Here is a 71,602-nt window from a genome sequence, read left to right as displayed (position 1 = left end):
ATCTTCTTTGAGGTAGTTTATGTGATTTTCTTTGTTTTGAATTAAATTGACCCTTTTGGTGATTGCAGCATTTCGAATTAGGTAGTCCAAAGTCAAGAGCAAAGCCAATTCTTGCTACAAAAATCCAAGATTCAAAGTCAGCTAGCAGGCATCTCTTCCCCTGACGAGTATGCCCTAAAGCTCAAAGAAGTATTATCTCAAATATCACAAAGTGACAATGGAGATGATGACAATGACATCACGGATGAGGTTCAATCTCATTTCGCAAATCATGATCCAGATGCTTTTATCTTCGGCGAGTTTCTCCAGCATGACTAAATTCATGCATGGCAAGAAACACGTCAAAAGTTGATACACCAAAGTCTTCAAAGTCTGCCAAGATTGGCAGAATCATGACAAAAGTCTTCAAAGCCTGACACGAATCACGACAAAAGTCGGCAAGATCTTATCTTGACGAATCTCTTCAAATCCAAAGAAGATCATTTTACTTTCCAGCTGTAAACTTGTAACAGTATTGTAATCGGCTATAAAAGGCAAACTTTTGTTGTAATTCTAGTCTACGAAGATAGAATTGATATTCAGCAATTTTACTTTTCAAATGCGATATTAAAAACATGATATAATAAAGATACCTTGAAATTGTTGAAACTTTGATTGATGAAAGTGGCTCAAAGAAGTATTATCTCAAATATCACAAACTGACAATGGAGTTGATGACAATGACATCACGGATGAGGTTCAATCTCATTTCGCAAATCATGATCCAGATGCTTTTATCTTCGGCAAGTTTTAATCGCACAGCTGTCTCTCAAAAGATCTCAAATCAGACAAAACCCAAATCAGATCTGCAAAAGGACAAGACCCAATGTTTACAGGTGTCCTAATCCTGATAATTGGGACATATGTGAATAGTGCCACCTCCCTCAAAATTCACCCTTTGATGACACGTTCCATGCTAGGAACACTCAAAAGCAAAAGCAAAGATTTCAAGCAAGACTTTCTTTTCAAAAGCAAGTGATGGTGACATGACCAAGATTTTCAAAGATGGTGACTTTACTGGCTTTAGGGCATACTCGTGAGGGGAAGAGATGCCTGCTAGCTGACTTTGAATCTTGGATTTTTGTAGCAAGAATTGGCTTTACTCTTGACTTTGGACTATTGATCCTTGCTTCCAATATTGAGGATGGGTTTTGAACCATTGGAGGAGGGACTCTTCAGAGAACTTGTCAACTGTGAAGCCATCCCACCACTTCTGTTTGAATCTTCTGACCAGTGTCATTGAATTGTCTTGATTTGGTGGAGATACAATTATATCCCACGAGATGATCCATGCAATATTTTGAGTTTCTAGTTTTTGCCTTTTCAATAAAAGGAAAACGAATTGTTTGAACTAAAATTGTTGTTTCTAGACCTTCATCAGTTGTCAAAAATGGATGGATTAAACTGATAAAAGGGGTTCCTAGAATCAGTTCAGTGTCTAAGTTGGTGACAACTGTAAGAAATGTTTGGATGCAGATATTATCTACACATAAATGAACTTTTGGTAATTTGTATCGTATTTTCAATTTTGATCCTTCTGCTCCAGTAAGTTTTTCTTTTGATTTTTCGCAATATTTGGTAGGTATTATTCCTTGTTGAATACAGTTCATATCTGCTCCTGTATCAATCAAGGCAACTATTTGAATAGTATAAGAATCTGAAATTGCTAGAGTTATTAATGTTTTCCATTTTTGGTAGGTTACTCTAGTAATAAGTCCAATAAATTGTTCATTAATCACATTGTCTTGAATATTTTGATCGTTTTGGCTGTTTTCTCCTTTTTCTTCAATTTTGGATGGTTCCTCATTTGTAGGTTTACTCTTGAGTTATGCAATTTCTGTTTTTAGGAGAATTATATCTTTCTTAACTTGGTTTATTTCTTGTTGTAAATCTGAAATTGTTACTTCAGATTTTTGTCTTTTATCGAATCTTTGAAAAATATCTTTTATATTATAAAGGTCATTTGACTGATTATCTTTTCCTATATCTTCTTTAATTAAATCTTTGAAGATAGTAAGAAATTGAGCTTGAAGTTCTGTGTCTTCCATTTTTGCAGCTATTTCTAAAAACTCATTTTTTGTTTTTCGGGAAATCATTTGAATCTTTAATTTGTTTTTGCAGTTACAAATTTTTATACCTTCTTTTGAGATTTTACATTCTGTTTCTTCTTCACCAGAACTTGAAGTTTCTGAGAAGTCAATTTCGTCTATTTGCAAAGCTTCTTCTGAATCAGAGTCGTCAAAGTCTGAGCTATTTGATTCTGAATCAAGCATGATTTTGAGAAGTTTGTTTTTGGTTTCTTCATCAAGATTTAAAGCATTGATTTTTTGTTTGACTGGACAATCTTTTTTGTAATGTCCTGCTTTGCCACACTTGTAGCAAATAGGAAGTTTTGAGTTTTGACCTGAGTCTTTCTTGACAAATTTTCTTTTGTATTTTTTATAAGGTTTCGAGCTTGTATAGGGTTTAGAGGTGACTTTTCTATTTGGGTTTGGTCTACGTTTTTTATAATATTTTGAATATTTTTTATGATGCTTTGGCTTTTTCCCATAAGGAGATTTGAGAGATTGGTATCCAAATTGTTCACAAAAAGATCCTAGTTCTTTCTTTGTTGTGATTTGATTCTTTTTCATTTGGGCTTTTAACCTAATATCATTACAGAGTTCTAAACCTGTGGTGTTAATCGTACTAATTAACTGTCCATAGGTTAAATCTCCATAAGGAATTTCATTACCATAAGTTTGTTTTAACTTTAATTTGTCTAATTTTTTCAGCAAAAAGATTTGGTAATCCTGATATGAATTTTTCTTTCCATACAGGTTGGTTTGAGTCCGTTCTAAGCATGACTTTTGAAAGGAAAACATCTTTGTACCAATGAAAATCTTGAAGCTTTTTACATCTTAGATTTGTAAGGGATTCGGCCATTCTATCTTTGATTGCTTTGTGATCACCTATAAAGTGAGTCATGATGGAGTAACAAAGTGTCGCTACTACATCGGTTACAGGCAGATTTTGCTGGTCAACAATCATTGCACCAGTTGTTTGTTCTATTTTTACACTGCTTAAAATTTGATTACGTTGATCAGATCTGAGATAATTATCCCACCATCCTTTCAATTGGCCAGTAAATCCTGCTACGAGGATGTTACCGATTTCTCTATCTGTTTTTGTATTTTTGTAAACATTGCTAACCATTAACATTTCATTGATGTGTTGGATGATTCTGTATTCACTCATGCCGTCTATGTTCCACTCGTACAAAGTACCAGCAGAATATCCAGCATGTTTTTCAAGTTTTGCTTCTTCAAATTGTAAATCTATTGGAGTCGGTCTTGGATAATAATTTCTTGAAGGGGGAAACTTTAGTTTTTCTATTTTGAAATTTTCTTCAATTTGGCTGACGTCAGAGTCACTATCTGAATCTTCCCTAAGGTCAGAAAGGGTATTGATTCTCATTGAGTTTGAAGGATTTGAACTAGTGGGTTCACTTAAATTTAATCTTTTTAAATGTTGTTCAATTTCTTCTAGTAGTTGACTATCATTTTTTAAAGAAAGGTTTTCATCTGGTTGAAAGGGTTTGAGTATAGGCTCATTGATTTCTTTATTTTTTTCCTTTTGGGTCTGGTCTAGGTTCAGACCTAACTATTGTTTCTATACGGTCCAATTGGGTTCCTACTGTATCTAAATACTGGTTTGTAAAATTGTTTTGTTCCATGAGTTTTTGAATATCTTCTTTTGATGCTTCTTTTTGTCTATCTAGAGCATTTTGCATTTTGTACGGAGAAGCAATAATTGTTTCTTTTCTTATTGGAATTTTTATTTCTTCCATTGGTGGTCTCTTAGCTTCTAGGGTTTTCCTATCTGCTAGAGTCCAAGTTTTTGTGACTTTGTTTGTTACATTAATTTTCTTGTTAGGATTATGTTCAGTTTTGGACAAGTCAAAGTACCAATCAAAGAAATAAATATTTAATTTGTGTTTGTTCATAAAAGCATAGTATTCTTCTTGAATTTGGTATCTTTCTTGTTTGTCAAAGATTGCAAAGAAGGCTTTACGTTTGGAACTATTTTGCTCAGAATAAAAGTCTTTCCTTAAGTACTCTTTGTCAATTTCAAAGGGTTTTAATATTGTAAAAATTTGAGGATCTCTAATTTCTTCTGCAGCCATTGAGGATTGAGTTGGCGAAGCTTGTCTAGTTTCTTGTTCTTCTACTGTGTAGAAGGGTCTTGGTATTGTAGAGGATTCATCTATATTTCTTAAATTAAGGTATCTGAGATTTCTTTCATTTTCATGTGAGATTGGGGTTGATCGGGTAGATCTGTTTGAGCTTGAAAATTGTCTACAGAGCAGATTGTTTCCTGAACTACTTGATGCAAAGCGTATATTTACACTTCCATCAGAATTTTGGGAAATATAATCTATTTGATGGCTTTCTATGGGTTTTGGAGGAATTGCTTCATCAAGTTTCCACTCAGAGGGTAGCTCGATGTCAATCCACTTTATCATTTTGGGTATGACAATATTTGACTTTCTCATATCTGTTTCTAATAATAGAGTTTGACCTTTGGGATCTGTAGATTTTGCTTTTGCACTTAACAGAGTATTCATTACTCTGTAGTGAATTCGGTAAATGACAGCCAAGGGTTGTTCACCTGGAGACATGTCATAACCATGTGTTTTGACATTTAGGGTTAAAGCTTTTAAAAGTCCTGGATCATTAAGTGACACAGGAAAGTTTGGAAAACATTCAAAGTGAATAGGACCATTGCATAAACTTGATTCAACTAGTCCTAAAATTGAGTCTTCAAAGTTTCTGTGTCTACAATCACGTAGAGCAACAAAAATAGAGGCTTTGAGACCATTTCTGGTCAAGGGTTGAATTCCTACTTGTACTGCACCTATATGCAAATACTTGTAGTCTTTCTTTTTGTGTTCTGCTAAACCTTTTTGAGTGAACATTTGAATAATTTGATGGTCAGAACCTACTTCAATAGTTTGTTCTTGTGTCTTAATTGAATATAAAGTTCTGAAGTCAAAGGTTCCTATTTTGTATATTTCATTGTAGCTTTTCTTGGGTAATTTCCAATTTCCTACAATTTCAGTTAAGCTATGAGAAGACCACTCCTCACAGTTTAGCATTGTATCTAAAATACTACTCGATTCAGAAGTCATCGGGATTTAAGAGATTTTAGAGGGAGATTGACTTAATTCTTAGGCTGAGGTCTCTGATGGGGCACCCAAGCTTACCAACGGTTTCACTGCGCCTCTCTGCGACTTACTACTGGGAACACAAGTCGCTACTTCCTCAAAGGACAACCTCCTAAGGTTTGGGTCTCTCTCTCACTAACTTCCCTTAGCTTAAGCCCCAAATCCAGCTTAGCACCTGTATCCTGGGATACGTCTCTGGTATCAGAGCGGGCTACCAGACCCAGAGTCCTATAAAATTGTCGAAACAGATGCGTCCGACATCGGATATGGTAGAATCTTAAAACAAAGATTAGCAGACGACCAACCTGAACAATTGGTTAGATTTACCTCAGGTTTATGGAACCAAGCTCAGCAAAATTATAGCATCATCAAAAAAGAAATTTTAGCTATAGTGTTATGTATCACAAAGTTTCAACAAAAGTTTGAATTGTTGACAATTCATAACTATTTGGTGGACAAGGAAGAAGAAGAACAGGATACATTCCTTGAACAAACTTTTGTTCTAATTCTAGTCTACGAAGATAGCATTGATATTCAGCAATTTTACTTTTCAAATGCGATATTAAAAACATGATATAATAAAGATACCTTGAAATTGTTGAAACTTTGGGAGTCATTGGGTGTTGATTCCAATCATCGAATGTTAAAATTTGGCGAATTTGAATTTTGGAATGAGAGATTTGGCCACTTACTTTGTCTTGGTTGTGGGTGATTGTGATTGAATTGGTATCAACCAAGATAAATTGATAAAACCTTTGGCTTTTGTTTGGGTCATTGGTAACAAAATAATGAGGATAAGTTGTTTTTCTAAGAATTTGATACGGTTCAGTATCATAAATTTCTGGATCAATAACCAGAATGGTTTTGGTTTCAGGTTTGATAAAATACGGGCTTTTAAAAGGTTTTTGCAGGTTTGAAGATTTTGTTTGACTTGAAGAAGGTAAAACAGAAGATTTTGGCTGAGTAAATTTTTGAGCAAATGTTTGAGATTGCTCCACTAAGGGAGTGAAAGAGTTCCTGATAGGAACTAATTGTCCAGCAACATTTAAAGTATTTGGACTGGAAACCAGTCTGCTTTGCTGTGGTCTTGTGGGAGTCATTGCATAGGATTCTTTTGAAGTTGGATGGGTTTTTTCACTCATCGTCCCTGTAAAAATTCTCTTGTAAGAAAATCTGGAAGGGAATTGCTCTCTCCTTTGATGAATGCAATGTCAAAATCAAATACTGAAAGTATTGCTTGCCATCTTGCAAAAATTTGTTTAGAGGCAAGGTTTTGAACATCTTTTTCTAAAACTGACTTTGCTGCTTTGCAATCAATGCGAAGTAAAAACCTTTTGTTTAAAAGATCATCTTGAAACTTTGTGATACATAGCACTATAGCTAAAATTTCTTTTTTGATGATGCTATAATTTTGCTGAGCTTGGTTCCATAAACCTGAGGTAAATCTAACCAATTGTTCAGGTTGGTCGTCTGCTAATCTTTGTTTTAAGATTCCACCATATCCGATGTCGGACGCATCTATTTCGGAAGTTAGTGAGAGAAAGACCCAAACCTTAGGAGGTTGTCCTTTGAGGAAGTAGCAACTTGTGTTCCCGGTAGTAAGTCCCAGAGAGGCGCAGTGAAACCGTTGGTAAGCTTGGGTGCCCCATCAGAGACCTCAGCCTAAGAATTAAGTCAATCTCCCTCTAAAATCTCTTAAATCCCGATGACTTCTGAATCGAGTAGTATTTTAGATACTATGCTAAACTGTGAGGAGTGGTCTTCTCATAGCTTAACTGAAATTGTAGGAAACTGGAAATTACCCAAGAAAAGCTACAATGAAATATACAAAATAGGAACCTTTGACTTCAGAACTTTATATTCAATTAAGACACAAGAACAAACTATTGAAGTAGGTTCTGACCATCAAATTATTCAAATGTTCACTCAAAAAGCTTTAGCAGAACACAAAAAGAAAGACTACAAGTATTTGCATATAGGTGCAGTACAAGTAGGAATTCAACCCTTGACCAGAAATGGTCTCAAAGCCTCTGTTTTTGTTGCTCTACGTGATTGTAGACACAGAAACTTTGAAGACTCAATTTTAGGACTAGTTGAATCAAGTTTATGCAATGGTCCTATTCACTTTGAATGTTTTCCAAACTTTCCTGTGTCACTTAATGATCCAGGACTTTTAAAAGCTTTAACCCTAAATGTCAAAACACATGGTTATGACATGTCTCCAGGTAAATACTCTGTTCACCTATTCACTACAGAGTAATGAATACTCTGTTAAGTGCAAAAGCAAAATCTACAGATCCCAAAGGTCAAACTCTATTATTAGAAACAGATATGAGAAAGTCAAATATTGTCATACCCAAAATGATAAAGTGGACTGACATCGAGCTACCCTCTGAGTGGAAACTTGATGAAACAGTTCCTCCAAAACCCATAGAAAGCCATCAAGTAGATTATATTTCCCAAAATTCTGATGGAAGTGTAAATATACGCTTTGCATCAAGTAGTTCAGGAAACAATCTGCTCTGCAGACAATTTTCAAGCTCAAACAGATCTACCCGATCAACCCCAATCTCACATGAAAATGAAAGAAATCTCAGAAACCTTAATTTAAGAAATTTAGATGAATCCTCTACAATACCAAGACCCTTCTACACCGTAGAAGAACAAGAAACTAGACAAGCTTCGCCAACCCAATCCTCAATGGCTGCAGAAGAAATTAGAGATCCTCAAATTTTTACAATATTAAAACCCTTTGAAATTGACAAAGAGTACCTAAGGAAAGACTTTTATTCCGACCAAAATAGTTCCAAACGTAAAGCCTTCTTTGCAATCTTTGACAAACAAGAAAGAGACCAAATTCAAGAAGAATACTATGCTTTTATGAACAAACATAAATTAAATATTTATTTCTTTGATTGGTACTTTGACTTGTCCAAAACTGAACATAATTCTAACAAGAAAATTAATGTAACAGATAAAGTCACAAAAACTTGGACTCTAGCAGATAGGAAAACCCTAGAAGCTAAGAGACCACCAATGGAAGAAATAAAAAGTCCAATAAGAAAAGAAACAATTATTGCTTCTCCGTACAAAATGCAAAATGCGCTAGATAGACAAAAAGAAGCAACAAAAGATGATATTAAAACAAACTTATGGTAATGAAATTCCTTATGGAGATTTAACCTATGGACAGTTAATTAGTACGATTAACACCACAGGTTTAGAACTCTGTAATGATATTAGGTTAAAAGCCCAAATGAAAAAGAATCAAATCACAACAAAGAAAGAACTAGGATCTTTTTGTGAACAATTTGGATACCAATCTCTCAAATCTCCTTCTGGGAAAAAGCCAAAGCATCATAAAAAATATTCAAAATATTATAAAAAACGTAGACCAAACCCAAATAGAAAAGTCACCTCTAAACCCTATACAAGCTCGAAACCTTATAAAAAATACAAAAGAAAATTTGTCAAGAAAGACTAAGGTCAAAACTCAAAACTTCCTATTTGCTACAAGTGTGGCAAAGCAGGACATTACAAAAAAGATTGTCGAGTCAAACAAAAAATCAATGCTTTAAATCTTGATGAAGAAACCAAAAACAAACTTCTCAAAATCATGCTTGATTCAGAATCAGATAGCTCAGACTTTGACGACTCTGATTCAGAAGAAGCTTTGCAAATAGACGAAATTGACTTCTCAGAAACTTCAAGTTCTGGTGAAGAAGAAACAGAATGTAAAATCTCAAAAGAAGGTATAAAAATTTGTAACTGCAAAAACAAATTAAAGATTCAAATGATTTCCCGAAAAACAAAAAATGAGTTTTTAGAAATAGCTGCAAAAATGGAAGACACAGAACTTCAAGCTCAATTTCTTACTATCTTCAAAGATTTAATTAAAGAAGATATAGGAAAAGATAATCAGTCAAATGACATTTATAACATAAAAGATATTTTTCAAAGATTCGATAAAAGACAAAAATCTGAAGTAACAATTTCAGATTTACAACAAGAAATAAATCAAGTTAAGAAAGATATAATTCTCCTAAAAACAGAAATTGCAGAACTCAAGAGTAAACCTACAAATGAGGAACCATCCAAAATTGAAGAAAAAGGAGAAAACAGCCAAAACGATCAAAATATTCAAGACAATGTGATTAATGAACAATTTATTGGACTTATTACTAGAGTAACCTACCAAAAATGGAAAACATTAATAACTCTAGCAATCTCAGATTCTTATACTATTCAAATAGTTGCCTTGATTGATACAGGAGCAGATATGAACTGTATTCAACAAGGAATAATACCTACCAAATATTGAGAAAAATCAAAAGAAAAACTTACTGGAGCAGAAGGATCAAAATTGAAAATACGATACAAATTACCAAAAGTTCATGTATGTGTAGATAATATCTGCATCCAAACATTTCTCACAGTTGTCACCAACTTAGACACTGAACTGATTCTAGGAACCCCTTTTATCAGTTTAATCCATCCATTTTTGACAACTGATGAAGGTCTAGAAACAACAATTTTAGGTCAAACAATTCGTTTTCCTTTTATTGAAAAGGCAAAAACTAGAAACTTAAACCTAATTCGAAATGCTGCAATCACCAAAAGGGTCAATTTAATTCAAAACAAAGAAAATCACATAAACTACCTCAAAGAAGATCTACAAATTAAAAGAATTGAACATCAACTTCAACAGCCTTATTTACAAAATAGAATTAAAGAATTTAAAGAAAAATTAGAAAAGGAAGTAAGCTCAAATATCCCAAATGCTTTTTGGAATAGGAAAACTCACATGGTTGAATTACCATATGAAAAAGACTTTGACGAAAGAAAAATCCCTACAAAGGCAAGACCAATTCAAATGAACAATGAATTATTAGAATATTGCAAAAAAGAAATTCAAGATCTTCTAGACAAAAGGTTGGTAAGACCTAGCAAATCTCCATGGAGTTGTTCAGCTTTTTATGTTCAGAAGGCTTCTGAACTAGAAAGAGGAGCTCCAAGACTTGTAATTAATTACAAACCTTTAAACAAAGTCCTTCAGTGGATAAGATACCCAATTCCAAATAAAAGAGATTTACTCAAAAGACTAGTTCAAGCAAATGTTTTCTCAAAATTTGATATGAAATCTGGTTTTTGGCAAATCCAAATCGCAGAAAAAGACAAGTACAAAACAGCATTTAATGTTCCCTTCGGACATTACGAATGGAATGTTATGCCCTTTGGACTCAAAAATGCCCCTTCAGAATTTCAAAATATGATGAATGATATTTTTAATCCTTATTCAAATTTTTCAATTGTTTACATAGATGATGTTTTAATCTTTTCAGAAAATATTGATCAACATTGGAAACATCTCTACAAATTCTTTCAAATTATTAAAACCAATGGATTAGTGTTGTCAGCACCAAAAATCAAATTATTTCAAACAAAAATTAGATTCTTAGGACACAATATCAAACAAGGTACTATAGTCCCAATCTCTAGAGCAATTGAGTTTGCTAATAAATTTCCTGATGAAATTAAGGATAAAACTCAATTACAAAGATTTTTAGGATGTCTCAATTATATCTCTGACTTCTATGAAAAACTAACAGTTGTGTGCAAACCCCTTTATCAAAGATTAAAGAAAAGCCCTCCAGCATGGACAGATGCCCATACTCAAATAGTTAGAGAAGTCAAAGCTTATGTCAAAACCCTACCATGTCTAGGGCTGCCAGACCCAGAGTCCGGATGGGTTTTGAACCATTGGAGGAGGGACTCTTCAGAGAACTTGTCAACTGTGAAGCCATCCCACCACTTTTGTTTGAATCTTCTGACCAGTGTCATTGAATTGTCTTGATACATTCCTTGTTGAAGAAGAACAACAGGATACATTCCTTGAACAAACTTTTGTTATTATTATTATTATTGTTATTATTATTATTATTATTATTATTATTATTATTATTATTATTATTATTATTATTATTATTATTATTTGGGTCTCTCTCTCACTAACTTCCCTCTCGGCCTTTTGGCTTTGATACCAGAGACGTATCCCAAGGTACAGGTGCTAAGCTGGATTTGGGGCTTAAGCTAAGCTAAACTGGAATTGAGGGGCTTAACTAGATTTGGAATGGCTTCACAGTATTTGAAAATAAGTTGACAGGAATTGGAACTAATAAGCAAACAGGGAAAGTTCATTTGAATAGTATTTGATTATTAAATTGAGTTGGTAAATGCGCCAGTCATAGTCGACTATGGGTACAAGGTATAAATCAAAATGATCAAAATCAAAACAGACAGAAGGGAGGACAACAGGGTATTTGGCTTCTACAAATCTTAATTGTAATTTGGTTCGCTCAAGTTGCTTTTGGTACCTAGCAATTTCTCTTTTAAGTTTGTTTATCTTAAACATCTAACAGGTTAACTTTGAAAGTTCTTCTCTATAATAATTTAATAAACCTTGAATCATTGAAATTCTCCATTCAAAATTCATTGAAGAAATATAATATAAATTGTAGCAATCATATTCATAACTATTTGGTGGACAAGGAAGAAGAACAACATGATACATTCCTTGAACAAACTTTTGTTGTAATTCTAGTCTACGAAGATAGAATTGATATTCAGCAGTTTTACTTTTCAAATGAGCTATTAAAAACATGATATAATAAAGATACCTTGAAATTGTTGAAACTTTGATTGATGAAAGTATTTGAATACAATATTGATCTTGATGAGAGCAAGTATGCAGGCTACTATGCAACTCTCAGACTAACTCTCTTTTGAAACTCTCAATTAACTCTGGGAAAACTCTAAAATTCACTCTTCAGGTCTCTAAAAGACTCTGCCTACATTGGTACATTGGATGGCCATTTATAGCCGATTACAATACTGTTACAAGTTTACAGCTGGAAAGTAAAATGATCTTCTTTGGATTTGAAGAGATTCGTCAAGATAAGATCTTGCCGACTTTTGTCGTGATTCGTGTCAGGCTTTGAAGACTTTTGTCGTGATTCTGCCAATCTTGACAGACTTTGAAGACTTGGGTGTATCAACTTTTGACGTGTTTCTTGCCATGCATGAATTTAGTCATGCTGGAGAGTAAAGTTACCATCTTTGAAAATCTTGGTCATGTCACCATCACTTGCTTTTGAAAAGAAAGTCTTGCTTGAAATCTTTGCTTTTGCTTTTGAGTGTTCCTAGCATGGAACGTGTCATCAAAGGGTGAATTTTGAGGGAGGTGGCACTATTCACATATGTCCCAATTATCAGGATTAGGACACCTGTAAACATTGGGTCTTGTCCGTTTGCATATCTGATTTGGGTTTTGTCTGATTTGAGATCTTTTGAGACACAGCTGTGCGATTAAAACTCGCCGAAGATAAAAGCATCTGGATCATGATTTGCGAAATGAGATTGAACCTCATCCGTGATGTCATTGTCATCATCTCCATTGTCACTTTGTGATATTTGAGATAATACTTCTTTGAGCTTTAGGGCATACTCGTCAGGGGAAGAGATGCCTGCTAGCTGACTTTGAATCTTGGATTTTTGTAACAAGAATTGGCTTTGCTCTTGACTTTGGACTATTGATCCTTGCTTCCAATATTGAGGATGGGTTTTGAACCATTGGAGGAGGGACTCTTCAGAGAACTTGTCAACTGTGAAGCCATCCCACCACTTCTGTTTGAATCTTCTGACCAGTGTCATTGAATTGTCTTGATTTGGTGGAGATACAATTATATCCCACGAGATGATCCATGCAATATTTTGAAAGGCATAAAAAGTAAAAATTGCATCAAAGGGTTTGATGATAGAAAGTTCACAATTTTCTTGAAAGAATTTGAATAAGCTTTTCATTGGTAGAGGCAAAATAATTTCGGTTGCACCGAAGTACTGCCACCATGATTTGAACCATGAAGGAAATTTTGGGCGAAAGTTTTTGCAAAAGAAAACAAACCAGGAATGCTGCCTGTTTTTATTTTGAAGATAAAAAAACATTTGACCTAGCGTCAACATAATCCCAGTAAGTATAGTGTTGAGGAATAAAATCTTGAGAAAACCGTTTGGGAGTCGTTGGGTGTTGATTCCAATCATCGAATGTTAAAATTTGGCGAATTTGAATTTTGGAATGAGAAATTTGACCACTTTCTTTGTCTTGGTTGTAGGTGATTGTGATTGAATTGGTATCAACCAAGATAAATTCATAAAACTTTTGGCTTTTGTTTGGGTCATTGGTAACAAAATAATGAGGATAAGTTGTTTTTCTGAGAATTTGATAAGGTTCAGTATCATAAATTTCTGGATCAATAACCAGAATGGTTTTGGTTTCAGGTTTGATAAAATACGGGCTTTTAAAAGGTTTTTGCAGGTTTGAAGATTTTGTTTGACTTGAAGAAGGTAAAACAGAAGATTTTGGCCAAGTAAATTTTTGAGCAAATGTTTGAGATTGCTCCACTAAGGGAGTGAAAGAGTTCCTGATAGGAACTAATTGTCCAGCAACATTTAAAGTATTTGGACTGGAAACCAGTCTGCTTTGCTGTGGTCTAGTGGGAGTCATTGCATAGGATTCTTTTGAAGTTGGATGGGTTTTTTCACTCATCTTCCCTGTAAAAATTCTCTTGTAAGAAAATCTGGAAGGGAATTGCTCTCTCCTTTGATGAATGCAATGTCAAAATCAAATACTGAAAGTATTGCTTGCCATCTTGCAAAAATTTGTTTAGAGGCAAGGTTTTGAACATCTTTTTCTAAAACTGACTTTGCTGCTTTGCAATCAATGCGAAGTAAAAACCTTTTGTTTAAAAGATCATCTTGAAACTTTGTGATACATAGTACTATAGCTAAAATTTCTTTTTTGATAATGCTATAATTTTGCTGAGCTTGGTTCCATAAACCTAAGGTAAATCTAACTAATTGTTCAGGTTGGTCGTCTGCTAATCTTTGTTTTAAGATTCCACCATATCCGATGTCGGACGCATCTGTTTCGACAATTTTATAGGACTCTGGGTCTGGTAGCCCTAGACATGGTAGGGTTTTGACATAAGCTTTGACTTCTCTAACTATTTGAGTATGAGCATCCGTCCATGCTGGAGGGGTTTTCTTTAGTCTTTGATAAAGGGGTTTGCACACAACTGTTAGTTTCTCATAAAAGTCAGAGATATAATTGAGACATCCTAAAAATCTTTGTAATTGAGTTTTATCCTTAATTTCATCAGGGAATTTGTTAGCAAACTCAATTGCTCTAGAGATTGGGACTATAGTACCTTGTTTGATATTGTGTCCTAAGAATCTAATTTCTGTTTGAAATAATTTGATTTTTGGTGCTGACAACACTAATCCATTGGTTTTAATAATTTGAAAGAATTTATAGAGATGTTTCCAATGTTGATCAATATTTTCTGAAAAGATTAAAACATCATCTATGTAAACAATTGAAAATTTTGAATAAGGATTAAAAATGTCATTCATCATATTTTGAAATTCTGAAGGGGCATTTTCGAGTCCAAAGGGCATAACATTCCATTCGTAGTGTCCAAAGGGAACATTAAATGCTGTTTTGTACTTGTCTTTTTCTGCGATTTGGATTTGCCAAAAACCAGATTTCATATCAAATTTTGAGAAAACATTTGCTTGAACTAGTCTTTTGAGTAAATCTCTTTTGTTTGGAATTGGGTATCTTATCCACTGAAGGACTTTGTTTAAAGGTTTGTAATTAATTACAAGTCTTGGAGCTCCTCTTTCTAGTTCAGAAGCCTTCTGAACATAAAAAGCTGAACAACTCCATGGAGATTTGCTGGTCTTAACAACCTTTTGTCTAGAAGATCTTGAATTTCTTTTTTGCAATATTCTAATAATTCATTGTTTATTTGAATTGGTCTTGCCTTTGTAGGGATTTTTCTTTCGTCAAAGTCTTTTTCGTATGGTAATTCAACCATGTGAGTTTTCCTATTCCAAAAAGCATTTGGGATATTTGAGCTTACTTCCTTTTCTAATTTTTCTTTAAATTCTTTAATTCTATTTTGTAAATAAGGCTGTTGAAGTTGATGTTCAATTCTTTTAATTTGTAGATCTTCTTTGAGGTAGTTTATGTGATTTTCTTTGTTTTGAATTAAATTGACCCTTTTGGTGATTGCAGCATTTCGAATTAGGTTTAAGTTTCTAGTTTTTGCCTTTTCAATAAAAGGAAAACGAATTGTTTGACCTAAAATTGTTGTTTCTAGACCTTCATCAGTTGTCAAAAATGGATGGATTAAACTGATAAAAGGGGTTCCTAGAATCAGTTCAGTGTCTAAGTTGGTGACAACTGTGAGAAATGTTTGGATGCAGATATTATCTACACATACATGAACTTTTGGTAATTTGTATCATATTTTCAATTTTGATCCTTCTGCTCCAGTGAGTTTTTCTTTTGATTTTTCGCAATATTTGGTAGGTATTATTCCTTGTTGAATACAGTTCATATCTGCTCCTGAATCAATCAAGGCAACTATTTGGATAGTATAAGAATCTGAAATTGCTAGAGTTATTAATGTTTTCCATTTTTGGTAGGTTACTCTAGTAATAAATCCAATAAATTGTTCATTAAACACATCGTCTTGAATATTTTGATCGTTTTGGCTGTTTTCTCCTTTTTCTTCAATTTTGGATGGTTCCTCATTTGTAGGTTTACTCTTGAGTTCTGCAATTTCTGTTTTTAGGAGAATTATATCTTTCTTAACTTGGTTTATTTCTTGTTGTAAATCTGAAATTGTTACTTCAGAATTTTGTCTTTTATCGAATCTTTGAAAAATATCTTTTATGTTATAGAGGTCATTTAACTGATTATCTTTTCCTATATCTTCGTTAATTAAATCTTTGAAGATAGTAAGAAATTGAGCTTGAAGTTCTGTGTCTTCCATTTTTGCAGCTATTTCTAAAAACTCATTTTTTGTTTTTTGGGAAATCATTTGAATTTTTAATTTGTTTTTGCAGTTACAAATTTTTATACCTTCTTTTGAGATTTTACATTTTGTTTCTTCTTCATCAGAACTTGAAGTTTCTGAGAAGTCAATTTCGTCTATTTGTAAAGCTTCTTCTGAATCAGAGTCGTCATAGTCTGAGCTATCTGATTCTGAATCAAGCATGATTTTGAGAAGTTTGTTTTTGGTTTCTTCATCAAGATTTAAAGCATTGATTTTTTGTTTGACTCGACAGTCTTTTTTGTAATGTCCTGCTTTGCCACACTTGTAGCAAATAGGAAGTTTTGAGCTTTGACCTGAGTCTTTCTTGACAAATTTTCTTTTGTATTTTTTATAAGGTTTTGAGCTTGTATAGGGTTTAGATGTGACTTTTCTTTCTGGGTTTGGTCTATTTTTTTTTATAATATTTTGAATATTTTTTATGATGCTTTGGCTTTTTCCCAGAAGGAGATTTGAGAGATTGGTATCCAAATTGTTCACAAAAAGATCCTAGTTCTTTCTTTGTTGTGATTTGATTCTTTTTCATTTGGGCTTTTAACCTAATATCATTGCAGAGTTCTAAACCTGTGGTGTTAATCGTACTAATTAACTGTCCATAGGTTAAATCTCCATAAGGAATTTCATTGCCATAAGTTTGTTTTAACTTTTGTCTAATTTTTTCAGCAAAAAGATTTGGTAATCCTGATATGAATTTTTCTTTCCATACAGGTTGGTTTGAGTCAGTTCTAAGCATGACTTTTGAGAGGAAAACATCTTTGTACCAACGAAAATCTTGAAGCTTTTTACATCTTAGATTTGTAAGGGTTTCGGCCATTCTATCTTTGATTGCTTTGTGATCACCTATAAAGTGAGTCATGATGGAGTAACAAAGCGTTGCTACTACATCGGTTACAGGCAGATTTTGCTGGTCAACAATCATTGTACCAGTTGTTTGTTCTATTTTGACACTGCTTAGAATTTGATTGCGTTGATCAGATGTGAGATAGTTATCCCACCATCCTTTCAATTGGCCAGTAAATCCTGCTACGAGGATGTTACTGATTTCTCTATCTGTTTTTGTATTTTTGTAAACATTGCTAACCATTAACATTTCATTGATATGTTGGATGATTCTGTATTCACTCATGCCATCTATGTTCCACTCATACAAAGTACCAGCAGAATATCCAGCATGTTTTTCAAGTTTTGCTTCTTCAAATTGTAAATCTATTGGAGTCGGTCTTGGATAATAATTTCTTGAAGGGGGGAATTTTAGTTTTTCTATTTTGAAGTTTTCTTCAATTTGGCTGACGTCAGAGTCACTATCCGAATCTTCTCTAAGGTCAGAAAGGGTATTGATTCTTAAGGAGTTTGAAGGATTTGAACTAGTGGGTTCACTTAAATTTAATCTTTTTAAATGTTGTTCAATTTCTTCTAGTAGTTGACTATCATTTTTTAGAGAAAGGTTTTCATCTGGTTGAAAGGGTTTGAGTATAGGCTCATTTATTTCTTTATTTTTTCCTTTTGGGTCTGGTCTAGGTTCAGACCTAACCAATGTTTCTATACGGTCCAATTGGGTTCCTACTGTATCTAAATATTGGTTTGTAAAATTGTTTTGTTCTATGAGTTTTTGAATATCTTTTTTTGATGCTTCTTTTTGTCTATCTAGCGCATTTTGCATTTTGTACGGAGAAGCAATAATTGTTTCTTTTCTTATTGGAATTTTTATTTCTACCATTGGTGGTCTCTTAGCTTCTAGGGTTTTCCTATCTGCTAGAGTCCAAGTTTTTGTGACTTTGTTCGTTACATTAATTTTCTTGTTAGAATTATTTTCAGTTTTGGACAAGTCAAAGTACCAATCAAAGAAATAAATATTTAATTTGTGTTTGTTCATAAAAGCATAGTATTCTTCTTGAATTTGGTCTCTTTCTTGTTTGTCAAAGATTGCAAAGAAGGCTTTACGTTTGGAACTATTTTGCTCAGAATAAAAGTCTTTCCTGAGGTACTCTTTGTCAATTTCAAAGGGTTTTAATATTGTAAAAATTTGAGGATCTCTAATTTCTTCTGCAGCCATTGAGGATTGAGTTGGCGAAGCTTGTCTAGTTTCTTGTTCTTCTACTGTGTTGAAGGGTCTTGGTATTGTAGAGGATTCATCTAAATTTCTTAAATTAAGGTTTCTGAGAGTTCTTTCATTTTCATGTGATATTGGGATTGATCGGGTAGATCTATTTGAGCTTGAAAATTGTCTACAGAGCAGATTGTTTCCTGAACTACTTGATGCAAAGCGTATATTTACACTTCCATCAGAATTTTGGGAAATATAATCTACTTGATGGCTTTCTATGGGTTTTGGAGGAACTGCCTCATCAAGCTTCCACTCAGAGGGTAGCTCAATGTCAGTCCACTTTATCATTTTGGGTATGACAATATTTGACTTTCTCATATCTGTTTCTAATAAAAGAGTTTGACCTTTGGGATCTGTAGATTTTGCCTTTGCACTTAACAGAGTATTCATTACTCTGTAGTGAATTCGGTAAATGACAGCCAAGGGTTGTTCACCTGGAGACATGTCATAACCATGTGTTTTGACATTTAGGGTTAAAGCTTTTAAAAGTCCTGGATCATTAAGTGACACAGGAAAGTTTGGAAAACATTCAAAGTGAATAGGTCCATTGCATAGACTTGATTCAACTAGTCCTAAAATTGAGTCTTCAAAGTTTCTGTGTCTACAATCACGTAGAGCAACAAAAACAGAGGCTTTGAGACCATTTCTGGTCAAGGGTTGAATTCCTACTTGTACTGCACCTATATGCAAGTACTTGTAGTCTTTCTTTTTGTGTTCTGCTAAAGCCTTTTGAGTAAACATTTGAATAATTTGATGGTCAGAACCTACTTCAATAGTTTGTTCTTGTGTCTTAATTGAGTATAAAGTTTTGAAGTCAAAGGTTCCTATTTTGTATATTTCATTGTAGCTTTTCTTGGGTAATTTCCAGTTTCCTACAATTTCAGTTAAGCTATGAGAAGACCACTCCTCATAGTTTAGCATTGTATCTGAAATACTACTCGATTCAGAAGTCATCGGGATTTAAGAGATTTTAGAGGGAGATGGACTTAATTCTTAGGCTGAGGTCTTTGATGGGGCACCCAAGCTTACCAACGGTTTCACTGCGCCTCTCTGCGACTTACTACCGGGAACACAAGTTGCTACTTCCTCAAAGGACAACCTCCTAAGGTTTGGGTCTCTCTCTCACTAACATCATCATCATCATCATCATTATTTTTTTTAATTTTTTTATTTATTTATTTTTTTGGGTTCTTTACAAGTTTTAAGGACACTTTTTGAACGTCCTCTATGACTCTTTTTAAGTGTCCTGTTTTAGTTTTATGGACACATATGAGTTTATTTTTGTGTGTCCTCTTATGATTTTAAGGACTCCATTTTCAGAGCTTTTAGGACACAATTTGTGTGTCCTAGTATAGAATAGAGAACACATATTAGAAGATATAAGGATGCAATTTAGGTGTCCTCTTATGGATTTAAGGACACCATGTCCACAACTATTAGGACACATAAACTGTGTCCTTGTATAGATTAGAGGACACATTTCTAGTGTTCTTATTTCAGACTTATGATGACACCCGGATAGAGGACTTTTTTTTAAAGAGTTCTTGTATGTATTTAAGGACATGGTTTCAGTGTCCTTAAATCATGTTATTGTAGTAGTGGTACCAAAGTGATATATTAAAAAAATGAGATATTAAAGTAATAAGTGTAGAATGACTTTAAGTTTGGATACTATTTGTGACTTTTTCCCTCTGTATTTTTGTGTGTTTTCTATGGGGACCAGTATGTCTATTCCTATGTAGAGAGGACCTTAAAGAATGAGGCCAAGTTATGTGTTAGGAAGCAGACAAAAACAGAGTTAAGGGATTTTCTTGCTTTGAGAAAGCAGCCATACGTAAGAGTCATAAGAGTTTTGTGAGAGAGAGATCTTATAATCTATTTCTTCAATAGTATGTTAGGAACCTAAGTGTTAGAATTCTCATTTCCTAGTTATTTATTATTACTCAGGACACCCATGGCACTTGTTTTGACACCCAAACGAGTTTATCCACCAGCTGTACTAGCTCCACCCTCTCCAGCTATCCTACTTTAGCCTTTAAGTATTGTAATGACTGCCATATTTTGGGATATCAATGAAATATCAGTTTTTATCTGCTTATTTTCTTTAGCTTTCTCTTAGTTCCTTTCCTTTGCAATGTCGTTCCATGGCTACGATCCCGGAGATCGTAACATAGTACGTGGATCTGTTCTTTGTCACTCGTGGATGTAGAAAAATAATTATCGAACCAGGTAATCTTTGCATGTCATCTCTAGTTGTTTGATTCTTCTGTTTTATAATATAACATGATCAAACCTAAGAAAGTCAGCGACTACTCTTTGCTCTCAAGCCATCGCAACACTCATTATTTTCTAACATGGTTAGATGCGCTAATTTTTTCTAATTCAAAATCAAATTACACATTCCTATAAATTATAGGCATCAAACCACTAACTGAGATAAGTCTAAACTTCCATACTTATATTTCCAATGCCCTGACTCTGCGTTTATGAAACTAGTCCCACGATAGCTTGTCCAAATTTACTGTTACTGAAATCTCTAAATCCGACAATATTTTGAGTGTTACTAAATTTCGAAATTATCCAATTTAACGACACTGCTTTACTGGTAACTCCTATACTGAGGACACCCATTCAAATCGAGTCCACTTCAATGTTCAATTGATCATTTTGTCTATGCACCAACTTAGGACAAACAATTATATATGATTCCCTTCATTTCCATGCAATTCACACTTCAACAATACCAAAATCAAACCAAAATAACTTGACTAGTCTCGACAACAGATTATACACCAAAAATGCCGTTGACCACTGCTTAATATCAAACAAATTCATCCCGCCCATTTAACTTCCTCTCCAGATCACATTACCATAATTATATATAACATGCTACGATACCAACTCGGCCATTGTCCTGTTTATTCAATATATACCAGATGCCAATATTCCACTATTCGTCTCCAAGATTGCCACTCCCGTGAGTCAAAATTAATCGATCACATATTCTGTAGTCGAATCTCCACGTTCACGCAGTAGTAGTCTGAGAACCCTAGATTGAGGAGCATCAGGGTCACCACGCATGGCATTCTCCTTCCATATCCTTGCAGCTCTAAGCAGTGCCTCCTCGGCTGTATCCAGCTGCTCAGGCCTCCATCCAATCACCTCTCTACCTGCGCCATATTCTTCCCTAGCGTCGGCTGTCCTGTCTGTGGCGCGGGTAATGGGCTTTCGCGTATCGGCCACCTTAATCTCTGACAAGGGTGACGCCTGATGATGCTTGTAGTACTCTTGTTCATCCTCTTGTTCTTCCCTATCTGTCTGCTGTTTTTCCGTGTCCTTTGGCCATGGCGAGCCGTCAAGCCCTGCACAGCTAAAGTCTAATAATGAATTAGCTCCACCTACGGTTGCAAGGCTACGGTTCTGCTGAAAGGTTGGATCCAAAGGCTGCTGGTTTACCCCTGTGCTCTCTAGCCTGGGGGAACCAGCATATGGAGGTTTAGGCGGTGACAGTGGTTCTGTTCCTCTGCATCTACGGCTGTCTTCTGTATCTATATGTTCTTCATCAACCAATTTCTCCTTTGTAACATTTTCTGGTGCCTGTGCATTTTAATCAGTTACCAATTGAGATGAATAAGTTAGATAGATAAATCCAAGCAGCACAAAAATATAATTATGTGGTTTTCATGGTTCTTGAACTCTAAATTAATGGGTCTAAATAACGTATATACTAGAGAGAGTGATGGAGATATATATGTTACTTCCGGATCTCCTGTAGTGACAAGAGGGTCAGCGTCAAAGCCCCCAGCGTGAACGGCAGGGTCCGCAGTACGACCAGATCTGGCCGAGGCAAGTCCTCTCCCAAGATCAGCTTGAATATTAGGCAAGACCCAAATACTCGACGACATCCTTCCTACTTTATATATAGCTGCAGCCACTGATAATATTCTCGATTGCATTTTACCCAGTTACGAAATGATGCCTAGTTTAAATTCCTCGCTAGATTTCGTTATGGTACTTGGTTACTTACTAGCTAGTCTTGGAACGTATATATGTATCGACAACGAATGGAGAAGAAGGTGGCACGTTGTAGTAAGGGAAAGTATAATCTGGTACGTTCTAGCAGGAAACAATAATTGTGAACCGAAGACATGTGTTACATGCAGTACTTGCGTGGCAACAGCTTATGAAGCCTCGGTGTACTTGGCGGGACCTTCGGCTTCTTTCTTTACATCCGTCAATGTGAGTTGGGCACGCAGTCTGGAGTCTGGGGTAGTCTAGAAGCAAGCAGAACCGTAGAAGTTGCCTCCTCACCAAAACAAAAACGATCGAGAAAACAGTCTTCCCTTTTTTCCGGCCTAGGTTTTTGTTGTTGGGTTGATATGTCCAAAGTAAAATTATTTTCTGACAAAAAAAAAGACTTACTTTAAAAAAAAAAAAAATTTATTTACTTTATGAATACTAAATACGGGAGTGTTTTTTTTTTACTTATTTTTCGATCACATTTTCACAAATTAATAATTAGATATATATATATATATATATATTATTTATGTAAATTTTCAACTAAATTAAAAACCATTAAAGCATTTATAATTTATGAACATGAACACGGTTCAGGTTTGACAAATTTGGTTTGTCCATTGATTTGATCTAATTCGGTATCTGTTAAATTTGGAAAAAAAATTTTCAAAAGTGATCTACTCATGCATACATAAATATTTATCGGTTGATTTGCAGTGATATAATCGAAAAGTGCCCAACCGTTAATTAAAATGTCCTCGTGAAGTCCTCATTTTAGTGATCCCCATTTAAAGCTCTTCCTACCAAATACTAACTGAGGTGGAATCACTACCCGTGCATTTATTAGTTGCAGTCCTCTAATCTGAATTTTGATAAGAGTAGTTATGAGTTTTCCTTTTTGTCTGAGAGATTAGCCAAGTAAAAAAAGGATATTATCCATATTACAATCTCATTGTGTAATCTTAATCAAAGTAGGTACTATTTTGATAAACTAATTAGGTCCATGTAGTTTAAAGTCTCTTTTTTCATAAGGGCAATGATAGAGGGCCTTAATGAGCCCTAAGATTTACGGCTTTAATCATAAGTGTTATGCCATATTACCTACACACAATATTACCTACACACAACATCTATTTATAAAATCATATAGTAATTCTTGAGTAAAATGATCATCATATCATTCCAAAATCTAATGGCTCTAAATTGTTTTGGTTTTCTTTTAAATTGTTTTTTCTTTGTCTTTTTGTGATTACACTCATACTTAGATTTAAACAACAATATTTTTTTTCTTCAATCAAGAATAGAAAAAATTTCATATAATTCGATCAATAGATTTGCATAACACATGTATATATTGATCGAATTACATGAAATTTTTTCTATTATTGATTAAAGAAAAAAAAATTGTTGTTTAAATCTAAGCATGAGTGTAATGAAAAAAAAATCAAAATAATTTTTTTTTAGAACAAAACCAAAATAATTTAAAGCCATTAGATTTTAGAATAATAAGATAGTCTTTTTACTCAAGAATTACATGACATGATTTTATTCGGCAAATAAGTTATATATATAGGTGACACCGTGACATGATATGACATAACACTTAAAATTGAAGCCACAAATCTCAGGCAACATTAAGGCCAACAATCATTTTCTTTTTGATAAACCACCACTAGCTTGTTAGTTTCGATGTGCTGAATCATTTAACAGAAAACTGAGACATTTACAGAAAGGGTAAATATCCGATTAGCAAAGACCATTTCTAGTTGGTTCCATTAATATTAACTAGCGGCAAATAATTATCAGTTAATGATCAAATAATAAGCTTCAAAGTTAACACAAGTACAGTAGCTATCTAAGTTAAGTACTACTTCATGAGTAGCTTGTGCCGATCCCTCTGACGTCCACCTCCTCCGAGTTTGAAGCAAATCTCAGCAATGAGAGAAAAGAGAGAAGCAATGAAGCACATAATCCAGGATAATACAATCAATGCCCAGTCCTGATGTGTTTTCTTCGGTAAGTGGGTCCTGTCCGATATGAGCAATGCCCTATATACTGCTTCTGTGAGAGCATAAGCTGAAACCGGGTCTGATTCTTCTGCGAGGAATCCATACTCGGTAAGACACACGATGTCATATACTCCGGTCGTCTCTGATACACCTACACATTCACATATTTTAAGCCGCCCTTCAATCCTTTCTTCAGTTGATAACATGTCACCATGTGTCAAGATCAAGATAGGCTTCTCATCATCTACATATATATGCAAAACTATGAAGTAAAACCAAATAATTTAAGGAATTCGATAATTAATTGTATATCAAATTATATAACCATGTAGAGCTAAGCTAACTTACTGCAATTTCGGAATGCACTTGAGCAGAAAAGCTGTCTTGTGGCCTCCATTGGCTTAGAATCACCAGCTTTAAATGACTTGTAGATCTCTGCCATGTTAGCCACCACCATAACAGAATTCACTGTCCTCCTCACAAACTTTGAAGACCAATTATAATTTGACATAGTTCGAAAATCGACATGCCTATCATCACCTGCAACATCATGAGGAGGGACGTCGTCCAGATCTCCCGATCTTAAGAATTCTTGGTTCTGGTGAACCCCATCATTCATCCAACTTGACAATTCTTCACCAAAACTAGTTTCACTGATTTCATTGTAATTGAATCCCCCTGAGTCGTACACGCAAAACCCACTACGCAAAGACCTCACCACATTGTGCTCTTTCAAAAGCTTGGTTCTACCACTTCCTATATACAAGCATATACACGAACAATAATCAACTACTGTAGAGTGTCATATATATTTATATAGCATATATAGCCAGAATCAGTGATTAATTAATTGCCTAAACAAATAAGATTAATAATTGATTCAATATACTACGAGTACTACCTGAGGAGGATGTTTGAGCAAAAGGTATGAGTCCAGAGCGACCCAAAACACTATACATTAGATTGACAAGCGAGCTCTTGCCGGAAGCAGAGAAGCCGACCAAGAGAATTGTGGCCACTGGTGGAATGTCCATCTTCTCCTTACTAATTCCTCCAATAGGCATCCAGAAATCTCCTGATTGATACGTGAGGAGCTTGTGCCTGAGCTCATTCACACCACCTTCACTGTAATGATAATGATATTCACGAGTACTAGTAGAGCCACTAGCAACCAAAGCTAGTCTCTCCAACTCCTTGAACACTCTCATCCTTGTTGTCAGCCTTGACACGTCTGGCAGGCCGCCCTCGAACTTGAGCTTAACATACTCATCGTACTTTGCCGTCGATCTCCACCAGCAGTAAGGTTCTATTGATGATACTGATCCTGACGACTCATCACTAATTATAATCTTCTCATCGTCACTGCTCGAATTACGTACATGCATATGGTTCTTCATCGATATATCACCAATGTTAAATAATTATAAATCGATAAGGGAAGCCTGAAGCTGATGGAATATTGTAAAACTTATCTGGGATCTTCTACCTCTTAGCTAGAATCGAGACTGGTGCCTGTACGTGAACAAGAGATAACAATGAACTGATCGAGCAGCTTTCGTTTCGAGTTTGGCCACAGTAAGACTACTGTTGAGGGTTTAGGCAATGTATGGTTGTCACGTACACGGACAGAAGTGCATGTCCTATGGATGAGGTTCACATGGGTCACGGACTCACGGAGCACCAGATCCGTATAGATTCGAATAGCTCCTTCCTAGCTCTTTCCTTCAGTACTCGAGCAGACTTGTTTGGGTTTTACGAGAATACCCGTATCGTAACGTCTATATCCAGGCATCGCAGCAGCTAACGGATACTTTCGTGTAATGGGTGTTTTTCTGAATATATGGAAACTCAACAGGCCCACAGCACGGCAGAAAATATACAGAGAGCCCAAGCTTAGAGCCTAGGCCCAAATTGAAAAGGAGCACTGTAGAAAACGCCTTATTATGGCTCGACTCTGTTAATAGAGAGAGGGAGAGAGAGAGAGACAGAGAGAGAGAAGATGGAAGAGAAACGAGAATTGTTATCCAGTGTAGCAAAGAGCATTACAGCATCACCAATTCAGGAACTGTCCCACCTTGCCCAGAGATGCAACGCCATCAACCTCGCCGAAGGCTTTCCAGACTTCCCTGCACCTTCCCACATCAAAGACGCTGCCATTTCCGCCATCAATTCCGACTTCAATCAGTACAGGTTTCAATATTTATATTCACACCTACTGCAATTTCTCCTAGAACAAATTTTTCATAATTTCTTTCTGACATTTGCTTATTTGGACTTTTTCTTGGCCCATCCTTATTTGGGTTTCATTCATACCTTTTATATTTACATTTATCTACAATATTACTGTAAATTCGGGTGAGTCTGACAATCACCGTAAAATGAAAACTCCATTAAAACTTTTAAATCAACGGTAAAATCAATATATAATTCAATCATTGATTTACAAATTTGAGAACTTTCAACGTATGGGTAATTGATTTAACAGTCTTTAGACTCTTTAGCAAATCCTCATTTGAAAGTTCTTATTAAAATCAGTCATGTAAACATAATTTCCGATGGATATCTTTTAACTCTTTGGTGATGACTGATGAATGAAAGGCACGTGCAAGGAATATGTGACTACGTGGCAATCGTAATGAACCAAATGCACGGATTAGATGTCAACCCTCTCACTGATGTAGCTATTTGTTGTGGCCAAACTGAAGCATTTGCTGCAGCAACGTTTGCGAGTATTTTGCCCTACACTCCTCGCATTGTCTTAATTTCTTTCATTCTCTATTGGCATTTTTTTTTTTTTAAATTTCTGGGTTCATATCTATGAATTGTTTTCCTCTTCTGTTTGGACAGTAATAGACAAGGGTGATGAAGTTGTACTGTTTGACCCTTGTTATGAAACATATGAAGGATGTATTAAGATGGCTGGGGGAGTCCCAGTAAGCCTCTACTTATTTATCACTAGTTCAATACCTTTAATTACCCATCACTTCAGGCAGGGAGTACGCACTGATTGTATGAGTTTGTACTTACTTTGTCAATACATTGATCGAATGACGTCTTAGGTATATGTGCCCCTTGATCCACCTCACTGGACCTTGGACCCTAACAAATTCATCAAGTCTTTTTCTCGGAGAACAAAAGCCGTAATACTCAACAGGTTAGAAGCAACCAAATTATACTCGTTCAAACCTATGTTATGAGTACTGTCGTAGCAAGCTCATCATCCATAGAATACATGTTAGTTACTTCCTTTTTTATTTTATTTTTTAATTTGAATTTGAAAAGGGTTACCGTACGGTTTGATTTAGGATTCCCTACTAGGCAAGGTCCCATTTTTCCCATGTGGGATGTATATATTCTCAACACGCCCCCGCACGTGTGGCGAATTTTCAAGCCATACACGTGGACAACTTTTTGGGTGACGTGGAGCCCGTGTGGCCGTTTGGCATGCACACGTGGGTAACCTGGCTCTGATACCATGATAAAGTAATCTGAGGTTCACATCCAAAACCAATTGGCAATGGATGGAGTGGCCCAAACCCTTATAAACCCATAGGCAAGGTCCCATTTTTCCCATGTGGGATGTATATATTCTCAACACTTTTATTACAAATTGGTCCTTGAAATGGTGAAAAATTTTAGACGTATGGTCTCTAGTTAAAACAAAGTTACCGCAAGAAGACTGAAATGGCTAATGTGGACTGCGTATTTTGAAATATATGATATTTCTCATATTATGGTCAAGAGGTTTACTGATGAAAACTTTGCGCAGTCCTCACAATCCAACCGGCAAAGTTTTCACCAAAGATGAACTTGAGATTATTGCTGGAGAATGCCGCACCAGGAACTGCCTAGCTATAACAGATGAAGTATGATATTCTTTTGCTTCGAGTAACAAATTTTAGGCATTCACAGATATGGCAGCGGATATTTGTTCAGGCTCCTATATAAAAGAAAAGGATTAATTCCGGTTTACCTACCTGAACTTATGGTCATTCTTCATGTTAGTCCCTAAACTTTCAATTTCATCAAGAATACCCCTAGACTCCTAATTTTCATCAACCGTGTCCAATTCTTGAAACTCCATCCAAAATTTCCGTCAACTGATGATGTGGCAGGAGACAAAAGGGCTAAAATGGTCAATTTACATTTCATCTTCTTTTTTTATTTTTTTATTTTTTTTTTATCTGAAGGGAATCGTTTTCATTTTCTTTTTGATATCTTCGACATAAGGACCAAGCTCCACATCTTCTTCTTTGTCTCCGACACCAAGGATCTCCAGATCATGAACCTCACTCTTACGGTTCTCTATCACCGTGAGGTGAATCGCCTCCATCAGATCTTCAAAACCCTAGGGATCGAGTACAACGAGAAGGTCCTCCCTTCGGCAACCACAGGAAGGCCTCACGGCGATCTGCTTGTGAAGCCGGCGTCAGAGTTGCGGTGGCGGAAGTGCTCGAGCGGCTTTGATGGTGGCAGTGAGTTCATGGACGACTTGGGTCGCCGATATTTGAATTTCGTTGGTTGGCATTTTCTTTTTCTATTTTGTTGCTGGGTTCAAGAACATAAATATCTAGAATTGATGGATTCAATTGTTACAATCTGGATTCAATTGCTGGGTTTTCTTCTAGCTAGATGGCTTTAATTATCTGTGAATTTTTGGTGTTGTGGTTTCCAATTTGGTAGTGGAGATGAGAGATTGAGGAAAACATATGGGTTTAGAAACCTGTTGCAATTCTGAATTTAAGAATCTGTCGAAGAAAAATACATGCTTTGGAGAGATAGGCTTGAGATAAGGCCATGGGATTAGATAGATTGACCGTAATATATAACTTAGAGAGGCTGCCAAATCTAGCACCATTCAATTTCCGATTCGATCAGTGCGAGATGCGGAGCTGTCCGTACACTAGGTCTGGGCAAGCTAAACTTGGCCGGAAAATCGTACCTGGAAGCCGTCAGAGTCATTTTGCTTCAGATCGAAGGGACTGGTCGAGGTTCATTTTCCAGGTATATAACTATATACGCCTTTGTTTAACTCGATTTGTTTATTTCTAGGATCAAATTCACAACCTTTAATCTGAAATCTCTGTTTCCGTTGGTAGAATGAGGAATTGAAATCATGTCTATAAGCTGGATATAGAAAATTGGTGGGGAAGGGGATAGAGAAGTGCGCAGTGGTCGATTGAATTTTGAATTGAAGACTGAAGGACTGGGTTTTGGAGTGCGAGAGATTGAGACTCTCAGTCTGAGAGAGAGTTAGATCACAGACTGCTGAAAAAAAAAAAAAAAAAAAAAAAAAAAAAAAAAAAAAAAAAAACTGAACAAGACTTGATATTGTGGCTCAGAGTCTCAAAATCTTGGAGGAGATGTTGTGTTCATATAGAAGAAAGAATTTGTCAAGAAATCGTGATTATGTATGAATACAAGACTTGATATCGTGGAAGATATTATTCCTATAAGTCTTTATTTTCATTTTAAAAACATTGGCTTTTTTAATTATCGTTTTTAATTATTATTTATTTATAATTATAATCAGGGTTATTATCGAAATTTCGCCCTTCTGTCTCCTGCCACGTCATCAGTTGACTGAAATTTTGGATGGGGTTTGAAAAATTGGATACGGCTGATGAAAATTGGGAGTCTAGGGGTGTTCTTGATGAAATTGAAAGTTTAGGGACTAACATGAAGAATGACCATAAATTCAGGTAGGTAAACCGGAATTAATCCAAAAGAAAAATAAAGGTAAACAATCAGTGAGAAGCCTATATATATATTTTGACTGTTAACTTTTGGAAATTTCTCTTTTTGAATGTTTCTGCAGGTATATGAACATATAACATTTAACAGTGAGAAGCATATATCCCTCGCCTCGTTTCCAGGAATGAGAGAGCGGACCATCATCACATCTTCCTTATCTAAAACGTTCAGTGTCACAGGTCATAGCTATCTTTTTCTTTAACTTTCCTATGCTAGTTACTAGATTGCGTTGGGCCATTCTTCGTTGCCTCTAAGGCTCTAATGTAGCTGAAAGTTTCTTTTGTGCTCCAAAGTTATCAGAATCTCACTGTTTCATTGTTGGAACCTTGAATCTTGTCTATCAGGATGGAGGGTTGGATGGGCAATTGCTCCAGCTTTTATTGCCTCTGCAATCAGAAACATTCATGTTAAAGTTACAGATTCTGCACCAGCACCTTTCCAAGAAGCTGCCTTGACTGCTTTGAGAAGTCCCCCTGAATACTTTGAATCATTGAGAAGTGTAAGGTCCTTACTTTTGTGATTTTCATGGAAAGTATAGTAGTTTAATTATTTGTTTGTCATGCAACTGATAATGACTTTCCATTATTCATAGTAATCTCTATTATGCTCAGGATTATGAATCAAGGAGAGACTACATCGTCAATTTACTTGCCAGAATTGGATTCAAGATTCATTTCAAGCCTCAGGGTGCATTCTTTTTATTTGCAGAGATACCTGAAAATTGCCCACTTTCTGATGTATGCTTGTCTTCTATGTCGTTGCAATGTTATAGAAAAAAAATCAATTCTTTTGTCAGGGTTATTTGCAAGCCTCCATGCTACTTGCATGCTGTACTCATTCTAGTAGTTTAATGATAAGGTTCATGTGTTTTCAGGTAGAGTATGTTAGAAAGTTAATACAACAGGCAGGGGTAGTGGCTGTGCCAGGATGTGGATTTTTTCATGCAGACTCATCTGTGGAGAAACTTTCTCAGGATAGTTATAACTACCAGGATAGATACATCAGGTTTGCTTTCTGTAAAAGTGATCATACTTTGGCTTCTGCAGCAAAAAGACTTGGGGAGCTTTTGGATGCTGCAGGGTGTCTCAATCTAAAATAACTTGGTAGCAAGAATATACACCTCATATTTATTTACTCAAATTTTGAGATGCTTAGAATATAACTTCTCTCAAAGTTATATAAGCTTGTATTTTGATTTTGAATATTCAGAAAAGGTACTCGGATATTCTTGGGAAATTTTGGAGAAAATATGACAAACAGTAAAGTTTGTTTTCGGGCAGAGCAAAAATTGAATCAAAGCCATAATGCTTTAGGATAACAAAGTCATTTAGGGATGCGAAATGATATTTGTAAGTTATAACACAAGAGATGAGTCTCACACAGTTTAAGCTAATGCTACAAGATATATCCAAGGTTGATAGTTGATACTTACTGCAAGCCGAGCAGCAAAAGAAGAAGGGTAATCCAAGGGGATGGAGAAGGTGTTGTCTGTTCAGGGGTCAACTTTGACATCCTGGGATTGTCATATTTGTCAGGAATCAGGATCGATCAGCAAGGTTGCCCCAAGAATCTTGTTTGGGTTTGGTTTCTGACCGTCTCTCTATTTCAAGCATACTTGATCATATTGTCGGATAATTGATGAACCACTGACCTCTATGGTGCATATTCGTGGAAGTAGTTTGTTATAGTTGAGCTATTAAAGGTGCACAGACTGTACATGCTGTGGAAACGTTGTCTATGTGAATGAACTAGATCTCGTTTTGTACTTGTAAAATCTTGGGGAAACAAGAAGGTAAGAGCACATTGATTGTTCAAAATTTAACCGTAGGGATTCCCATATCTCGGTTTAGAAGCAAAAATATAAGAAAGATTAAATGCGCACCAGCATGTCTGTTTTGCAATCCACGCGCAGCCAGGTCAGGGATGGGCCTCATCTAGTTCTCACTTCTCCCACGTATGCTGCACATTTTCTTCTGTACTCGATGAGACTCCATCTTGACGACCAAAAACAAACAAACAAACAAAGAAATGAGACTGCAAGTCTGCAACTCAGCAATGTCACAGAAAGAGATTTCGGGAAGCTCAACGAGATATGGAATTAAAATAGCTGCTGCTACTACTGTATTATGAGAATAATCAGCTGTAAATTAAAACAGTATCATGTTTGATAAATAACACTTTAAAAAGTAGAGTGACGAGGAAAAAGTTTAACACCAATTAAAAACGGAGGCCTCCGAGTTTCTTGGAGCGACCTCGGAAGCGAAACCTAGGGTTTTGTGTTGCTGGCGGCAATGTAGCTTCGCTCCCCGGACCTGGCAAGGCTGCGGCGCGCTCTTAGGGTGGTGTGCGATGACGGTAAGGCAGCAATGCAGGTCAAAATTCTCGTTTGGATTGCGATTGTCCAGGTTTCGTGTTGAATTTTGCAACAGAGGTGATCCACAGAGTCAGCAACAGCGGTTGTTGTGATCGAGGGCTGTGGTTGTACCCAGATTAGGGCAACGCAATAGCCTGGTCGAGCGGCGACTCCCTGCAAGGCTCTGTGGAGTTTTTGGTAGGAGGGCGACGACCCTAGGTTTTGCTGGGCGGCGGTTTGATTTGCTTCTAGGCCGAGGTCCCGGAGTTTCTCCCGTAGTCCAAGGCAATGGTGGAGGAGCGTGCCCGCCCGCCAGAGGATTGATGGAGCGCGTCCTTCCAGCGGCTCCGATCTGCTCGATCTAAAAGGAAGAGAGAGAGGAGATGGGTTCTGGGCCAATGGACCTCCAATCTATCTGGGTTGCAGCTTTGTGGCCTGGATGGGTTAGCTCATCTCTATCCTTTTCTTTTCTTTCAGTTTTGGGTTGGGTGGGGTGGGGTCTTTGGGAGGAGGCATGTTCCCTTCTTAATCCTATGTTAGTCTTTGATTGGTACTGTGGCTGTGTTGATTTGTTGCGACGTACACCATTAGAGGCCATAGGCGTCAAGATGCTCAAGACAGTGGTTCCTTTTTTTAGATTGGATAGGGTTAGGGAAGTTTATTTTGTTTGCTTTTCTCTTCAGTAGTTTCTTTAGGCTTTTCGTTTTGTTGGCTAGTATTAATTTGGCTGCTTTGTGCAGTTTGTAATGTGTTTAAATTTTTTAGTTTAGGCACCTCTGCTTTGTGTAGACTTGATCTGTTCTTAGATTTGTATTATGAGGGATTTTTGAATCTCTCTAGCTTGACGTAGTGACGTCGTTTAATTTATTGAATGGAGCTTGACTCTGCTTCCCTCAAAAAAAAAAAATAACACTTTAAAAAGTGCTGTCAGTACATGAAAACAATTTCAAAGTTTGTTTTGATCGAAAACAGCTTCTAAAACTAACCTTTAGGTTACTTATAAAATTTGCTGCCAATGACTTATAATCTTCAATTAAAGTTTCTTTTTATTTATTTACCAAACACAATAAAATCTAAAATTTTAGACAGAAACTGATTTTTTTTTTCAAATTAACCTTTGGGTTACTTATAAAATTTGCTGTCAATGACTTATAATCTTCAATTAAAGTTTCTTTTTATTTATTTACCAAACACAATAAAATCTAAAATTTTAGACAAAAACTGATTTTTTTTTTTCTTCAAAGCGAAGCAATTCCAAACGGCGCCTAAGAGTAATACAATGCTAGGGCTGTCAATGGGTCGTGTCGGGTCAAGGTATTTGTTGTGTCACAAAAGACAAACCCAAACCCAACCCATTTAATAATCATGTCAAAAACTCAAACCCAAACCCAAATCAAACCTATTTATTAAACGGGTTAACCATTTCCAACTTGTTTAACTCATTTAATAAATAGGTCGTGTCATGTTGGACAAAATGATTTATTTAAGGGTTAATAATACAACCCATTTAACTATAAAAATGCATAAATTGATTAAATTCACTAAAACTCCACAAGACAAAGAATATAAATAATTATATATAATTCACAAATAATTGAATCCAATTAGGGCTATCAATGGGTCGTATCGGGTTAGGTTCATGTCAAGTCAAGGTATTTATTGTGTCGCAAGATACAAACCCAAACCCAACCCATTTAATTATCGTGTCAAAAATTTAAACCCAAACTATTTATTAAACGGGTTACCGGTTTCCAACCCATTTAACAAATAGGTTGTGTCGTATTAGACAAAATGACTCATTTAAGGGTTAACAAAGCGACCCATTTAACTAAAAAAAATGCATAAATTGATTAAATTCACTAAAAACTCCACAAGAGGAAGAATATAAATAATTATATATATATATATTCATAAATAATTAAATCCAATAATTATAAAGCAAAATATTTCAAATTGTCTAATCTTATTATCAAATACTCTCAAAGTCCAAAATTTCAAGAAGAAGTATAGCATAATCGGGTAATACGGGTTCACTTCGTGTTGGAGGGTGAACCTGTGGCTTACACATTTATTAAATAGGTCATGGTGGATTGACCCATGGCTGACTTGTTTTTTAATCATGCAGGTTCAACCCGCTTTATTTCGTGCGGGTTTCGAGTCGTGTTATTGGGTCGTGTCGGAATTGACAGCCCTAAATCCAATAATGATGAAGCAAAATATTTCAAATTGTCCAATCCTAGGATCAAATACTCCCAACATCCAAAATTTCAAGAAGAAGTATAGTATAATCAAGTTATAGGGGTTCATTTCATGTTGATAAGTCGACCCACTTTTTAATTGTGTGGGTTCAACCTGCTTTATTTCGTGCGGATTTTAAGTTGTGCTATTGGGTCATGTCAGAATTGATAGCCCTACCAAATGCTCCCCATCCAAAATTCACTGGGAAAATTTTAGGAACAGTACATGAAGTTAGGCCCACTATGAATTTTTGTACACGAAGTTACAAATTATGAACTTTGGTACACTAATTGTAAAGCCCAACCCATTTCTCGTACATGATGTTAGTAGCCCCGTTAGGCTGTATGCCATTATGCATAGAATGAAGGGTAGAATTGAGATTTGACCACAAACCCCTAATACTTAAGGCCCAAAGGTTCCCAAAAGTCAATCTAATTTCTCTCTCCTTTATTTCATCAATAGCCACAGTTCTGAGAGATCAGAACCTGTATTGACTATTAAGGCAGAGAGAATAAGAATAAGAGAGTGTACTTTATCGTTTTTATAGCTGATAGTGAGGTTAAAGATGATGGAAATCATTGGAGGTATTTCAGGTTGGATGGAGATTCACCTAGATTCTGAGGTATATGAAAAAGCTACTTCCTTTTTTATCAATCTATTTGCTTTCGATGGTTTTGTCTCCATATATGGGTGTTGTCGTTGTCATCAATGTGGTCCAAAAGATTCCTTATTTGTTTATCAAAGTCAAAGATTGACTATTTAGGATTTGTGGATACTATTTATTTAGGGTTTTATTTTTGTCTTATTCTGCCCATTTTTAAAAACAATTCTTTTTTGTCAGTGAATCTGGTTGAGATTGGTTGGGAATTTTAATGAGTTTCTGGTTTGGTGGCTATTAACTGGGTTTGAAGTGAATGAAACGTAGGGATCTTAAAGGCCTTCAATTTTGTGCTTTAGGGTGGGTAGAAGCTATTGTCAAGCATTAATGGAAGTCCCTTAATGGCTACGTCAGAAAAAAAAAAAAAAAAAAAAAAACAACAGAAAAGTTGCCTTTCTTTTTTCAATTTTTTTTTTTATCTTCATAACAGAGATTTTTTTCACTAATGGTGTTCGAAGATATGTTTGACCTTGATTTGTAGTGTTATGTATGGCAGCTGATTTTGATTTGTTTTCAATTGGACAAGTGATGATTTGTTTACAGTCAAGATTCATCATGGGGTAGGTTTTATAGCAATGGAGGTGTTAATAGGCAATACAGGGGGGTATGTGGTTGACCCATATAAAATCTCTATTACTGGGTTCAAACTACTGGGCAAATTGACCTAAGTTATACTCATGGTCCTATAATGTACTGATATAGGATATGAGGGACTGGGAGGGACTGAACCAGGAATTGGCTACCTACCAATTGTGACTGATGCATACGCTATGGATATGCTGCAATTTATCCCTTCTAGAGATAGGATTTTGGATGTGTACTTTGTTTGTTTAGGTGGAAGGAGGGAGTTTCAGGACTGGGAGTTGGATCATTTTGATGATGAGGTGGACCACCTGCTATACTTTGGGCACTTCATTGAAGATTTGCCTTTATCAGCACTAGAAGAGGAACAATTGGAACCTATTGGTGAAGATGCAGACCAAGTTGAAAACAATATAGAGGACCATGTCATAGGCCAAGATGGGGGAAATGGGTGGTCCAAGTAATGCTCCAATTAATGGGCCACCTGAACAGCCAAGTAGTGGGCCAAGAAGTGGGGCAAGTGGGCAGCCAACTCATGGGCCAAGAAATGCTCCGAGGAGGCAGGTATCCAGAAGAAGACTACATGTTGGGATTAATATCAGGGAGCCTTCTGCATATGTTCAGGGTTCTCAAGCATCAGTCCAAGGTTCAAGTTTAACTACAAACTCAGCAAAGGATAAAGGAAAGCAAAAGGTGGATGAGGTGGGAAAGAAGAAGGTAAGAAACCTAAGAAGGCAGTGCCAAGGCGATATGAAACCAGGGGAGGAGGGGAGCGCTCATATGCTGCACCTGAAATGATGGATAGAGTTCTGAAACAACAAATTCTGATGATCCCAACTATGATGGGTTTGTGGATAGTGATTATGAACTCTCCGATGAAGAAGATGAAGTGTTGTTTGAAAAAAATGTTGATGGTGACCCAAGTAAGGTGGCTGAATGGAAGGAGATGGGTTTCGAAGGTAATATCAATAATGCAGAGGCAGATGACTAAGATGGCTTTCCAAGTATACATGGTTCAGATAGTGATGGTGAAGATCTTGGGCCATTCAAGGTTAAAGGCAAGAAAAGGTTTTAGATTGGGTGGAGTTCAACCCAAGAACTAACATGAAGGATCCAAGATTTAAGATTGAGATGGTCTTCCCTAGTTCTGTGATATTTAAGAATGTTGTAAGGAAACATGCAGTTTTGACCATAAATAAGCTTCGTTCGAAGAAAAAAAACACAAACCACAAGGTTAAGGTGGTTTGCAAGACATCACCAGGGTGTCCATTTTAGATTTATGCAAGCTCACTGTGATGCCCCGGAAATTCGTAATTATTTTCCGAGGATTTTCCGGAATTAATTTTATAACTATTGGACGGTTTCGTGGCTCGTGGATGGAGCGGAAGTGTTTCGGGCGAATAATTAATTGAAGAATATGGTTTTAGGGGGGTTGCCAAAGGTTGACTTTTTATTCGTTGGGATTCTCCGAAAACTTCCTTCACGAAAGTTGTAGAGCGCGTCGATACGAGTTCGTGGACATGTGGAACGCGGAAATCAGAGTTCGTATGAGAAAGTTATGGCCATTGGAAGGAATTTCCATTTTGGTATAAATAGAAGTTTCCCAAGTTGGAAACTTACTATTTTCATTACTTCCATTTTCGGAAGTTTACTTTCTCTCTCTCTTCTCTCTTGGCTGCACCTTCAGAATCGAAATAATCCGACTGACCCGACCCGGACCCGGTCGATCCGACCCGACTTTTCCGGCGAACTGCGGCGGTCTCCGGCGACGAAACTTTCCAGATAGGATCGTCTCCTCCATCTGATCGTCCCTCTGGTGTCCTCTAGCGCCGATTCTCCTCCACGGCGGCGCTGCAAGGCAGTTCAGTTTGTGGATTTCGGACCCGGTCGGAATTCCTTGTTCCGACGTCGGCAAGGCTTCAAGTCTTCTTGGTTGAACTCAGAGCGGCCTCGTCGATCGATCCTTGGTGGTTGTTTGGATCGATTCACGTGAAACTTCGATCAACTCGGATTGGATTACTGTTCACGGCTTGTGAGGTAGTTTTCGACCCCTTATGCTTGTTTTCTGACTTCGAGCTAGTTATAAGAATTCACAAGCATGCTTAGATGAAGAACTTTGATGTTGGGAGTTTTGTGAAATAATGTGTTTTTGGCCGGCGGCGGTGCACCACCGTCTGTGGTGGCGTTCCGGCGGTGTTCCGGCCACTTAAGGAACTGTTTTTGGTATTATATACGTTCTACTCGTTGATACGAGCGTTTCGATATATAATATGTAAATTTTGGAGTTCGTATGGAATTGTTATGATTTTTGCAGTTTCATACCGATCGATTTATTCGATCCTTGAGGATTCGAGCGTCCGATCGACTTGTGGTTTGGTCACATCGATCGTGGACGTATTCCGGGGACTTTGGGAGGTCTCGGATGTGGTTTCGCCTCATTTGGCGTCACCTTGGGAATTTTGGTTCGATTTAGGGTTTCGAACGTTATCCCTTGTGATTCGTTGATTGAATGAGAGCTGTAATTCCTTAGGTACGTGACGTAGTACTCCTCGGACGGCTATTTTGTGGATTGGCTGCCTTGTTCTGTATTGAAGACGCAGCGGGAGATTCAAGGTGAGTAATCTCACAAGGTTCATTAGTGAACGAATTTCCGTTATCGTTTGTTGAGTATGATCGATATTTGTTATGAGCAGGATCGATATTTGTTATGAGTATGATCGATATTTGTTATGAGCAGGATCGATAGTTGTTATGAGTATGATCGATATGTGTTATGAGTAGGATCGATATTGTTATGAGTATGATCGATATTTGTTATGAGCAGGATCAATATTTGTTATGAATATGGTCGATATTTGTTATGAGCATGACTACCCTATTGTCTTGGAGTTATTAGGTTAACTACGACTATAGTTGCTATTGTGGTATTCTGAGTGGATGATTATGTGTGTGTGTATATATATTATGGGATGTATATATATACAAATGTATTCATGTATTAGTGGGTTCGTGATGAATCTATGTGATGATCGCTATCTATGTGATGACCAACGAAATCTATGTGATGATCGCTATCTATGTGATGACCAGCGAAATCTATGTGATGATCGCTATCTATGTGATGACCAGCGAAATCTATGTGATGATCGCTATCTATGTGATGACCAGCGAAATCTATGTGATGATCGCTATCTATGTGATGACCAGCGAAATCTATGTGATGATCGCTATCTGTGTGATGATTGGCGAGATCTGCGTGAATCTATGTGATGATCCTTGAAATCTAGGTGATGATCAGTGTGATGATTGCTCGGTAGCGGAGCTGAGTTGTTATTAAGTTAACAAAGATCGAGAGGACTGCTGGGATAGTTGGGGTTACCTACAGACGTCAGAGTGTAGGATTACTATGATTTGTATTGCTTGACTTAATGTGACCTCCTGAACTAAATTATATGCAGGGGTTACTATGATTTGTTTGGCTTGTTTTGATATGTGATTGCCTTGTTTCTTCTTGATTGTATTGATTGATGGTTTGATTTATCTTAAGAGCATAGTGGTGACTAATTGTACTCTGTGTTGAGGATAGGAAGATGACTCTTTGATTTTCACCTTTGATGTCATGTTGATGACAAAATCTCCTAGGGGAAAAGGGGAAGTGAGTGTGATTTTGGAATTCGCTGTAGTGCGTTAGGATGGCGTCAAACATTTCTTGAAGAAGTCTTGTTTGACCTAAATTTGTGTAATTGGTTTTGAGTTACTCATACGAGCTTCATAAGCTTACCGGGTTTTGTTGTGTGGAAACCTGGTGCACTATTCAATGGAATGGTGTAGGGGTTAATCCTGCAGGTCAGGGAAATCGTGGCTGAAGCTGAGGTGGCGCTTTTGCAGCTTTACGGTAGGAAGCCATCTTTGTGACTTTACCGTTGATAAGGACTTCCGTTGTATAGTTACTCTGAGCTGCATTTACGTTTTATTTTGTTGTTGACAATTTAATTCGTAAGCATTGTAATATATACTCTATGGAGCGAGTGTATGTTAACTTTGAGGGTTCAGGGCATCAGTATGTACTTGGTTAAAAGGAAAAAGATTCCAGGTATTTTGTATTGATGACTGAACGTTCACGCATGTATAATTATGGGATTATATATATCGATTTTCTTGTGTGTAAAATCAGGGGCGTGACACTCACCTTCTGAACACACACCTTCTTTGATTATCAAAGTATACAAACCTGAGCATCAATGTAGTTCTACAGAGGGCAGAGTCTATCATTGTCATGCACCTTTCTGCATAGAAGAGTACATAGACCAATTCATGGTGGATGGAAAATGGTCAAGAGAGGGCATTCAGAATGCAGTGAATCAAGACTTTGGGATGGACATAGGATACCAAATGTGTTACAGAGCAAAGAAGTGGGCTGCAAGGATGTCACAAGGAACTTATGAAGATCAGTATAATCTTTTGGAGAGTTATGACAATAAGCTAAAAAAGAGAAATCCAAAGACTTCTGTCTGGATCCAAATTGAGATTGAAGGTGAAGTAACAAGGTTTAAAAGAATCCACATCTGTTTTGAGGCATTTAAGCAAGGGTGGAAGGCTGGTTGCAGGCCTATAATAGGGCTTGATGGCTATCACCTTAAGTGAGTACACAAGGGACAACTATTGTCTGTCGTTGGCCTTGATGGCAACAATGGAATGTACCCTATGGCTTATGCAATTGTGGAGATAGAAAATAGAGATTCATGGACATGGTTTCTTACTTTTCTGAGGGAGGACCTGCAGATTTACAGTTCAGTTCATTATGCTTTCATTTCTAACAAACAGAAGGGTTTGGAACAAGCAATTAAGGATTTGTTTCCACACTCTAAGCATAGACATTGTGTAAGACACTTACACAACAACTTCAAGGGGGAAGGACATTCTGGACTAGCTTTGAAGCAACTCTTTTGGGCAGTGGCAAGGTCAAATACCACTAAGTATAACACAAACAATGGAGAACTTGTAGAAGGCATCATACAATGCTTGGAAATAGTGTGCCGATAGGCCTACCTCTTGTTGGTCAAGGTCACACTTCAATGACACATTGAAGTGTGACATTCACCTTAACAACCACAGTGAGTCATTCAACGAACGTGTACTGGAGGCAAGAAAAAAACAGTTAATTATCCCCTGTTTGGAGGATATCAGGATTGCACTTATAGTGAGGTTGACCAATAGGAGAAATGCTGTAGCCAAGTGGACATGCAAGGTTGGACCCAGAATTGAAAAGCTTTTGAAGAAGAATGCTACCTGGAGTCATGATTACAGGGCATTGGAGTCAAGTGAGCAGAGGTTTGAGTTGCAAGGAAGAGGGGTTGCATGTGAAAGTGAAGTAATCAGTCAACATTCTGTGCAACTAGATATGAAGTCCGGCACTTGCAGAAGATGGGATCTCTTTGGACTCCCATGTGAACATGTTATTGTTGCACTTTATAGCAAAGGTTGGAGCCCAGATGACTTTGTTTCTGAGTGGTATACTAGGAAGAAATATCTAGATGCATATGAAGTTGTCATAATTCCCATTGTTGGTGTGGTTGAATGGGACAAAAATCTAGGGCAATAGCACCTCTATTGTATAGGAGGTAGCTAGGGAGGCCCAAAACCAAGAGGACCAAGAAATCAGGTACATACAGTGTTTGAGCACTGTTTTAGGATCTAAACATGTAATTTCTATCTTATACTAATTGGATTTACATATTTGTGTCCATGAGGAACCTCTACCTGCTGGAGTTGAAAGGCTCCCAAAAAGCTACTACTCTTAGATCACCTGTGGCATATGTCACTAGAAGGGTCACAATAAGAGGACTTGTCAAAGAAGGAACCAGGTAACCACATTAACTCCTATAACTTTGGTATATGTTTTACATTTTCAATGGGACATTACAGACATTATATGTGTTTGTAGAAAAGTTGACTTATGGTATGGTACAAATTATGTAGGGTGGGAATGCAGTAGGTGAGCCTCAAGTTGAACAAGTGCATGTTCAGCCTGCTAATGATGCACCTAATGTTCAACCAGCAGCAGAGAACACATATGATGTCCACATTCCAAATGGAGAACCACTGCCTACATAAGAATCAAACTTTGATAATGCTAATCTTTTTCAATCTCAAGCTTCATCTACCATGCACCCAATGGTGAATGAGAATCAAAATGTAAACCTAAATGTCAATGTTAACATTGACTTTGGAGGTGATGATGGGACTACTATGTTTTCTCAAAACACTAACATTGTTCTGCATCCAATTTCTGAGGTAAGTTATATGCAGTTCTGTGTATTTTTGCATTGATGTGGGTTTTTTTTTTTGCCTAGGTTGTTGTATTTATTTACTTGTGTATTTCATCATTACCTAGACTGAGCAAATGCATTAGAGACCTGCTAGCTCAGGCAAGCGAGTGAAGAAGACTGCAGGGAGGAAGAAGTTTATACTAAGGAAATCACCAAGGCTGGCTGCAGCTTCTGCATCTACATCTGCATCTGTTCAAGTTCCAAAGCCCAAACTGCAAAGAGCCTTGTGAAAACCATGAAGCAAGATATTAGGCAACAAGTTTGGGTAGTTGTGGCCATGAAAACACCACTCTGTTATTATGGCATCTGTTTTCTTCAGTTATATTGCAAATGCCATGCTTTATTAGAGCTTTTTTGTAACAGGTAGTTTTTGAGCCTTTTGAGTATGTAATAGGCCTATGAACAATTTGGCTACCAAATTTGGTTGGGAATTTGGTTTTCTACTTGACATTAATTAAGTACTGTAATTTTGGTTTGCTGGTTTTATGTTTGACTTTCTATTACTTTGTATTTTCAGTTAGTTTGTACCCCACTTGGAATTTTCCCTTCTATTTTAATAGAGATTGATGAACAGTTGGAAAATTTCTGGTGGGAACCATTGCTACAGCATTTTCGAACAGAAAATGTGCTAAAATGGAGTGAAAAACCGTTTAGATGGATTTACCCCTAAATAATTGTCACGTGGCACACCTTCTAACGGCGTCATTAACGTCTTGTACAACTCTTTTGGTTGGAGGCAAATGTTCATGTACTAAAGTTCATAATTTGTAACTTAGTGTATCAAAATGCATAGTCACTTAAAGTTGATGTATCCTTCTTAAAATTTTTGGAGAGGATCCTCTCCTAACCTTCTAATCTTCCTAACCTACCTAAGCTTTGAACAACAAATTGACACGTGTCTAGATGTAACATCTAATGGCTTAGGTTTTCCCTTTCTTTCTCTTATTCTTTGACTTACACGATCGGCAAGTGTTGGTCTTCATTCTCTCAGCTCATAATACTTCAGGCAGTATATCCCCAACTACAAACTACAACCTCCTTCTGCCCTCAACCACAAAACCAACACTCTTCAATTGAACAGTCACCATTCCAAGCTCAAATCACAAAACCCATAAACCATATCCGCATCCAAATCAAGCCAGCAATTTTCTATTTCCCCAAAAAGTTTAAATCTTACACACCCACTAATTGCCACACTAGTTCCTAACCCAGAAACCATGAAGTCAATTCAATGCAGAAAAGTTTTGAAACTCCGAGCAATTACAACATCCCTAATCAAATTTCCTCAACTCTTAATCCAAACTCTCCCCAATCAAAGCTTCTCCAATCCAAAACACTTAACAGGTATATACAAAAACAAATATCTTTCTGCAAAATCAAGCTAGAATCTCATGTAGATTTCAACTAATTGCTAGAAAACCAAAAATCTCCATATCTTGGACGAAAATCTCAGCTCCTGAATGGCTGGGTTGGGAGCGGTTTCTGTCGATGAATGAAGAGAGAGAGAGAGTCCAAGTCTACTTTGTATTTGGGTTTTGGTGAAAAAAAACAAATCAAAATTGAGTTCAAGTAATAGCAGCCATTAGATGTGATTTTATCCACGTGGCATCTTGTGATGAAAAACTTAGGTAGGTTAGGAAGATTAGAATGTTAGGAGAGGATCCTCTCCCTAAAATTTTCCCTAATTCACTGGAAACTAGATTTTGTTCTTTTCAGAATGTTATCAAAATGACAGTTATACCCTTAAAAAAAATGTGGCATTATTATTATTATTATTATTATTATTTTTTTTTTTTTTTTTAGAAGACTCAAAAATGTGGCACGACTCATCCGATCAGATCACGGCGGAGTTACTGCCACTGAAGCAGACAAGTGAAGATGTCTCCGGTCATTGACGTCGCTCCTCTTCTTCACCCCTACAGAGACAGAGACGGAGACGGAGACAGAGATTCGTCATCCCAAGGAATTGTTCCTTCATCACCTTCCAACGGCTCAGGTCCTCCGACACCTAATCAACGCATCGCCTCACTCGACGTCTTCCGTGGCCTCACCGTTGCGGTACGACCCCCTCCGTCAAACTTGTAGCACAATCTGATTGATATAAACATACCCTGTCTTTCTTTGATTTCTGATTTATTTACAGTGATTCAATTCGACTTCATTTGGTTATATACTAAAGTTCGAAAATTATTCACTCACTCACTCACGCTTGTCAACATTTTTCTCTGGTTTTTTCGTGCTTTCCTTTGTACTTGACCTCATTAGTTTTCTGTAACAATTAACAACAGTTGATGATTTTGGTTGACGATGCTGGAGGAGCTTTCCCATCCATAAATCACTCTCCCTGGTTCGGTGTTACACTTGCAGATTTTGTAATGCCATTTTTCCTGTTTCTTGTTGGTGTCTCCGTTGGTCTAGCATTCAAGGTACCAAGTTATTTCTTCTACTGACTGCAAAATCCCCCTTCTTTTTATTTTTTTCCGGAAATCCTTCTGTATGTCAGTATGTGGCAGTGGTTATGTCTTCATAAAAATGACTTGATTATGAGTGTGGAGAAGCTTGCTTTTCTTTTAGAATAAGCACTTTGCTGCAATGGATTACTTCTATGCCCTACTTACAGATTGCCATGTGCTGCCCTGATGCTCTCTGTTACCATGCAGAAAATATCAAACAAGAAAACTGCCACCAAGAAAGTCATGCTTCGTGCAGTAAATCTCTTCCTCTTGGGGTTGTTACTGCAAGGTAGGCTGCTATTGTTCTATTGCATTGTGATAAGATCAAACTTGTTGCAAACTACCGATTCCTGATTCTTCTCTTATCTATATTGATCGAACAGCTGTATTCTTTTTAATCAATACGCATTGTTTCCTGTATATTTCATGCTTACATTGTATAACACACCTGCAATACTAGATCTGAGGCACTCTACATTTGTACTTTCATTTATAGTTGATGTGGTAAATGAAAATTGGTAGTCTCTTTTTAATTTTGGAATGTGTTGTTAGGTGGGTATTTCCATGGGCGTAAACACTTAACATATGGAGTTGATGTCAGAAAGATACGTTGGCTAGGTGTACTACAGGTATTATCATTGAGTTCTCAATTTTCTACTCTTATGGATGATGAATCAGAAGTTTGTATCATTACCTTTCCTGGCTTTAATTAGGATTTATTTTGCTATTTAAAAATGGGTACTTGTGATTTCCAGAGGATATCGATTGGATATCTGTTGGCTTCAATGTCGGAAATCTGGCTTGTTAACAACATAATGGTCGACTCACTGGTTGGTTTCGCTAGGAAATACTACATTCAGTGGTCAGTTCTGCTAGACATTTCTATTTATCCTTGTAATTTGTTCACTGTCTGGGAATTTATGCAATTTTAATCTGCCTATGTGGGAAAAAAATCATCATGGCTGATGTTTAGATTATTAAGAATCAGATTATCCATGCATTTGTTTCTCTTTCTGTTTCTATATTCTTGATCACGAGTTGTACCTTCTATACTTCCATGCAGGTTGTTTGCTATAGGATTGTGCTCATTTTATATGAGCTTGCTGTATGGTCTCTTAGTTCCAAGTTGGGAATATGAAGCTCCGCGCATGGATTTGTCTGCTCTTACCTCTGGTACTCAAACTGTGAGTTATATATTTCTTTCTTTGCATTACTAATTGTGGATGGACAATACTGAGGTTGTTAAGTTTGGTGCACGATCCTGTTTAAGTTATTCAAATATATTGGCTTTCAAATTTTAAGAATATATCAACAGATAGTTTTCATTGAAGAAATATATCGGAAGATATTATGAAAATTATGTGTATCTTTCAACATCGAGGTTCAGAATGTAGATGACAAGTCCATATACATCCACTCAGAGGTCCTACGAGTCAAAAGTAGATGAAGATCCATCTACACACATAATAGTCATATCAAATCGTATAAACAAAATAGTTCGAATTATTTGCTTGAACATGAAATATATATTCCATTCAGCTCCATACTATCCCTCCATGAATAGCTAGGATCCATCTAATGAATTGTTATGTCCATGCAACTTATATAATCCCATTTTTCTGACCAACATTACATATATAAGCATACTAATTGATAGGGTAGGTGGGTCGTGGGTGTTTGACTTGAAATCCAGTTTCTTTTACTCTCAACTTCATTCAAATATTGGTTGAAATATGGTAAGCTGCTTCACAATACCAAGGATATCAGTACGATGATATTGGCAAAACATTGGAGATATATTCTTCAACCCACGAGCTGTGTAAGACACAGCAATCTATCAGCAGACATGCCTGGATATCAACAAATTCTTGAAACCTTGTGAACGACTGAAATCCATTGTTACCTATTAGATATTCACCACTTTGACATGAAGTTGAAGTAGATAACGTAATCAGTGTTGACTACTTTATGAGTATATTCCCCTTTAGTTGCCTCCAAACTGAAACACCCTATTTATTTCGTAGATTTATTGTGATGTGAGAAGCAGTCTTCAACCTCCTTGCAATGCTGTTGGTTTTATCGATCGCGTTATTTTGGGTGAACATCATCTTTACCAACATCCCGTTTACAGAAGAACAAAGGTCATTCTCCTTGGTTTTTACTTGTAACTGCATTTATTAAATGAGTCTCGGCTTTTACCCTCTTTTATTACAGTTTATGGGTTTTTTTTTTTTTTAAAAGATGTTAACCCTGTATGCCACAGGAATGCAGTATTAATTCTCCCGACTATGGACCGCTGCCTCCTAATTCTCCTGGCTGGTGCCTTGCACCATTTGACCCAGAGGGAATCTTAAGGTTAATTTCTGTCTTCCTTGCCTCTCTCTCTCTCTCTGTCTCTGTCTCTGTCTCTGTCTCTCTCTCTGCTCTGTCTCTGTCTCTGTCTCTCTCTCTCTCTGTCAATTAATAAGTACAATTGGTCTTTGACTTTATACACCTTTTTCTTATTCCTAGCTCTCTGATGGCTGCTGTTACTTGTTTTGTGGGATTGCATTTTGGGCACATATTATTGCACTTTAAGGTATGATGCTTCTTGTTGTTTATCTACGACACCATCCATTGCAGTGGTGACATCACTGACATGTTGTCAATCATGTAATTTAGTTCTCAAGATTTGACCCTTTGATGGATTGAATCCTTTCTTTTGCTGCAGGACCAAAACCAGAGGGTACTGTTATGGTGCATGTCTTCCTTTCCTATTCTAATCTTTGGTTTTGTTTTGGAGATGCTAGGTATATCTTCTAGTTATAAATATATTATTCATTCTTTTTGCATTAGGAGTTTATTGTGTTTCCTCTGAGAGTAATGGATGGTGTATCAGGTATTCCTTTCTGTAAACCACTGTACACACTGAGCTATGCATGCATTACAGCAGGAGCATCAGGCTTGATCTTAAGTATTATCTTCTACATAGTAAGTTGTATTTTTATGCAATGATTCTTATTAAATTCTGAGAGGTATTCCTTAAGGAAATGTGATCAGATGGGCTTGATTTAATTCCATGCATTGTTGCGCTGATACAGATACATTTAAAGAAATTTGAATGGATTTACTAGATTTCGCTTGTCATTGTGACACTGTGAGGGCAGGCTTTAGAATTGTCATGTTTCCTTTGACTTGCATAATGGTCTTTAATCCTTTTATTGCAAGGATTGGCATAGAGATGAATGATACATCCTAGGAAGAAGAAACAAATTGCAGAAAATTTTTCAAAGATTAATGTGCCTTATTTATCTATACCTTATGCACATGCAGGTTGATGTCAAACATTGCAGAAAGCCCACAGTATTGTTGCAATGGATGGGGATGAATGCGCTCCTTATATATGCTTTTGCTGCTTGTGACCTTTTCTCAGTAGGATTGCAAGGTTTCTATTGGCAGTCCCCTGAAAACAACTTGGTATAGTACCTTTCTTTGCTGTAGTGGTGTAGTCTTTCAAGATACTTACTATAGACTTGGGGAGTTCTGAATATGTTCGTTGGTTTGGAAGAATTAAATTCATACTAAATAATAGACTGAATATGACATGCAGGTTGATGGAGCTGAAGCATTACTGCAGGTGATAGTCCACTCAAAGAATTGGGGTACCCTAGTGTTTGTAATACTTGAGATTTTATTTTGGGGTCTTATTTCTGGCATTTTACACATGAAAGGCGTATATATAAAACTGTAATAAGATGTCAAACCAGTGCCCCCTGTATTAGCAAAATTTTTAGTGGCCATTACATTTGTAAGTTTGGAGGCACTGTATATTACAAACGTAGTGACCAAGCCTCCTATTAGTTGTAACTCGAGTTGAAATTATTCTAATATTCAGATATATTATGACTTTCTTTTGAAAAGAATTGTGGGATGGAGACCTAACATGACAGTGGGTTTGTATATCAAGCCATCCAACACATTGATTCTTTGTCTGATAAGGGAGATAAGAGGGAAGAGTACATATGACGCATTGAAGCCCTTTTGACGGGGAAGAACCGTAGAGAGCTTTCTCTTGGTACTCATGGTGGGAACAAAAAATTAATCTATGCATAAGTCATACACAGTTTTCATGTGAAATTAGATGACCTGGTGTTTTTGACACCCATGACTCCATGAGGCAATGCTCATTTTACTAAAGGCATGCATCAAGAAAATGCAGCCTGTTGATTTGGGTAAAAAGATAAAGAAGGAATAATTAAGCAGTCATCTCTGTCTACTCCAAAGCTCGCGAACAAGAAAAGAAAGTACATGTATATGGCACATATGTAGATCAAAGACCTTGCTTTAGATAATTTGGTATATTTAGTTTCTTCATGTCAAAGATATACATAACTTTGCTAGTTGGTGAATTAAAAGATTGAGTTTGTAATAGCAAGGCAAATGCGTTCCCTAGCTAGCCTTTCCTTTCAGCCAAGATCCAACTTTATTTACCTCAACCAAGCTTCAGTTAGACGCCTCATTCCACTTTCCTACGTACAGGTAACTTTAGTTATTTTACGACTCTGGCAAGTATGATGATCGAGATTGGCTCTCCCTATATTTATATGCATAGTGATAATCTGATAACCCATAACCCCTTCTCTCGTTCTCAGCCTCTTGGTATTCTCATCGAGGTAGCTTGCTAGCTAGAGAATTAGTATTAGAAAAGCATAGTCAGCTGTATGGCTAAACTTATTAATGTAGCTACCACTGAAGCATTAAAGGCAGAGAACGACACAGAAAATGGCAGCACAAATAACATGGACAGAACTTCCAGCTGTGAATTCCAGTATTCATCAAACAGCAAACAATATTGTTCATCAGCCAAGGCCTGCAGTAGCAGCAGCTTCGGAAAAGCACTTGCATCAAGAGCTATTTATTATGCTTCAAGCAGCCGCCACCGGAGTAGTAGAAGAGGTGGAGGAGGCAATAGGCTCACCACAAGTAGTGATGATCATGCAGTCGAAAAAACAGTTGTACCTAGTCGTTCCAGTAGGCTAAGCAAGGTCTCATTGGCTGACGACCGTGCACTAGGCTAAGCTAATAAGCATGCATGCTCCTCTCTGCAGCCTCATCAATGGATCAGCATGCAGCTTCTTCTCATTCAAGTTCAATGCTAGCAGATCCGGCCACGTTAATTAATTAATAACGTCCTCGAATTAATTCTAAAGCATGTACGTGTAGCTAGTAGCTACCTTCTCTTCTCATTGTTCTAAACTACTCGCTTAATAAGCAGAGTTCTATATGTCTTATATGCATATATACAATGAGTTGGGAGAAATTCTATTGAGACCCCTCTATATTTACTCAGGTGACGTCCCTCATGAATTTATTTTCATTTAAATCTTATTTTATGCCTCAAAGCAAAAGAATGGCACCTAATAAAATAAAATACTCCACTAAATCCCACCATACCTGCAAAGTGAAGAAGATTTTATTTTATTAGGTGCCATTCTTGACACCATGGCGCTTCAATCTCAAGATGACATCATATTTGGACGACACAAGGGGGAGTGAGGTACATGAGAAAATTGAGATGGGTCCAATTAATAGAGTTGGAAGCTATACTATACCTTATTAGTATGTTCCTCATTGCTTGGGAATCTACAAAATGATTTTGTACTAGGTGTTCCCACCTCCTTCATTTTAGGATATCAACGAGATTTGAAATTGCGACGTGAGGCTCACATATATACTCGGTGTTTCCTTATTAAGTGGACTTCTAACGACTTTTACGTTAGCAGATACTATACCTTATTAGTTAGTCTAAAGTTAAAGGAAAAAAAAAAGTATGAGCATAAGATCGAGTCACAGAACAAACAACATATTGATCGCTCATGATGTCATCGTATCATCCTAAGGTCTTCGGTTATAGTTATCACGTGCGATTTCTATGTTTGTGAATACTATAGAAATGCTAACCACACAAAGACGTTACAAAAATAAAAATAGAAATAAATGAAAACAGAGGCATTAATTTCTACATACATCTTCATGAGGTGAACGCTGTCTTATATTGATTCTTCATTGATAGAATTAGCTAGCCAACACCTATAAGTAAAATTTTAAATATACACACACACACCGTTTATTTCTGAAGTTATTCCAGCTTAAGCTAGATCATATATATCAATAATGGAAGCAAGTTAGCCAAAGGGGCACATACATGCATGCATTCATTGATATAGTTAAGTTTTACCTGCAGCCATGGGCATAACATGGTGCTGTATAATTATTAATTAACACCATTGAAATGACCCAATTGGAACCGATATTAGATAGCAGCTAGTTTCAACTTAATTATATAGTGATGATGCGCGCATGATCGGCCTCCGTATAGGTTGTTGGTTGATTGGCTTTAGTTCAACCAATTGACCTTAATCCGATTGTTGAAGCTTCATCTGGTGATAGAATTGAGCTATGAACTCTTCGGCCTTGGCGTCGATGTGCTCATCGTCACCACCATATATATTAGCAACCTCGCCCTTGTTCTTATCTTCGTCCTGCTCGCTCCGGTCCAGCTCTTGGAGATTGACAGCAGAAGCGTATTTGCTCTGCATGCTATCTTCGGATGAGGATCTGGACACGAGACCGGTGCTGTGGGCAGGAGACATGGGTGGAGGGAGCACGTCTTCGTATCGTTCAGACCCCGTTGGAGTTGAAGGTGCAGCGATCTCAAATAAAGGCGGCGGAGGTGAGGAATGGTTGCTCTGGAGGTGCAACGGCCGCATAGACCCCACGAGGCGCTTCCAGGCGCTTTTGGGGGTCATTTCTTCCACGGAGGCGGCTTTGGAAGATTTTCTAGAACGACTTCGGAGCAGAACCATGGCCGCCTTCAGAATTTGATTACCTCCACGCTTCTTTTTAGCGGCTGCTAGCTGTGTGGCTGGTGTGACGGGGGCTGCAGCATTTTCATGATCTTCGTGGTGATCAGTGGCTAGGTTGGTGTGGTCGGCCGGGATGGCAATCACCAGCTGCTTGTTGTCTGCCTGAGATTGGTTTTCCATTGTTGTTTATATATAGATAAATAACGATATGATAATTCGGAAATCTAGATAGGTAGAGACTAGCTTCGAGATCTCCTCCTTCTCCTTCCCGCGGTAGTCTCCTCCCTGCGTTGAGCAGGGTGAGATGCGGGAGGAAGCTTTGGTAGGAAAGCTGGAAGAAATCACTATATATATACTGAGTAGGGGTCTCGGAATCTATGAGCTAGCTAGCAAGCTGGCGCTTATCTCCCTGTCATCGACCATTAACAAACTACGGTTGGTTATTTTTAACCATCAATTGCCAGGCTACCTTAATTCTTGCGCCTTTAATTCATGCATGCCTCTGCCTCTTCCAACAATTTAGATCATCCATTGGATTCGAATTGATCATCGAATATTATTTATACTGGTCCGGGGTTAACTGGTAATGATTATATAATAACTGTAGTTAATTACTTACATTTGCCTAGCTAGTTATATTTGACTCTGCAAATTCAATTTACGGCCTTGTTTGGTTCACAGAAAATAAGCATCAGGAAAGAAAAGTAATTCCATCCTTGCGTTTGGGATGTAAAATGAAAGGAAATACTTTGTTGAAGCAAAGAAAAATATCTTCTTTTTTTTTTTTTGGGGGGGGGAATGGTTCGTTCCATTTCCTCCATTCTTTCCTTGCATTAATTTATTACTCACAGCACATTATTTTATTGCATAAATTATAAATTTTTTAACAACTTTCTGACTGATTTTCCTTATGTTACCAAATATCGGAATGGAAAGTTCTTTAGAAATTTCATTTCCCTTCCCATGAGAAAGACAAAGAAATTACTTTCCTTTTCCCAAACCAAATGAGGCCTAGCCTACAAGTTATCATAATTTTTTGTAGTTACATGTAAGTTAATGGTGCTTCCTATCTAGCTTATTGGAGATTTGGACTTGTGTGTGTGTGTATTTTATCGATATCACATTGTTTCTCAAAGGCTTCTTAGGCCCAGAGATTAATCAGTGCCGGGGAATTATGTCAGAACGCTTCCTCTTCCCTGGTCACCAAGAATAGATTGAGATTTAACTCCAATCAGCGTCGGCATGATTCGAACTCGAGTGCAGGGATTCCACACTAGAAGACTCTTACCAACTCGACCACTGGCCTGTGGTGGTTGTGTGTGTATTAGTTTCTTGGTATATGATAATTATATAGTTTGTACCCTAACTCCTAACACGAAAATCTGACTAGTTATTAATTATATGAAAGATATATAATCATGTGTTTTTTTTTTTTTTTGAAAAGAAAATGGTATATATAATCATGTGTTTAGGGATGAATGAAATTCGTCTCGATCTTTTTTGGTTTTTTTTTGTTTTTGTTTTTTTTAACGAATATGAGGTAGCAAGTCACTTCAATTACATTAGTGAGTTAGTAACACACACACACATAGTCAGTCAGTATTCGTATCGAGGTCCACGAGGATATCCTAGTAAAACTAGATTAATCCCCTTGCCACAAGCGCACGAACCCGAAGGCTAGTTAAACGTATTGGCCACAAACTGGTGAGAGTTGGGACTTGAACGCTAAACATAGGACTCGAACGCTCAACATTGGCCTCTCGGGTATGACAAGGGACATGCTCCTTTGATGATATCAAGCAAACAGGGACGGAGCTGGCTACATATGCAATTGATGTTTGTGATCTAGTTGAAACTCAATTCTATACACACAATTACTACTGTTGGCACCCCTACGTGATTGACTACATATCAACATGTATTAGTACATGAATTGGTCCCACCTACCTTATTTGATTGGTTAGTTTGAAATTCAATATAAAGTAAGTAATTCTAATACATATATATAAAATGGTTGGGCTCAAAAAAAAAAAAAAAAGTCATTGAGTCCTACTACAATCATACATACAAAAGGACCGTTTCACTTTTTTTTTTTTTGGATTGGAAGAGAGGTAGCAGGTCACTTCGGTTACGTTAGCGAGTTAGTAGATTCAGACCAAGGTCCATGAGAGTATCCCAGCAAAGCCAGACTAATCTCCCACCGCGGACGCACAAACCCGAAAGCCCCTCAAACTTACTGGCCACAAACTAGTGGGAGTTGGGACTCGAACCTTACTACACCAAGTGGTTGGCTGTTTAATTGTTTTAAGTTTTTTTGTCTGATCAAAATCAATTCAAACCATTACGACGCATGGAGGGGGGGGGGGGGGGGGGAGAAGAGAACAAATTTTCAACTGCGAGTTTGCAACTACATTTAGAGATTAAAGTTTGATTTCTCCATTAGTATTCGCATCAAAATTCAATACATGTACTATGAACTCCCAATCTGATGAGTCTCATTTTGATTTATAATTCAGTTTAAAAACTATATCATATTATAGACTATGCTTCGTCATTGAATTTATTTTTTATATATATATTTTTATCCTTCTTATATTGGCCTCCCTCATTTATGGCTCCGCCCCTGTCAACCAACCCCTCTCGGGTGTAATACTTAACTACTTAAGTCATGCATTTCAATCCGGTTAGATATCTAATGCATTACTCTAAGTGCATAAAACTTGGAGATGAAGTGTCATGCCCCGATTTTCAAACACAATTAATAAACAAATAAAAAAACATAAATACTCAAGGCGTGATAGTTCATACATCAATACTATACACCTGAAATTTTTTTCTTTAAAGAACAAGTAAACAAAGATGCCCTGAACCCACAATGTCAATATAGACTCATTCTTTAGAGTCAGATATTACATTACACTAAAAGTTTACAAATTAAACTGAATCTACAATTTAATAAGTAAACAAACTCACCACACTCACTACACAGCGGAAGACTAACAAGTTTCTAAGCCTATAACTGCAACAACAAGATACCTCTCAGCTCCCATTACATTCACCCTAATCTGTAGGATAAACCGTTACACCATGAAATAGTGCACCAGGTTGAAACAACAAACCCATTAAGTTTTTGCAAGCTCATGTGAGTAAACTCAAAACAACAAAACAGAAACACATGCTTAAATCCTAACAAAATCGATATACAATTATCACAACAAAAACATCAAGTCATATCCTACCATATCATGCTCACGTAAGTTAACTCAAAATTAAAAACTCACATGCTCTGACTCTCAACTGATGCATCTAATTTCACAAGACTTCAACTAAACAATCAAACTCATCAAGTGACGTTTTAAAACACAACAATCTATAAAACCAACCTTTATTTCTCTCAACAAATGTAGTTGTGACCTTAGTGACGTCTCAAATCATTTTTAGTCTCAACGACACAACCACAAAATAAAACTCATTTCCTCTCAACTTAATGCACTTGTCAAAATTATGACCTCACAACTCATTTCACAACCCACTACAAATGTCAAATCACAACTGCACTCACAATTGAATTAAGTATAATCAGTAATCCCTGCATAGAAACTTAGTTCAGGAGATCACATTAAAAGCAATCAGTAGAAATCATAGTAATCCCTGCGTAGAATTTAGTTCAGAAGATTACATTAAAAACAATCAATACAAAAAGCAGTAATCCCTGCGCAGAATATAGCTCAGGAGATTACATTAAAACAATCAATTCAAAAAACAGTAATCCCTGCGTAGAATTTAGTTAAGGAGATTACATTAAAATCAAGCAATTTAATACCAGAAATAAACTAGAAATCAATACACATTCATCTACTCATCACACCAATCACCACATCAACAATCTCAACATCAATCACTCAACAACAACCCACATCATTTACACAAAATCATCATGCAGATCATCACACAGATCACCATACTGGCTGTCACAATATTGTTTCCTCATCTCCAACAGCCTCAAAACAATAATGAAATCATTTTTCAAATATTGTTTCCTCATCTCCAACAACCTTGAAATAATAACAAAATCATTTCCCAAATATTGTTTTCTCAACTCAAAATCATCACCAAAATCATACTTACGTCTTTCAAAACTCAAAGCCGATAAAACCGTCTTTTCTTTCCAAAATCATTTATTTTCCTCAATATTATCACATTGTACAACGATAGTGAACTACACACACAATTCCACCAAGATATATATATGGGTCTTTTCCCGTATACCCAAAAAGCCTTGGTATTTTTCCCAACTGCCCAACACTTCGGTATTAAACTGTTGTTGATAGACAAAGACTAACAGGGAAGGTTTAAACAAACAAATGCCTTTTGTATCCTATGTTGACCTTTGGATTCTTCTACAATTCTATTCAACAAAAAGGAACAGCATTTAAAACGTCAAAACGAAAACAAGACTAGCCTTCAACATGCCACATTTCGCCTAACGACTCCTTGTCTAAGCGGCTACTCACAGGGCGGAATCACTGCTGCTTGTCCTAATTTTTTCTGTTTTAAAAACTGATTCTCTCAGATGAACAGTAAAGTATTTAGAACCTTGGATTTCCATCGGATGCATGCATTTTAAAGAGTAAACTAAGAATGACATGAATGACATGCATAGTAACTTACGATTGACAATTATCATAATAGAAATGAACTAATAAAAACTATATTAGTTTAAAGAAGTGGGTGAACAACCATATGAATTTATTCAAATAAACATATAGTTAAAACATTCAGAGCCTCATTCTCAGGTAAACAGCAAAAACTGTTTAGCTATCCATAAGAATGAGAACAGTTACTTACTTGATGAAAGCACACTACTTCACACCTAAACAGGAAGGGAAGCACACTGCTATACTACTTGAGAGAAGACTCTTCTGCTCAATAATCTATTCTATATTTTTGAACTGCTATGTTTTTCTTCGAAGCTGCCTTTCAATTCCTTCTAAGAGAAGCTAAGCCTCCTTATATAGGGAGCGGAACTCAAACTAGAATTCAAAACACAAAAATGTACAGAACAACTCCGTGACTCCTGCTTTTCTGAGTGCTCCTGCTGGTGGAGGTCGGATAGGGAAAAGCAAAAGGTGAGAAGTGAAGTGTTTTTCACTTGTCCTTTTTCTTTTGAAAAGGAAAAAGCAAAAGTAGCTTTAGAAAAGTCTAAAAGTCTACAGTTGCTATTTTGGTGCTGATTCTTCACCTATAGCTTCACATGTTCTCGTCCGTTTCAGACTGGTGGCCAAAGACAAAGGAGTTGTTGTCTGTCTGGGCCATGCGAGTTGTTGTTGCATTATCCTCGACGTCTGTATCAACATACATTTTGTGGTGGTTGTCATTTTCAAGCTTTTCCACCCAGCGCATGCATGCCATTGTCGAGTCTATCTCTTTTCTGGTTAGAGATAGGAATAGGTCACTGCTGACTACGTCAGAATGATCGTAAGCAGTGATTATGGTTTTCTCTCCTGCTGCCAGGAAGGTGTTGCTGATATCTTCAGCGATGATCTTCTTCATGTATTCCAGGGCCATGGCCTTCATCCAGGGAATGCTAGAATTTGGTTGACCATTGTACCCAACACAGGCTGGTTGAAGATATTTCTTTGGGATAATTCTCACATAGTGATATGGAGAAATATATTCAACTTCACCGTTTGCCTTCTGGATCCATTCTGGGGGAGTGGATCTGAACTTCAGACGAAGTGTACAGTCATTTTTTCTGATGTTCTTGACTGTGTTAACAATAATAGGCGGCAAACCTTTCAGATCATCATTAGTCTTAGTCCACAGATTATGGACAAAACCATTTTCAACAAGCCAAAGCTTGTGTTCTTGGGGATGTTCACTCTGAACATTTACCAGGTATCTTCCAACATATGGTCCTGAGACTATAAAGAGGGTTGGAGGAACTAGGTCTTCTGGATTGTGTCTTCCTATCAGACAGTGGAATTCATGCCAGTCTGATTCATTAAGTGCCATGATAGGGATCCTAGCACTTTCAGGACTTTCCAGGAATTGAACCTTTTCTTTTCTGACAGCACTCTACTGCGTATGAAGCTCTTCACCTTGTGGCCTTCCATGCTCGTAAAGTTCTTCAGCTAATGCAAAGAGAGCTGGAAACATCAGACCACTGCTTCTTTCTTGAAAGACAAATAAGAGATTATCCAGGATTGCCTTCTGGTGATAAGCTAGTCTCCTGCCAGTTCTGAACACAGGAGTATCAAAAGTTCTTAATTCATAATTAAAAAAATTTATAACTCCACTTGGAGTTGGTCTGCTTTTTGGCAAAGCAGCAGCCATCAACGGTCTTGATGTGCCTTTATCGTCTGCCGTTTGAGACGGGCTAGCCAATCCTTTACCCTGGGATTGATCAGTTGAGGCCAAGCCTTTTGAGCTTAGCAGAAATCTTCTAAGGATTTTTTCCTTAGTTTCTTTGGGATCCTTTTCAGGTTCCTGTTCTTTCCCAGTCCTTCTGCTTCTAGGATTACGACCTTCGTCGTCTTCTCTTTGGCTGAACATTGCCAGTTCTCTAGTCAATGCGTCTGCAAGATAGTTCTTGTTACCGGCAATTAATTCAACAGTATAATCATATTGGTTAAGAAATAATTGCCAGTTTGCTAATCTTCCTCTATCAGCAGCTTTGTCAAGTTTAAAATTTTTAAAATTCTTTACTCTAGCACAATCGGTGCGGACAGTAAAGTTTTTCCAAGATATGCTGGAGAATTTAAAATCGTTTTCTTGACAGCTAAAATTTCTTTTTCCCCTGTGGGATAATTCAGTTCTGCAGGGCTGAACTTGCCACCACAAAATTTGCAGATCTTTTCAATGTTAGTTCCAGGCACTCTCGCTAGAACCACACCGGACCAGTAATTATCACTCGCATCTGTTTGGAGGATAATTTCATCATTCTCTTCTGGTTGTTGAAGAGGAGGGAGGTTTTTGCAGAGATTTTTTATCTGCTTCACGATCTTTTCATCATCTTCTGTGAAGCTCCATTTTCTTTTGGAATTTGTCTTAGGAGATAACATTGCTGTTAACCCTGAGATCTTAGGGATGAAATCTCTCCCATAATTTATGACACCAAGGAATCTCTCTAAACTCTTAGCATCAGGAATTCTGTCTGGAAACTTCCAGATCTTTTCAAGGATATGTGGTTGGAGTTTTATCACTCCATTCTTGATGTTTATTCCTAGGAACTCAACTTCATCGAGGATAAAGAAGATTTTCTTCTCGCCTAGGATAATTCCATGCTGAACTATCAGCTTTACTACCTCATGGAGGTGTTTCATGTGTTCTTCTCAGTTTTTGGAGAAGACCAGGATGTCATCTATGTAGACGACGCAGAACTCCGCTACATGCTTGAAGATGTTGTCCATCTTTCTCTGGAAGATTGAGGGAGCTTGCTTGAGACCAAAAGGCATTACCAACCATTCGTAATGGCCTTGTGGTGTTCCAAATGCAGTGAGAGGTACACTCTCAGGATGCATCTTGACCTGCCAGAAACCCGACTTTGCATCGAATTTCGAAAAGACTTTGGCTCATCTGAGCTGGTTAATCAATACTCTTACTTGAGCAATTTGATAACCGTCTTTGACAGTCTTCTTATTGACATCTCTGTAGTCAATAACCATTCTAGCTTTTCCTCGTAGATTCTCTGCATGATTTCTCACGTAGAATGCTGGAGCATGATGAGGGCTAGTGGAGGGTTGAATTAATCTCTTGTTCAGGAGATCTTCAATATCACTTCTGAATTCTTTCTGATCTTCCTCTTTGTACTGAGGAATGGCTTTGACATGACAGATGGCATTCATGTCATGCAATCTCAATTCACAGACCACTGAGTCTTTTTCCCAAAACTTCTGAGGATTTGTATCCACATTCTGCTCGAGTAGTTTCTTGATTTTTTCAAGAGTAGGAATTTGCTGAGACTCAAGCTTGTTCTGAAAATGCTTGAGGTTGTGCTCATGGATGAAACTAGCTTCTTCATCTTCACTAGTTTCTTCTTCTTCTTCCTCTGAAGATTCAGTTTCTTCAACAAGTAACTCTCCTTGTTGCTTGATTTGGAGTATGGGCTCAAATTTGGGCTTGTAGGGGGTAAGATCACCACTATTCTGTTGCGATCTCTGATACTGAGTAGTAAAACCAGGACCAACGACACTTTTTGCTTGTGTGAGTCGGTCTGCCCAGAACACCCGTTCTCCTTTCCTGAAGCCTATCGCTTCTTCATCCTGAATGAATCTTTGTTGGAGAATAAAATCATTTCCCAACAAGAAATCAGATCCTTGGCCTTCAGATTGCCAAACATTCTGGATGATAAATGTTCCTCCACCAATGGTGATATGAACATTTTTTGCTACTTGTTTCATGGTGAGATGGCTTCCATCAAATGTAACACCAGTAGCTGATTTTTTCTTATCTTCTTTCCAGAGTTCATCTGGAATTGCAAATCTCTTTGCAACAGTAAATCCTGATCCATTATCTACAAAGGCATGTAGATAATACTTCCTGTGATCAGGGAACTTGAGTCCAATCTCTATGTAGTTGCTGTATCTACTTGTAGAGACGACCTTCTGTTGTTGAAGCTCATTTTCCTGAGCTTGTTCCTGAGGAATGAATGGTTTACATTCTTCTTTTGGAACATTTTCCTGAGTGGGAGATGTATCAAAACTGGAAGGTTTTGTATCATCCCAGTCTGTAGGAATTATCTCTTTAGTGTCTGGGTTACTGAACCATGCCGGAGGGTCATATCTGACTTTATAATCAAACTTGCCCGATGGTTGGCCAAGTAGATCCCATGTTTCAGTAGCCTCTTGTCATTCTAAGAGATGAACAGTTTCTGGTGGTTTCACCAATTCTACATTTTCTGGTATTTCAACCAGTTCAATATCTTCATCGATGATTTCTTCCTTTTTCGAGGAAGATGGTTCCATGGTTTCCTGGAATAGAGTTTCAGCTTCTTTTGCTGCTGTTTCAGCTTCTTTTGATGCTTCTTTCGCCTTTTGCTCAGCGAAATACTCTTCATATTCTTGTTCAACCAATTGGCTGACTCTGCCATTCTTGGTTTTTCTTCTTGCTTCAGCTATGAAGCATTCTTTGTGATAAGTCTTCTTAGACTCTTCACAAAACATTGGGAGACCATTCTTCTCGTGACATAGGCAGTAGTCACAGACGAATGTACCAGGGTTCACCTGATAAGAAGACAGGAAAGTTTCCGTCTTGCTTTCTTCCCAATTTTTGATTCTCAAAACATTCATTTGTCTGGATTCGAAGTACTCTACTTCAGAATCTATCTCAGATTCATCTGATGAATCTTCTTCTTCGGACCAAGCAGAGTAGACTGACCTGTCGTCTTCATCATCATCAGAATAGGCTATTTCGTAGCCTTTCATGTTTGCTACTTCTACTATTTGCTCATATTCTTCAAAGAGAGCTTTAGTAGATCTTTTACCCTTTTCCGGGCATTCATTGGCATAGTGACCTTCAGCTTTACAAAACCAACATCTGCAAGCTTTCTTGCTAGGTTGTTTATGCTGATGGGAATTCTTCTTTTTCTTGAAGAACTTCTTCTTAGGATCTTCATCCTGCTGTTTCTTGTAATTGGAACTTCTCTTGAATTTCCAATCCTTCTTCTGATTACTCTTTTTGAATTTTTTAGAGTAATAATTTTTTTTCTTCTTCTTTCTGTAGAATTTGGATTCATGACATCCCCAGTTTGTGGGCATATCCAGTATTCCATAACAGAAATTTTCAACTCCTTTGAGTTGCTTCTTGGCCATCTTAGCTCTAAGATTGGCTTTGCATTGCTCCTTCAGTAGTTGCCGGATTCTGTCGGCAATTCCTCCAACTGAAAATCTTTCAATTGGCTTCTCAGCTATGCTTTCTCTCACAGCTGTTCTCCATGGTTCAGGGAGCTTTCTGTGCAACAGATTAACTAGATCAGTATTCTCTAGTTCACCAATTGTACAGTAATATTCCTAAAATTCATTCAGGTATTCTTCGAAGTATCTCATGTCGCAGATCTTGAGCGCATAGATATTCGACTTTGCCGTTTCTTTGGCTTTCTCACTCAGATTTGAGAGATCTCCACAGAACTGATCATACAGGGGTACTGCAAAATCATACGGAGACTTTGAATTTTTGATCTCTTCAAGCCAGTCTTTCCCTCTGGCAGTTTCTTTGAAGGATAGATAGTACTTTTTTGCCACTCTGGTAAGAGTAGTTTCATAGTACACCTGCAAATCTGGTGCTTCAAATTTACCAAGGGTAAGTGCAAAAGCCATCATCAGGCTGTCTACCCATTGGTCAATGGTTTTTCTTTTGTTTAGACTCTTGTCTAGATTTAACCAGATGCCGTAGTTCGTGATCGGAACTCTTGGCAGATTATCCTCGGGGACGAATCTTTGGGAATTTCTTTCCCCTTTTTTACCCATGGGGGCTTTCTGTAACGGGAGTTTAACTTTCCCTTTTTCTCTACTTATGAAAGTTCTGGAGCTCTCTCCATCTTCCATTTCAAGATCTTGGTAAGGAAAGACTTTTCTTGTCTTTCTGAATTTGAATTCTTTCATTTCTTCGATTAGTTTTTCTAATCATTCAGAATTTTCACAATTCTCAGCTTCTTCATAAAGATCATAGAGCTTCTCAGCTCTAAGCATGTGGACTGGTCTGCTCAGATCAGCTTCCAGATTTTCTTCTGAAATTGGCTCTTCAATAGTGGGTTTTGTACCACTAACACCGGCTTCTCTGGTGCTGTAGCTTCTTCTCAGAAGACTGTTGTTCATCCTGAGCTTCTCAGGACCGACATCACTTTTTCTGTGATTGTCGAAGTTGAGGCTGATTTCTCCAGTTCTTCTACTCTCGTAGATTTTTGCTTTTGCACTTTCTGCTGGTAGCTTCGGACCTGATAATTTCCATTCAATAGGAAAAGTTACTTCATTCCAAGCAACCTTGTGAATCTGCTGTGAATGGTTCTTCTGGCTGGTGAGGAATCCAGTAGTGAGACCAGGGATGTTGGAAATCCGTGTCTTCTGCTCTACTGTGGTGCTCATCAGTTTGTAGTATATTCTGTATACTATCGCCAATTCTTGCATATCAGTCTTCATTGATATGCCATCTGTCTTGACTCTCAGTCGGAGACTGTGGGCTGCATCCTTCAGGCTGGTTGAGAAGTTGGGGAAGCAGTTGAAATATGCTACTTGGTTGCACAGTGATGCTTCTAGAGTTCCCTACAAACTAGCTTGGAAGTCTGTCAGTCGGTTGTCTTGCAGAACACATAGGACTGAACAGTTGATGCCTTTTCTTGCCAAAAGCTTTATGTCGACTTGGACTGCTCCAATGTGCATAAATTGATACTTCTTTGCTTGTGCTCTGGCAACTTCAGCTGGAGTGATATCAAGAGATCTGTCTCTCCTCCTGCTGTTGAGGGGGTTGTGAATTCAAGTAATTTGAAATGATGGCTGTCCATCAGGTCAAATGATCCCCTTTTGTAGATCTGTTTGAAATCTAGCTTTGGAATTGAGGCGTTTTTTACCTCATGCTCGATTTCATTGTATTCAAATTCTTCAGAATTCAGGAGTTGTACTCCTTTCTTTTTCCCGAAGATGCTCATCATCTTAACATCTCGAGTATCCTTCGGCTTTTCATACCGAATACTAGTCTGACTAGTAGATGGTTCCAGAAAAATCATGTTTGGAACAAGATTTGAGTCTGGTTTCTCTAATGGTTTGAACCCATTAGCCTTCTTTTTTACTGTAGGCACTTTCTTGTCCTTCAGTATTTTTTCCAGCGTTTTTTGCTGTTCATTGATTTTTCTACTGACACTCGTCAGCTTTTCTTCTTCCGTTTTTGGAAGTTCCTTGATATAATCCAGTTTGTTTTCCAATCTTTCCAATTGGTGGATTATAGAAGGTAGCTTTTCTAGATGATTTTGACATCTAGATACTTCTAGTAACAGCTTCTGATATTTCTCATCAGAAGATTTCAGTAGAGAATTTATTTTCTCTAATAACAATTCTGACATTGTCCCCATTAAGGAGGGGTTCTCCTTGAGCTATTTTACAAGCTCTGATACCAGTGAGGTGCGGATCTAACCAATGCTCAAATAATCAAGAGGTTTTTGTTCATCTTCCAGAACATATAGGAGATTATCAATCTCTTCTTCTATTTTATAGATTCTAGTCTGAAGTCTATAAATAATATCCCAGTAGTTGGGAGATTCTTTGTCGAGACTATCTCGATAAGCTTTTAGTTTTCTCAATTTTTCTCTCTCTCTCTATGCAATTTTTTACTAGTATTTTTGCAGATTGCAATCAATTCAAGTCTGTCTACGATCGAAATTATGAATAGTAGTACGCACTGTTTACCTTTGAATTTAGAGGATGACTGTCAACTTCATATATATATTTAAATAAAACTTTGATGGGCCCACCACGTTTCTTAAAACCTTTAAATAAACAATAATTGACAGCAAAACTATATGAAAGAGACAGATGCATATGCAAACTTTGACAAACAAAGATAGCAAAGAAAATTGCTAAAGGAAGGAATAAAGGGTACTAATGGTAGGGATTTTGAAAAGATGGGTAGGTAGGAAGGAAAATGAGAAAAAGCTGTGTAAGGGGGAACAAAAATAATACACTGGGGTGTATGAGAAGTATTTTCCCGGATTTGGGGTGTATGAGCATTAACCCTATATATATTTCACGTAAATACACACACACACACACGTAGTCATCCACTCAGAGATGCCACTAATACCAACTATAGTTTTACAAATTATCCTACTCGATCAAAAATCATTTTATAACAAAACATTGTTTTAACTTACCCATGAACTGTTGACGATCAAGTTCATATATTTCAAAACAAAATATTTATTTTTGATAAATATGATTTCACATGCAAACAATTAAATCTATTAAATTAAAACATAACTAATTTAACAACCGAAACACCGTAAGATTTACTCACCTCCATATCCTGATGCATCTTTACACACAAACCGAGACAAGCACATAATCACAACAGTACTCCCAAATCAACATCGTCAAGCATCTAATCACATCAAGATCACACTCAATACAACACTAAGTATACAATCGTTTTAAAGTTTGAAACAAGAGAACTATAAACCGAAAGATACGTTATTCGATACGAAACCTCATCGGAGAACACCAAAGGCCTCTAAAACATTTCTAGGATCAAACCGCCTAAACAATAGGATGATCCAATAGATCCTCACAAATCGTAAATTGAACAAACCAAAACTGCAAATAATCTAACTCAATCAAAAAGTCGCATAAACACAAAAGTAAATATCCCAAATGTTCTTATCGACGAATGGAGGCTAACGGAGCAAAGTACTACCCCTGGAATGGCTGAACGCGCCGCCATAGGCGGCTGCACGTGAAGCCCACATGCTGCCAGGCTGACTTCAAGACCATGAAGATCAACTCCACCAACTTGAAGATCACAACACAAGAAACAACTTTCATAACTGGCACTAAGGCTGATTCGGCCTAGATCAAGCTAGATCATGCCCGAAAAATCATAACCGTTAACCTTTAAACCTTGATTTCTCACTCCACACTTCGAATTGATCTTCAAGGCTTACATGGTTATGATCAGGAGGAGAGCTTCAAAACCTAATCCATTTCATGACTCGCCGTGGCTGAATAAGGGAGATCGCTCTGGGTCGGTGTTGCCTCTTTCTTTTTCCATTCGATCCACCGTTTATGGCTTGAGTCAGTGAAAGCTACTATGTACCATAGGGAGGACAAGGAGGAAAATCTGACCCGATTGGTGCCGGTCCCACCTCTGGAAGACTCCGGAATGTGGAATTGGGTCGGGTCGAGGGTTCTTGGCCGGGTTAAGGGTTTGGGAGAGAGAGAGAGAGAGAGAGAGAGAGAGAGAGAGAGAGAGAGAGAGAGAGAGAGAGAGAGAGAGAGAAATTTTCAGAATTTTCCGAACAGTTTTTGAAAAAGGAAACTTCTGAATTTTTTTGGGGATTTTTTCTATTTATACTAAAATTTCTGAAAATGGAAATGACTTCCGCAGGTCATAACTTCTTCATATGATCTCCAATTTTCACGTGCCGTATGTCCACGAACTCGTGTCGACGCGCTACAACTTTTATGAAGAAAGTTTTTGGATAAACTCAATGAATAAAAAGTCAACCCATTGACTCCTCGAAATAAAATGTTTTCGAGTAATTATTCGTCTGAAACACTTGCACTCCATCCCCAAACCACGAAATCGTCCTAACAATCAACTTACTAATTTCTGAAAAATCATTAGAAATTAATAACGAACTTCCGAGGTATTACAAAAAAAGATTGTGCAAACCAACCAGGCTTATCTCTAAGTGATTGTAGTTCACAACTCTAACATATAATATGCTATCATGCTTCAAACAACCAAGGTTAATCAAGCCCTAATTCTTTCTCATGTCATGGCAAATATTCATACCCAAATTAATTAAGTTTAAGCATAAACATTCAACTCTTAAACTAGCATGTTAAGGTGCCAATGAAAAGTGCATCAAACATAATATTTACATCAATGTCATACAAGATTAGCTAGGGCTTTCAACCCTAGCCCCAACAAACTGACCACTCACTCATAATCAAATACATAAGCTTCAACATGTTTATAAACATCAAACTAAAGAGTAGGGTTAGAGAAGTGACTAGTGATGATCAAGTTGATGATGGTGTAGATGAACTCATGAAGGCATTGACATGGTGCTAATGGTGATGGTGATGATGATTCCTCAAGTGATGTTAGACTCTTCTTCCTTCTCCTTGCTTGATGGTGGAGTATGAGATGTAGAGATTATCGAATGGTCAAGCTTTATGTATGTTGAGGAAAAATATGCACACTGTGAGCGTAAATGTCACCCAACATAATTTCACTCGTATTCATTTAGTGAATAGAGTTTTAATTATTTCGGGTTCGACCCATTCAAGACAGAATGTGTCTCTTAATTATATTCCCTTGTTACAGGGAAACACCCTTTGATTCCATTTATGAGAAAACAATTGTAGGGATGTGTGTTTGTTTATTTGTTTTTGCGACTGCACCCAGATATTTGAATGGGTTGCCTACGTACCCTTGGAGAGGGATCAAGCCACTCGTAGTTCAAGAGTTCCAATGGGTGAATGACCCATTGGAGGGTATGGCTTTTGGAATGTGAATAGTGTTTGGACGAATTTGGTGTAAGTGAACCAGGGATTCGATTTTGGATTTGTTTGGAAAAGCTATGACGTTTCCTAGTGTTTGGTGGAATTTGACTGATGAGGTCAGGGATTCGGATTGGATGAACCAGGGAGTCATGGATTTTATTTGGAAAGGCTGTGACGTTTGACTGATGAGGTCAGGGATTCGGATTGGATGAACCAGGGAGTCAGAGATTTTGTTTGGACTTGCGGTTGCATCTAGGGGATCGCTAGATTGCCTACATACCCTCGGGGAAGGATCAAACCGTTGTAGTTCTTGAGTTTGTATTTCTGGTGTTGGAAGAATTTGACTGGAGTCAATGATTCAATTTAGGACTGGCTGAATTTTGACTGGTGGAGTCAGGGATTCTGTTTGGACTTGTGGTTGCATCTAGTGGGTGTTGCTAGATTGCCTACGTACCCATTGTGGGATCAAACCGACCGTAGTTCATAAGAATTTGTATTTCTGTCAACGGATGTACATATATTTATTTTTTGAATCCGTCAAATGTATTTCTTCTGCAGACGCTGGAATTTAATTTGGGCACCCCGATGTGTTGAATATTTTACTGGGGCGTGTAAATGGGCTTTTGTGTTGTCTCCTCTACTTGTCGATAACAAATCTGACTGGGCCCGAACTTCTGAGGGAAACTGTCTTGAAGTGGACTTTGTAGTGCTTCGGAATTCGTAGGCAAACCCATAAACTGATTTGGACACCCATGTTTTCGTTCTAGACCTTTTAGCTTTGTTTCGCGTCAGGCCCGAATGATTTGGGCACCCATCTTTCTTTCCAGGCCTTTAGCTCTTTTCTTTCCAGGCCTTTAGCTTTATTATGTGTTAGGCCCAATTGAAACGGTCCACTCCATCCATGAGACTAAACTGATCTCTATCAATCTTTACATCAGAAAGTTGGAATCCTTGTTGGCGTAGTTGCCTCGAGCTAATAGAAATCATGTTGGAAGTGAAGCTAGCTCTTGCAGCTCATTTCGGAGAGGGAGACTTGAACTGGGTAAAGCTTTTCAATGGACTTCGATCAATCGAAATACCGATTAAGATTCCCAAATTTATTTCCTTGTTGTTGTTGTCTCAATTCCCCATCACAGCAGTAGATTGATTAGCCGGTGTGCAGGGTTGGAAAGCTGATGCAATTCCTCTTCTGGTACGACCCTTCTGTGAATGCTACAATCCATCAAATATGATTTCCTTTCTTTATTGACCATGTACACCACCTTCAAATATTCAATTATACTTGCCGACATACAGCAAGTTCAAGATGAAATTTTGTCTAAACAATTAAGCTTTGTCTTCTTGTTAATTATGTATGGTACCAGTTCTAGAAACAAAGCTTATTTGTTTCCATTCTGTTGTCTCTTGCTAATCAAACCACTGCTTCAACAAAGAAATATTTTAATCATTCTTTGTTTTGATTCTGAGCATCTGAGCCATGTTCTTCCATCCATAACAATTCGACAAATGCTTTTTATTGATTTTAAAGCTTCTGTCCACACTCAATTGTATTGCTTTAATTTAAACCCTTATGCAGGCTTTGGTTACTTCACTACCGCCAAACTCGACCGCCAATTTTGGGTGACGCTTCTTAGTTGGCATTGCCTGTCAGCTTTGGGTTTTGTATGGCTTGTTTTGAAGGTGGTGATTCAGCAAAGGCTTTGACAGCCGTGCCTCATGTAGATTGTGGCTTTGAAACTCGGCCGTTCATGAACGACCATTTGTTCCAATGCTTAGAAATTGCAGCATATAAGATTGCATTAAGACTCTGGCCATTCATGAAGGACCGTATTTGCCTTAATGCCTCAGACAAAGAAACTTGCAGGAGGTTGTTCATGAACAACCTATTCCAATTCATCAGGGAGAGCTTTGAGCATTGAAATGAGGTCGTTCGTGAACAACCGTTTTGCTTCAATGCGTTAAAGTATTTGCGAGCAGCAACGATGTCATTTCGACGAAGAACTCTAATAACAGTGGTCGTTCATGAACGGCCTATTAGAGCTTTGGAGGTCACAAGACATAGAGGATTAATTGGAGAGGCTTCATAGGGAAGGCAGATGTATACCTGCAGATTGCTTTTCTTTTCTGTGCGTCTTCTCCTCCTCTGCTGCGTATCTTTGTATTTCTCTCTCCTCTGTAGTCTTTTTTGCTCAGTGTTTTCTGCCCTCCGTCTCCCTTCTCTTTGGTGTTGCTGCCTATGTATACTAGTCATTGGATAGGTGCAACCGGATAGTGATAACTTCTTTGAATAACAAGTCTATCCTTATCTTCATGTATATTTGAACTGATCAACAATTTGACCGAGACTTGAATCAAGGAAACAAAGCTAACAGAACATTATCTCCTCTAACTTGACGTTAAAGATAATGGTCTCCTTACTTTGCTCTTTGGACTTGGTCAAAGATGTAACAACTTATCTCAAGTGTGAAATTGAATATGAATGTATTTCTGTTTCTTTTTTTTTTTATGTCTCAACAATGTATATGAAATGAAATGAGTAGATGGAAAAGATGATATTTGGGTAGCGGTAATGGAGATTATGGATTGAAGGTGGTGGTGACTGGGTTTGTGGAGGAGATGCTAGTGGATTGTGTAGAGAATAGAGAGAGAAAAAGATGTAATGGCCAAGTGCATGTAGGTGATGACCTATTCCTGATGAGAAGTGATGCTTAAATAGATGAAGAGAAAGGTGTGAAATGATGATTAGAAGTAAAAGGGAGCAGCTAGGTTATTCAAATGAGCAATGAGGTGGAGTATAAGAGTGGTAATAGATGCCAAAATCAAGGGAAAAGGGTATGGGACTGATGGTGTAGGTTAGATTAGGTAATGATGAGTGAAAGATTGTGATTAAATCCCTAAAAATATGGCAGATTTTTGTGTGCTAGACGAAGACTTTTGGTGGACATAGGGAGTAGAGATGGTGTGGGAAGGAAGAAAGAAATGTATGGTTGATTTGGAACAAAAAAGTTTTGGGATTTGGTTATGATGAAATGATTGTGAATGGATGTAATTGAATAAGTACAATGTTACCACTTGTGCCGCCAAAAGTGGTGGTGCACAGAAATTTCACCGGAATTTAACTTTTTTTCTCCTCTTGTCAAGATTTTCTACAAAACATGGAATTGGATTAGTCAACACTAAATTGGACTTTATAACAAGTAATTTTGATACTTAGAGCTCGCACACACACACACAGATATATATATATATATATATATATATATATATATATATAGACACACACACACACACACACATATATGAATTACGATCCAACACCTCGCTACACAGGCGGAAAACAGGGCAACAAGCAAAACATGCTTGTGTAATAATCTAATAACCAAATCATAACCGTAGTATGGTGACATAAAAATTAAGAAATCATCTAAAAGCACACTTCTTGAAAAGCTCGCATCAATTAGAAATCCATGAATATAAATCTAAACATATCCGTGAAATAGAATGTGATACCCAAGAAATTTGTTATTATTTTTCGAGGATTTTTTTCAGAATTTATTCAGTGATTGTTAGGATGAGTACATAGTTCGGGGTTGATGTGGAAGTATTTCGGATGAATAATTACTCAAAACGTTTTATTTTTGAGGGGGTCAAGATGTTGACTTTTTATTCGTTGAGTTTCTCCAAAAACTTCCTTCACAAGAGTCGTAGAGCGCGTTGATACGAGTTCGTGAACAAGTGGAACACAAAAATCAGAATTCATATGAGAAAGTTATGGTCAGCGGAAGTTTCTACTATTTTGAGAAATTACTGTAAATAGAAGTTACCAAAAATAAAAAATCATTATTTGATATTTTCGAAAGGTTTCCAATTTTGGAAACCCTTTCTCTCTGTTCTCTCTCTTCATAAACCCTAGGATTCGTCAAAAATTGTCCGACCTGACCCGACTTTTTCAGCCGTTCTTCGGTGACGCCACCACCACATACTGATGTGCCTAGTTACTCCCATAGTCCCTACAGGACAGGTTTTCACTTACTCAAGCCATAAACCGGAGATTGAAGAGCTCCGTTTTAGCGACGACGACTCGATCGGGTTTTTCGATTCCGGCAACATCTAGGCTTCAAATCGGTCTCGTTTGGTTGCTGGGAGCATCCTCTTTCGATCCATAGTGGTGGTTTTAATTGATTTGCACCAGAGAAGCTTCAACTCACGGTGAACAGTGGATTCCGGCTTTTGAGCTTGATTCCGACCCATCTAGGCCGAATCGGCCAAAACTCCAGGTATTAAACTTGATCCTTGTGTTAAGCTCTCCTAATTTGGAGGTTGGCACGGCAGCGCGTGGCAGCGCTTCCGACCATGCCTTGGGAAGTTTCTTACTTCATTATCATCTACTCGTCGATACAAGCATTTTGATATATGATATGTAACTTTTGGAGATCGTATGAGCATGTTAGGGTTTTTGGTGTTTTTGATTATCTCGGTTTCCGATCTGTGAGGATCTGACCATTGGATTGACTTGTTTTTTTGACATATTGATCCTAGAAGTGTTTTGGAGAATTTTGGTGGTCTCGGATGAAGTTTTGCCTCTATTGGAGTTACTTTCAGGGTTTTAGTTCAAACGGGGGTTCCAACTTTAATAGCTTTGTGTTTCATGTACTAAGATGAGACCGTATGTGATTAGGTACTCGACGAAGTTGTCTTGGAAGGATATTCTGTGTTTGTGTTATCTTTGTTTTATATAGAAGATGCAGCAGGATTTTGAGGTGAGTAATCTCACAATGTTCATTTACGAACGGAAATTACCTTATCGTTTTGGGAGTTATTTATTTAATTGCAAACTAT

General features: G+C 37.3%; 5 protein-coding genes across 7 annotated transcripts; 2 read left to right on the top strand and 3 right to left on the bottom strand.

The window, feature by feature from the left end:
• Positions 1–21,022: 21,022 nt before the first annotated feature.
• LOC112180756 lies at positions 21,023–22,429 on the bottom strand. The gene is made up of 2 exons (XM_024319326.2): positions 22,066–22,429; positions 21,023–21,904 (listed from the first exon to the last, which is right to left on the bottom strand). Exons 1-2 carry the CDS (start codon positions 22,261–22,263, stop codon positions 21,296–21,298), a joined length of 807 nt encoding a protein of 268 aa, XP_024175094.1. The 5' UTR covers positions 22,264–22,429; the 3' UTR covers positions 21,023–21,295.
• A 1,600-nt stretch (positions 22,430–24,029) lies between these two features.
• LOC112179456 lies at positions 24,030–25,942 on the bottom strand. 2 transcript variants are annotated; one of them, XM_024317874.2, is made up of 3 exons: positions 25,238–25,942; positions 24,685–25,092; positions 24,030–24,487 (listed from the first exon to the last, which is right to left on the bottom strand). In XM_024317874.2, exons 1-3 carry the CDS (start codon positions 25,731–25,733, stop codon positions 24,195–24,197), a joined length of 1,197 nt encoding a protein of 398 aa, XP_024173642.1. In that variant the 5' UTR covers positions 25,734–25,942; the 3' UTR covers positions 24,030–24,194. The 2 variants fall into 2 exon arrangements, with proteins under 2 accessions (XP_024173642.1, XP_024173641.1); XM_024317873.2 differs by having other exon boundaries at positions 24,030–24,580; positions 25,238–25,933.
• A 339-nt stretch (positions 25,943–26,281) lies between these two features.
• On the top strand, positions 26,282–31,883 carry LOC112179776 (methionine aminotransferase). Of its 2 annotated transcripts, none has more exons than XM_040511802.1 (9): positions 26,282–26,526; positions 26,935–27,065; positions 27,184–27,269; positions 27,396–27,490; positions 28,106–28,202; positions 30,155–30,269; positions 30,435–30,594; positions 30,683–30,827; positions 30,965–31,883. In XM_040511802.1, the coding sequence occupies exons 1-9, from the start codon at positions 26,336–26,338 to the stop codon at positions 31,187–31,189; spliced, it is 1,245 nt and encodes a 414-aa protein (XP_040367736.1). In that variant the 5' UTR covers positions 26,282–26,335; the 3' UTR covers positions 31,190–31,883. The 2 variants fall into 2 exon arrangements, with proteins under 2 accessions (XP_040367736.1, XP_024174025.1); XM_024318257.2 differs by having other exon boundaries at positions 26,284–26,526; positions 30,435–30,589; positions 30,702–30,827.
• A 12,171-nt stretch (positions 31,884–44,054) lies between these two features.
• Positions 44,055–48,602, top strand: LOC112178668 (heparan-alpha-glucosaminide N-acetyltransferase). The gene is made up of 13 exons (XM_024316844.2): positions 44,055–44,308; positions 44,539–44,676; positions 44,911–44,992; positions 45,256–45,332; positions 45,459–45,565; positions 45,767–45,887; positions 46,728–46,844; positions 46,967–47,058; positions 47,215–47,281; positions 47,414–47,492; positions 47,582–47,673; positions 48,016–48,159; positions 48,293–48,602. Exons 1-13 carry the CDS (start codon positions 44,129–44,131, stop codon positions 48,431–48,433), a joined length of 1,437 nt encoding a protein of 478 aa, XP_024172612.1. The 5' UTR covers positions 44,055–44,128; the 3' UTR covers positions 48,434–48,602.
• Positions 48,603–50,698: 2,096 nt separating this feature from the next.
• Positions 50,699–51,929, bottom strand: LOC112175148. The gene has a single exon (XM_024312811.2). The coding sequence runs from the start codon at positions 51,726–51,728 to the stop codon at positions 51,099–51,101; it is 630 nt and encodes a 209-aa protein (XP_024168579.1). The 5' UTR covers positions 51,729–51,929; the 3' UTR covers positions 50,699–51,098.
• Between the last annotated feature and the right edge of the window lie 19,673 nt (positions 51,930–71,602).

Source organism: Rosa chinensis, chromosome 7 (genome assembly GCF_002994745.2).
Source record: "Rosa chinensis cultivar Old Blush chromosome 7, RchiOBHm-V2, whole genome shotgun sequence".
Taxonomy (NCBI): Eukaryota; Viridiplantae; Streptophyta; class Magnoliopsida; order Rosales; family Rosaceae; genus Rosa; species Rosa chinensis.
The sequence above is the reverse complement of the archived record's forward strand: the minus strand, read 5'-3'. Positions and strand labels throughout refer to the sequence as shown.

Excerpts from the sequence above, each read along its gene's own strand:
- LOC112178668 (XM_024316844.2), top strand. The coding sequence starts at position 44,129 with ATGTCTCCGGTCATTGACGTCGCTCCTCTTCTTCACCCCTACAGAGAC. Across the intron at positions 47,059-47,214 it reads GACCCAGAGGGAATCTTAAG|CTCTCTGATGGCTGCTGTTA; the intron begins GTTAATTTCTGT and ends TCTTATTCCTAG. Across the intron at positions 47,493-47,581 it reads TTTTGTTTTGGAGATGCTAG|GTATTCCTTTCTGTAAACCA; the intron begins GTATATCTTCTA and ends ATGGTGTATCAG.
- LOC112179456 (XM_024317873.2), bottom strand. The coding sequence starts at position 25,733 with ATGAAGAACCATATGCATGTACGTAATTCGAGCAGTGACGATGAGAAG. Across the intron at positions 25,093-25,237 it reads TGCTCAAACATCCTCCTCAG|GAAGTGGTAGAACCAAGCTT; the intron begins GTAGTACTCGTA and ends GCTTGTATATAG. Across the intron at positions 24,581-24,684 it reads AAGTGCATTCCGAAATTGCA|ATGATGAGAAGCCTATCTTG; the intron begins GTAAGTTAGCTT and ends ATATATATGTAG.
- LOC112180756 (XM_024319326.2), bottom strand. The coding sequence starts at position 22,263 with ATGCAATCGAGAATATTATCAGTGGCTGCAGCTATATATAAAGTAGGA. Across the intron at positions 21,905-22,065 it reads TCACTACAGGAGATCCGGAA|GCACCAGAAAATGTTACAAA; the intron begins GTAACATATATA and ends TAAAATGCACAG.
- LOC112175148 (XM_024312811.2), bottom strand. The coding sequence starts at position 51,728 with ATGGAAAACCAATCTCAGGCAGACAACAAGCAGCTGGTGATTGCCATC.
- LOC112179776 (XM_040511802.1), top strand. The coding sequence starts at position 26,336 with ATGGAAGAGAAACGAGAATTGTTATCCAGTGTAGCAAAGAGCATTACA. Across the intron at positions 27,270-27,395 it reads AGATGGCTGGGGGAGTCCCA|GTATATGTGCCCCTTGATCC; the intron begins GTAAGCCTCTAC and ends ATGACGTCTTAG. Across the intron at positions 30,595-30,682 it reads GAATCATTGAGAAGTGTAAG|TAATCTCTATTATGCTCAGG; the intron begins GTCCTTACTTTT and ends CATTATTCATAG.